This window comes from Telmatherina bonti, assembly GCF_933228915.1.
Source record: "Telmatherina bonti genome assembly, chromosome: 10".
NCBI classification, from domain to species: Eukaryota; Metazoa; Chordata; class Actinopteri; order Atheriniformes; family Telmatherinidae; genus Telmatherina; species Telmatherina bonti.
The window spans coordinates 19361146-19422093 of NC_136628.1; the positions used below are offsets into that span (position 1 = coordinate 19361146).

General features: G+C 38.7%; 4 protein-coding genes across 4 annotated transcripts; 2 read left to right on the forward strand and 2 right to left on the reverse strand.

The window, feature by feature from the left end:
- Positions 1-1613: 1613 nt before the first annotated feature.
- On the reverse strand, positions 1614-5934 carry nsrp1 (nuclear speckle splicing regulatory protein 1). Its single transcript, XM_079248073.1, has 7 exons — positions 5905-5934; positions 4882-4972; positions 4541-4597; positions 4281-4409; positions 3907-4114; positions 3186-3288; positions 1614-3075 (listed from the first exon to the last, which is right to left on the reverse strand). Exons 1-7 carry the CDS (start codon positions 5922-5924, stop codon positions 2247-2249), a joined length of 1437 nt encoding a protein of 478 aa, XP_079104199.1. The 5' UTR covers positions 5925-5934; the 3' UTR covers positions 1614-2246.
- Positions 5935-19513: 13579 nt separating this feature from the next.
- ssh2b (slingshot protein phosphatase 2b) lies at positions 19514-28732 on the forward strand (the record flags this gene model as incomplete). The annotated part of the gene is made up of 14 exons (XM_079248065.1): positions 19514-19641; positions 22133-22245; positions 22377-22441; positions 22531-22652; positions 22743-22808; positions 22927-22992; positions 23139-23333; positions 23480-23573; positions 23771-23899; positions 24210-24256; positions 24461-24607; positions 24855-25055; positions 25585-26575; positions 27067-28732. 14 exons carry the CDS (start codon positions 19514-19516, stop codon positions 28336-28338), a joined length of 3636 nt encoding a protein of 1211 aa, XP_079104191.1. The 3' UTR covers positions 28339-28732.
- Positions 28733-32598: 3866 nt separating this feature from the next.
- Positions 32599-51621, forward strand: coro6 (coronin 6). Its single transcript, XM_079247713.1, has 11 exons — positions 32599-32789; positions 36739-36938; positions 42741-42863; positions 46999-47128; positions 47252-47430; positions 48811-48930; positions 49029-49133; positions 49283-49428; positions 49931-49988; positions 50094-50321; positions 50817-51621. The coding sequence occupies exons 2-11, from the start codon at positions 36741-36743 to the stop codon at positions 50937-50939; spliced, it is 1410 nt and encodes a 469-aa protein (XP_079103839.1). The 5' UTR covers positions 32599-32789; positions 36739-36740; the 3' UTR covers positions 50940-51621.
- A 1975-nt stretch (positions 51622-53596) lies between these two features.
- On the reverse strand, positions 53597-60439 carry LOC306761241 (von Willebrand factor A domain-containing protein 7-like; the record flags this gene model as incomplete). Its single annotated transcript, XM_079247350.1, has 16 exons — positions 53597-53679; positions 53895-54192; positions 54407-54700; positions 54793-55052; positions 55146-55238; positions 56509-56658; positions 56911-57043; positions 57118-57312; positions 58383-58499; positions 58586-58698; positions 58800-58975; positions 59059-59245; positions 59500-59634; positions 59724-59817; positions 59903-60169; positions 60248-60439. The coding sequence occupies 16 exons, from the start codon at positions 60437-60439 to the stop codon at positions 53597-53599; spliced, it is 2787 nt and encodes a 928-aa protein (XP_079103476.1).
- Between the last annotated feature and the right edge of the window lie 509 nt (positions 60440-60948).

The window sequence follows — 60948 nt, forward strand, 5'->3', positions numbered from 1 at the left end:
TTTCCGAGATATTAAGTGAAAAACACGTCTACCAAATCTATATCAAATGGGAGACACGGGTATGTCAAACATGTAATAAAAGTATATAAATGTCTCTAGATAGATAGATACTCCACATCATTTTACTACTTGACTTAGAAAAGTTAAAGTAGAATTGTTCATAATCTATGTAAGTAGGAAAATGATATTGAATTTGTCTATTGAAATATCAGAAATGCTCAGTGATCAGTGGTATTTTAAATGAAAATATATTTTGCAAAATAGTTCTGATGATAGTTTACTATAATGTGGAAGTATGACACGTAAGTGCATTGTAGAAGTAGCAGCTTGCAGTGGAAGCCGAATAATTAATTATGGTTCTAGTGTCAGTACATTTGACATCTTTACTGTGCAGCCTTTTCTGTATAGAAATGTACCATTTAAATCACATACGAGTACTTGTATCAACTGACCTTGTCTTTTGTTTTAGTGGTTGGACATGTTCAAGCCAAACAGACTTACAGGAGAATACTCTTGTAATGAAACATCTCTTTTAGGGCCCAAACAGCTATATTTAAACCCTCTTATGTTTGGTTTGAAAAATTTAATAACTATTTTTTCTTTTTCCACTAAATCTATTTAAACATCTTATGTGAGACTACTGTGCTGAACCAGTCATGCAAAAACAGATTCAGGATCATGTACAAAAAAACAACATTTTTTTTAGATATCTTACACAAATTTTGATTTGAAATTAAATAAAATAGCTATAGCAATAAATCCAAAATGTATAAAACTATTAACCTCAGTTGTTTCCCCCCAGAGGCAGAGACGATACAAACTGTTGTGAGCTGAGTAAATACACCCGAGCTTCTTGAAATTCTTGAATTCTTAGAAAATAACTAATTTAAGCATAAATCTTGTACAAGCTATTTAAATTCTAAATAATGAAAACATTAAGCAGCAAAAAAAAATAAAAAAATGAATGGATGAATAATGAAAACATAATAGAATTGCCTGCATGTCCCCATGTGCAGAAATTTCTAAATGGCACAGGAAGGTTTGCCTCACTGCTGTCTGTGGTCAATTTAAGGTTTATCAGTTTGTTTCTGAAACTGCTAAAATAAAAATATCTACATTTTCACAAACACTGATAAACTGACACATTATCCTTCTTTAGATGTCAAATAGCAGATGTTTTAAAAATGTTTACTATTAGACACCAAATGACTCCAGGTACAGTTTTTGAATTGGCATTGTGTAAAAAAAAAAAAAAAGATTTTCCATTTCATCAGACATTTAATTGAATTTGAATTGTTTTTTATAAATGCTAAACTAAATCAGAGATGACTTCTTTTATAGGAGCTTTTTGTTAAAACATTTCTAAGTTTGACAAAACAAAACACTTGAGCTTTGTTAATACTGTCAATGTGCTAACTTATAAGCAAGTTGTAAGTTATCTTTAGGACTGATTTTGGTATAAACCTTGAGAAGTTCTAACATATTCCTGGGATCTTGGGTAATAAAATCTTTGAATGATCTTTTTAAGTTGTAAGTCTTGCACATATTTCATGATGTAACTGTAAACGAAAGGAAAACTTAACATTCAAGAGGCAAGAGGTGGAAATGTGGACCAGAAATGATTTAATGAACCTGTCATTCACAAGATGAGATACAAAAGTTAAACACAAAGTCACTGGTTCACAAGTCACTCCACACTCATCCTTTTTCCTGACTTCACTATGAGGTAAAACTTCCCATTTTATACTCAACCCTGCAGATTAAATTCTTATATTTACAGATCAGTATTCTCTTGCAGCTACTCAGGACCGTTTCAGTCTGTCCACTCCAGTGCGAAGGTCAGCGCTTAAGTGGTTACAGGACAGGGTTGACATATTTTACACTTTCATAAATGTTCCATGAAAAGACTAAAACTTAGAAAATTCTAATCCAGCAGCTGACAAATACTCATCTTACTAATGTCTTACAGATCTCTACGTGTGAGAAAAAAACAGTCTACATCAAAATCATGTCCTCATGTTTGTAAATTTCTGCAGTGTTCAGCTGTTCTACTTTATATGTGTCCAGTTTCCAGGGATGGATTAAGGATAAATGCTAATGCGATGGGTAGGCTGAATAAGAAACATGTGGAATTTGTCTTTGTTAGAAAGGACAAAATTATGTTTTCAAAAAAAGTGTAATTATATTGTTTTATAACTGTGATAAAGTTTGAGTGCAATTCAATGATTTGTCACGTTCGACCCATCTCAGTCCTCCTCTTTCTCGATGTAACTCTTAGATGCGGAGCGTGCCATCTGCCTGGCCATATACCTCTCTCGTGCTGAACTCAACGTCTGATCCGTGCTACGCTTGGCGAACTTGTTGGCCTTTTGCTCCATTTCCTCATTTTCTTCACCTTTCTTTTTCTCTTCATCCTTTTCCTTTGGACATTCGCCGATTGCATCCTGCATTTCAGGATGTTTTTCCTCCCTCTTTTCTGCTTTTTCCAGCTCCTGTTCTTTCCTTTGCTCCTTCTCTTCTTCTTGATATTTGTCTTTCCGTTTGTCTTCATCTGAATTTCTCTTCTCCCTTTCACCATCCTTCTGCTGCTCCCTTTCTTTAGGACTCCTCTCCCGCCTCCCATGTCTATCCTCCCGCTCTGTATCCCCCCTGCCTCTGCCTCTCTCTTCATCTCTGCCTCGATCTCTGTCCCTGTCTCTGTCTTTTCTTCTATCTCTGTCACTTCTTCTGTCTCCATGTCGCTCATCCCTTTCTCTTCCCCTATGTCTGTCTCTATCTCTGTCGCTATCTTTGTCTCTCCCTCTGTCCCTGTCTTGGTCTCGATGGCTCTTCTTATGTCTCTCTCTGTCTCTCTCTCTTTCCTTCTCCTTCTCCTCCCCACTCCCAGAGGAAGGCGATCTCTGTCTATACTGCCGTTTTGAGTGTGCAGCGCCCCCACTAGGTTTGCTAAACCCAGACTTCTGCTCTCGTCCTTCTTCATTGTCGCTGCCTGAACTTGGGATATTCTCATAGGATGTAGGTGATGGAGCAGGTGAAGTCCTCTCTGCGTCTTTGGAAACATTTGATTTTTGACTTCTGTGCAAAAAAAAATAAAAAAAATAAAAAAATAAAAAGGGGGGCATTAAAAAAATGCTTTGAAATCTATGTTGTGTTTAACGAGCTAGTAATGAGAAGCAATGACTGACTTGTTTGCAGAGCGATCTGGTACCGTTTCCTCTCCTACAGTCTGATTCAGAAGGTGCCGGTAGAAGCCGCTCAAGTCTTTCTGTTTCTTAACATCCAATGCAGCTGAGAAGAAAATAGATGGTTATTAAAAACATATACTGGTGAAATTGAAAGAGTTTTGGATGTGAAATCTCTAGGGGTTATAATAGATTCTAAATGGGTGAGACAGAAAAGAGAGGTCAGTAGCTGCATGTCCATTACAGTTTTGCGCAAAATAAAAACCATATTTTTAACAACTTTCATTGAACAGTGTTTAGTGCATAAGTGAACCCTGTTGTGGCTCATTCTGAACATCAAACTTGTTTTGGTCCACGAGAGTAAAGTGCAGGATAAAAGCAAACCAACAAATGTGCAACATTTCTCGCGGCCAAATCAAACCAATTCCGCCAGAGTACCATGGTGTGAATCTTCTCTTATTAATGTTGTTGGATTGTTTTTACACTTTTAAATTCTTGTTGATAAAAAAATTCAGCTGCTTATAAGTTTAGCCCTCCTTTGCTCTTTATTTGGCCAAGTGTTCTCAATAGATGGCAGGTAGTTACTGCCTTATATGACATATTCGCTTGCTGCAAATTTATTTTAAATATGCATTACAGTGACAATTTATATATGCATCACAATGACAATGTATTTAATGAAAAACAGCTACAAAAAACAACATTTAGTAAGTATCAATCTTACCTTCCATCTCTGCCTCTCTTTTTTCTCGTTCCCGCTCCTCCTCCTGCTCCTGAAGCTTTTTCTTATAGGCAGAAGTAACGTAAGCCTCTTTATCAGCAAACTGTTCTCCCTCTGCCTCCCTTTCCTTCTGAATCTTCCTCTCCTCCCTTCTTTCCTGCTCCTTCTTTCGATCCTCTACTGCTTTCATTAACTGGTGGATATATTTAGGCTGTAACAGAAATAAAGAAAAACAATATTATGTTTGCAAGAAAATTTGACCTCATATTTTGTTTTCTTTACAGTAGGCAGACATAATAACAGAACATAAACAGCACAACAAACTCATTTTAACTGGTAGAACTGTGCAAGTTGCTGAATGTTGATAATGTAATTACCCTTTTATCAGCACCTCCCAGAATTTTTTTGTTGCTCTCAAGTCTCTGTTTTTGAATGTCATCATACACAGCATCATAGTCATACACGGTGCTGTCCTGCTCCAGAGCCTTCTGCATCTCCAAACGAGTCTTTAGATTCAAAGAATGGAATATAAAGAAGCACAATCTTTAAAAACCACACAAATAACCAGCTATCAAAAGAAGCTAAGCAGTTTTAAACAGTAGGTGGACTGACACATGAAATCTCTTCTTTTACTCACCTGCTTCATCATTTTCTTTTTGATAGCTTCTTTTTGTAGACTCTCTCCAACGGAGGTCTGAGAAACAAAATAAACTGAACATAATATTTTGAAAATCTGTTTATTTTCCATAAAAGGGCCCTTTACGCCAAACCTAAGTCAAGAACTAGTGAATTTAAAAAGGCTGGATTTCCAAGAACTGCCAACAACACTGCCAATACAGCACTTGCACACGGTGCAAGATTATGCAGTGCTTTACACACATAGCAAGTTATACGTAATTTGTTATATGTTATATAACAAGTTATATGTAATTTGATAGTCTACATAAAATGTTTAAAAATATACAGGAAGGTACCCACCTCATCATCTGAATCATCCCCAAACACAGAGGGCTTCTGCAAAACTGAAGACTTTGATGCAACCTTTTTTTGTGGCAAGATCAGCCCATATCTGAAAACACACACACACACATATATGCATACGAATTACAATAAAAACATATTTTTTCATTGAATTACACAAATAAACATACCCGTATGAAAATACACTAACAAGGAAAGTAATAATCTATTACATAAAACTAATATCTTAAATGAAAGTAATTCAATATATTAAAAAATTTAACTTCTTCATTTTCCAACAGCGTACTGAAGGAACAATATTCATGACCTTTTTTTATTTATTTATTTCCATATAATAAGTGGGGAATAATCAGAATCAGCAGAAGCATTTTATATAAATTCTTAAAACCTAAAATAAACCAGATATAATTAAAGAACATGAAGCTTGATGAACACCAATGTTTTAAACTGAGGAAAATTTAAGCAAGAAAATAAAAAGGCTACATTTGAATGAATTTCATAATGCAACCCTAATTCAACCCTCCTTAAATTAGTTAATTCCCTCTCTAGAGTGGCAGGATGAGAAACTGTTTATACTTCATGTTTCTTTATCCACTTTGCAAAGTGCCGAAAAAAATTCACAAAAAAGATGAACAGAAAATAAGAAAACTTATCAAGTGACAGAGCAGCCAGCTGATCAACTCTAAATCAACTTAACCTGACCAGCCAGAGTAGTTTGTAAGTAAATGGAATGACTTTGCAAACCCATATGACTTGTAAGACAAGCTGAAGTAACAAACAAAAACTACAGACATTGGTAGTAAACATTAACGAGCTGCAGTTTGTTAGCACAACGTTTCTGGCCTAGCTTCACTGGCTGCAGCGTGAAACCAGTTTAAATACTTTACTGGTTGTAGCGTCACGGCTGCTAAGGTTACTTCAGTTCTAAATAATGGATGAAATGGCACAAATGGACTAAAACCACGACATTTACAATCAACCACACACTGTCATAACCTCGTTAGCATGCTTAGCACTTACTGTTTTGTAGGAACCGCCATCTTGCTCTGTTGGCTGTGAACGAGCAGCGCAGATTCGACACAACATCTCTCAAAGAAGAAATAAAAAAAAAAAAAAATTAAAAAAAAAAAAAAAAAAAATCACTCCGGGAAGAAAAAGAAAGGGATTTAAACATTACATTTCTGCACGAATGTGAACACTGTCACTGCAGGTTTGTATTTCTGCCTTACCTCTTATTTAAACTCAATGTGAGTTTAAAAGACTATAATATACCAATAGATTTTGCACAGAACAACAAAAATAATATTGCCCTTTGAGAAATTAGGTTTATTCACTTATTACTTAGTGATTTCTCAGTTATCCTTACTAATGCAAAATATTGTTTGTAAGCAATAATATTACGGTAGTACCTTATACCAAGCTGAAAACTTTACACTGACGGATGCTTTGATTTATTGTGCCGTCCTGTAGATGGCGACATTATTCCAACTCTGTAGATTACAGAAAAATGAATGCAAGCCATTTAGGACCGCACATGTCCTTTTAAGGTGAAATGTCCTGGCATTTTAAAAATTTTTTCCAACTAGATAATACATCATTGACCACTAAGAAAAGAACATATCCTTTTTTACTAAGTAAGTCTGTTCCAATATATTCAGTTTTGTGAAATCAAAATAACTGCTAAAATTGTAAGCATGGCATTCCCCATTTTTCCTTTCTTTATTTTATCCCTTACTTTTTTCTGTGTAATCTTCTACATTTCAAACATGTCAGTCTGGTCCTTCTAATCTCAGCAAGATCTAATTGGCCTTTATAATACTCATTTTGAAATTATGATGGGTTATATCAGGATTCCATATAAATAAATAAAATACTGAAAGAAACCAACAATACAGTTAATTACATCAACTGATGTAACAGAATTATAGCTTCTAAATTTCCAGAAGTGCTTGGTACAGTACACTTGAGTTGATCCAGTTAGTTAGTTAGTTAGTCCTACTGTACATCACCACAATATCAATCAACATCTACTTTCAAGGTGTATCTGAATAGTTCCATAGTAACGACACATTGAATGGGAAATGTTTCCTATTAAGAAAAAGAGTAAATTGATCGCTCTATGGGAAAAATCAATAAACTATTATGAAACCTTTATTTTAACCTCCAATTCTGACCAGAGAGGAAACTAATAAAAACTTAAACTGTGCTTTCTGTCCCTAGCATAAAGAACGTCCTCTTTTCATATAATTTACTCAGGACATTTGTCATTTTCAGCCGGGCTTCAAGCCCTAGGTAAGTCATTAAGTCAAATCAAAGAGCACACAGCTCACCTGTGATTAAGGCTGCAGTTTTGAATCCCTACAGCTCCCTCTGAACCGCTTTAAATCCAAACACCATTATCTCTGTCGTAATCTACATCTCATCTCCTCTCTGGCCACACCACTAATCCCACTGCTACAAGCAAAACAACCAAAGCTGCTTGACACATGAATGGATGGAGTGAGGATAGAATGAACTACAGGGTGGATGAATAAATGGACATTTAGACTGACATGCAGGGAGGGACATTTAGCTGAAAAAAAAAAAAAAAAAAAAAAAAGATATCTGTTGCTGTGTGGAGTGGTTTTCCTCATTCTTGGGCTATGATAAAATGTAACATTGCAAATGCCAAGAAGGAAATGATTTTAACTGCAATGTTTCAGGTTGGCTCCAGACATCTGAATCATCCTCACCAGCTGTGCTTTTCAGTTTTTCAACATGATCCTAGTATATATAGGTGGAGACCAGTCTGTACAGCATAATTAATAATAGTTGTAGTACTGTTGTGCATACCTGCATGCATTGGTATTTGGGTTGTGCTGCCTCTCCTGATGACACACATGCGTGAGTGAGGTTTGTGACAGGCTATGGCTGTTACTATAGTTAATCTGTGCCCTCAGGCAGTGAAGATAACAGTGTAGCAATACAGGTTCAGACAGGCAGGCTACATCTCAGGAGTCATGAGATATTAACCTGACATTTTTCCTTGATAAGTACCTCTCTGACTATACTAAGACTCATGGGTATGCTTGCAAAAAAAAAAAAAACAGATACAGGCTTGTAACCTTTAACCTTCTGGAAAACATCATTTTCAACTTTTCTGAACTACAAATGTCTTAGAGAACACCATATTTGTTTGTCATTAGTGACTAACGGCAACATGATTTTGCACCAAAATTTAAACATTAATTTACCAATCACGTTGATGGGCAAAGATGACTGTTTTATAAAAATACATTCATGAGACTAATACATTGGATTAAAAAAAGAATCAAAAGTAAATTAAACAAACAAAATACTTTTATTTTATTATTAATTATATGTGTGTGTTTCCTATAGCCATTCTGAATCTATATCATATGTATTCTGAAACTCTTCTTTTTAAATTAAAAAATAATCACCAGGATCATCTGACTACACACTTCTAAATGCCAGACAAACTTTTATTTTCATAGAGGTTCAACAAAACGAAAACAAAAAACAATAACAAAAAAAACAAACAAACAAAAAAAACCACAAGGGACTACATGCCACGCTTTGTTCCACATGTCCACACAGAAACTACATGTTACTCTGCTCCCGACATCTGTTCATTCTTGTGTGTCCATATTTGGCTAGTTTTTGTCTATATTATTCTCAAAGTAAGTTTTGATTGATTTGAGTCTCTATTTTGTCATCTTCATTGTCTTTCAATTGTTTCAATTTAGTTTGTACTATGTTGTTCTGGGTGTCTGGTACTGTTTAGAGTCATTTACACTCCCCTATAAATCATGTTTACTCTTTTTTTCCCCACAGTTGTGTGCGACTTTGTGGTTATTACTCATTAATTGTCATTTTGAGTCTGTCTTTACTTGTCATGAATCCTGTTAAATTTCTGTGTTGCTGTTTGAGTCTTTCTGTCATTGTATTATGTGCTGCCTTATGGTGGTTTGACTTAAAGAAATGGTTTGCAATTTACAACAGGGATATTGGTCCAGGGCCCTTCTAACTATTCCTTATTCACAAAATGACCTTCCATAAACTGCACTACTTTATATCAGTAGATATAAACATTTTTTATCACCTAAAGCTATTTTCCTGCAAAGTGATACACTCATCTTTTAACAATTTATTATCATTTTAATAGTGGTGATCATGTTTGCCTGAAAGGTACCTTCATAGCTGCTTTATTACCTCCAGCACTCATACAGTTAATCGAGATTGACATGCTAGAGGTAGTTGCGCATGCGCAGGTGGAACTGACAGAGGAAACAGCCGGGGAGTAGTCAAACAGTCCGTGATCAGAGAGAGAGAAGAAGGGAAAAAACGCAAGAAGCCAGATCATTCAGGTTCAGTGGAGGTTTTGCTCTCCCGACGCAATTATGTTCGTCTCGCCGCCGTCGCTTCCTCACAGGTGTCCGCTTCCCGGTCACTGAATGGCGCTGGTTACCGTACAGCGTTCGCCGACCCCCAGCACCAGCTCCAGCCCCTGCGTTTCGGTAAGCTTTACTTTTTTTCAACTGTGCTTCACAAACGCTTCCATCACCACCAAACTCAGATTTCCTTGATGTGTTAGCTTTCTAGGCATCGTTTCTGCTCTCTTTTGAACGGCTGCTGACTGTCACCGTGCCTTGCCTTTGTACTCGTGCGCATGCGTGAAATATAGCCGTTCATCATTTTCAATTACAGTAGGAAGTAAAAATGTCTGCATGCTTTGTAAACAACAGCGTTAGTGTTGTTGCTTGCTGCTAAGTTAATGTGCAGGGAAATGTTATTGTTAGTTGTCAGGACCCCGCTAGCTTGCAAGGAACTTTGAGCCTTCCCTTTTTTGTGATGAAATCTGTTGACATGACCTATTTATGCACATTTCCACCAGTTTAAGGCTTCATCTGGTCTTTAAGCAATTGACTGTTTCTATGATAACAGAGCTGACCTCTTTTATTTACAAAGAAAGGACCTGGCTTTTACTTTTGTCCACGTAGAAAGAAATACCACAGAATGTTCCATTTTGGCTTTAAGAGCCAGAAAGAAGACTTATAGAGGCGTTTCAGAGATGTGTCGTATTGCATGTACTTCCGTTTCTTTGAATGCTGTATGTCACGCAAGAAGGCTGGTGTTTTATCCTGCGTTACTTTTCTGTGTCTGAGTATGTAGACGAAATTTTGGACGCGTGTCTCTGTGTCTGCATGTTTGTCATGTACTGTCACCACCCAAACCCTCTCATTCGGCATATTTTCAGTCTGTCTGGACATCTCTTCCTGCCTCTTTCTCTCTCTCTTTGTGTGTGTGTGTGTGTGTGTGTGTGTGTGTGTGTGTGTGTGTGTGTGTGTGGCGTGAAGGAAAGAGTGTGCCAATGCAAAGCAGAAGCGCAGGTGGTTGTCCTTTTGCCATTCTCTCTATGCAAGTATCCTTTCAACAGAAGCAGAAATCAGAATGAGTGAGGAAGTAATAAACAAGCACGCTGCTGTGCATAACATCACACACTTCCTGGATTGGCTTTTTGTGCTCTTGGCTGTAGCGTTGACAGATTTGCACCTTTTATTTTACATCTATGTCTAGAAATGTCTGTATCAGTTAGTGGATATAAGCACACAACAATTATATAAAACATGTAGCGCAGTATCACATTTTTTTTGCATCTGTGTAGCTTTGAAAGGGACCCTATCCATCACATCTTTTGTTTTCTGAGCATAAAACAGGTTTTGTGAATGAGAATAATGACAACTGTCTTGCTATGTACACACACATTTCAGCTGATCTGTTCTGTCTTCCAGAACAGCTCATGTCAGATGTAGATAAATGAGAGAATGGTTTAGTGTCGCCATTGAGCAATCAGTGGCAAAGTGCAAGTATCCATCTTCTGAAGAATTAAGCATGTTAAAGCCATGATTGTGAGCCAACATTTCACTGTGACAGGAGAATGAGGTGCTGAAATAATGGAAGAAGGTGTGCATATGCAGTGTTTAGCAAGTTAAGGCATGTGGGCATAGAAAAGGTTGAGAAATGCTTTCTGGGGGTAATATGCTCCTAAAATACAACAAGCGCAGATATACTGTAATAACAAGTTGCACAGACAAATTCCTGTCTCTTGTTGTCACGTGATGTGCTTTTTCTTTGTAGTTTTCTGTAAAGCCTTTTGCCTATTGGCTGTTTCTTTCAAGCTTTGGCTGAATTTGTCTGCAGAGGAAAATACACATAATGTGCCATTCACATTGGGCACCATCTCTTAGCCTTGAAAGAAGAAGATTTTACTAGTTTTATGTAGGTGATTGCTGATAACCTCTGCTGTAACATATGGGCATATGCTGTCCTCCAGCCCTAAGGATCTCTGCCTGGACTGCATGCTCAGGTTTCACATTTTCATACACTCTGGAAAAATCTCACATTTTCATTTATGCAAAATTGTCTGCATGCGTTCCTTTGTAAACAAAATTTGGTTAATCACAGCATGACATAAAAGCATGGAGCCACTGAGATTAATTTAGTGAAGTTAAACTGAATTTCCACCTTGTCTACGAGCATGTTATTTATTATCCATGTATTTCTTTAGAGAAATGGACCCTCATTCATTCTTAGTTTGCTTTGTTTTTATTTAAAACTTGCTTACTCCTTTTGTAAAGTGCAACCCAAGTAAATAATAAGGCTGTGAAAATACGCTTTTGTCCCGATTTGATTCGATTCCAATTTTTTGGGTGCAGATTTGATTTAAATTGCGATTCTCACAATTCTTTGATGTTGCTGATTTTTGTAGATTAAAAACAAACTTTTTTTTGCTCGTCATTTTTCTTGATTTTAATAAGGAAAAAACAACACAGTAGCAAGACCATCATTCTGCTCCTGTGAGAAGAAGACAAGTAAAAAGATCAATAAAACCAATAAAAATGACTAATTTTATAATAAATTATTTTTATTTATTTTAAAAAATCGATTGTTTAACAAAAAAAAAAATCTATTTTAAAATTGTGAAGCAAAAAATCCTGATATTTGATTTTTTAAAAATTCGATTTTCCCACCCCTAGTAGATAAAATGGATGCTTTAATATCCAGCAGTCTGCCAGTCAGAAGTTCAAAGGTTGTACAAAATGACTTTGTCACATACCAGCACGGTGATGAAGTTAAATTTTCTAATTACTTTAGTATAAACATTTTTATTCATATCAGTCACAATTAGGAATCTAAACAGAGCAGACACAGTCATGGACTCACTGTTTCCAGCTTCTTTTTTTTCTAACTTTAAGTGAAGCATCCACCAGACCTCAGGATCTGTTTTAAATGTCTCTTGGGTTGTCTGACGATCACAATGGAAACCTGCTTTGGATACTGTTGCTGAAAGAAGTTGAGCACCACCCTTTGCAGTTATTACATTGAACTGGATCCGCCACTGTCACAAGACTTGGCAGTAAATTCTAGTATCCAGGTCCTTTTCTAATTCTGAGATCACTACGCTGAAGCATACAGATAGTCTGCCTTTTTGATACTGAAAGCAAAAAGACAGAAACAGTGTGTGCAATTGTTTTTTGCCATGTATATAATTTTTGCACTGTATCAAATAAGCGTCGGTATCTTTTTGTATCTGCTCAGTGTTTCTATCATTGTCCACTTCTGTGTTTTGGGAAATGTGTTAATGTTCTAGCATTGTTGTTAAACTAGTTAGGCTCACATTTAGAGTAAATAAGATAAGGAGTATACTTTACAGGACGCATGCTAGACATTTATCTGCTAGTGAGCCTCTGATTTGTCATTTAGCAGAGCTTCATATCAGATTTCTCTTTGTCTCTCCTCGTTTCTCTGCTTATTTGTGCCTCTACGTGTGTGAATGTGTTATTCTCTAACCAGCCACGCCTTAAAAACAGACTGAAGTCCTTTTCCTGGAGTGTGTAAATTGAGTTGAAGCTAAACTCTGCCCCCCCCATCCCACCCCACCCTTTATCTCTCAGCACCGGTGCGCTGGTGAAGCAGTACTGAATCACCAGCTGATGCCACTTGTAGTATTTATGTGTATGTGTTGCATAAAAAATACACACACTCCTCTTTATTACTCAGAATAGCACCAAAGGACTTTTTTCGAATGCCGTTGGGTAATTTCTGATGGAAAGTTTTGTTATTTTGTGATGATATCGTGATATGATATAATCAACCCAATAAGACAATACTGAAAAAAATGGTTGCATTTGTGTTTTCTCCTCTTACTTTTTCTGTCACAGTACTAGTAACTATCACTGAAGACAAAACCACTTGTATATTTTCACATAGCTGATACGAGCTTGTGTGCTATCTTTTCATGTAATATTGTGACTACAGAAGAATGAGACACTACAAGACAAAAGTTAAAAATGTGAAGTATTATAATTAAGTTATCATTGCTCTGCATTACATCCAACTTTTATCCATTGAAATCTAATGATCTCTCACTATTTTTCAGCTCAATATATATATATATATAAATTCTGATATTAAACATGTTTGCTAATATAAGACAAGGCATGGTCTTCATTTGCAGAAACATTTAATGGGAGCATTTTACCTGGTGACTGAACTTTCAGTAAGACCCTATTAAGTTTATTTTTCTCTCTCTCTCTCTCTCTTTTTTCCCTCCAACTTTCCAAGGAGTCCGGTAGCGGGGAGGATGACCGCCGCTCTCAGCCGAGGAGGTAAGACAGTGAAGCACATATTCATCTCATCAGGCTCCGATGAAGCACTTTCTTCTAACAGTTTGATTTTTGGGAACTTAATTAAAAGGGTTTGTGATGTCAGGAGAAGTAGTTAAAATGATATTATATCACAATTATACCAAAAGTAAATAAGAGCATTGGGTCTGCTATGTGATTCTGCCCCTGTCCTCGGCCAGGCTGGACCTACACACAAACCGGGACTTGAATAAACTTTACATGTGTTTGACCCTCTTCTCGCATTGCTGTGTTTGACAAAGAGCTGCTGTGCTGTGGTCATGTCTCAATCCAGTGCTGCTCTGTGTTTCTCTGGAGCTGGAGAGCTGGTTTATCCTGTTTCACTCAACCGCACTTGCATTTGTTTTTATTCCACTAGTAATCAGCAGTTTCCTTCCTCTACCTACTATGCCTAATTGTTTTGTGTGATTCTAATGAGCACACTCTCTGCTCTTTCGTTATACTTGGCACTTTAATTGCAGAAGAAAGCCTGAAATCTCATCCATGTTAAAATAAATTAACAGTGGCTTGCTGTCCATTAGAGGGCAGCAGTGTCTGTGTGACCATGTTGTGGGTATTTGGGTCAGGGGAGCTACATACTGCTGATCCAGGAACAGATCTGTAATTGCTTCTAAAGTCAGAGCGTTTGTGTATCTGTGCGGTCGTTGGACCTCTGTGCCGTTCATCTGAGAGAAGTGTCTGTGTTTGTGCAGCTGGGAGTGAAATCTATCCTCACACACAGGGCTGTGTGTGTGTCTGTGTACACAGAGATAGGTACAAGATCAGATGTCATATAGGCTTTGATACTCTAATAAACAAAAACTGAATAGTCCTGATTTTACATACTTTGTTCCATTTTCTACATGTTGCATATTAACCTTATTGTTTTGATCTGTGGCTAAACTCCTTCTCATATTTGCCACCTGCAGTCTTTGCTTTAGTGAACTTTCCAGGTTGCTCAGTGTATTTTTCCAACTTTTTTTTTCTTTTATCCCTGTGAAGGTACCACCCTCTGGGATTTTATTTTTCCAATTTCTTTATTTATTTTATCATCAAAGTACAGTGAAATACTTATCCTACCTTGTGTGCAGTCTGCTGTTATGGCTGTCCTTTATGCTGTTGGCGTCTTATTCTGCATGCAGTTTCCAAGTTTTTCCACAGCCTTGCATTGTTTTGATAAAAGAAAGCTTCTTTTATTCCTCTGTTCTCCAGGAGATCTGCTGTGAGTTGGAATGCAACTTCCAACAAAACCTGCCTCAGATGGAGAACTTGATTATGACCTTCCACCCCAAGCTTACTCAGGTTACAAAGCCATAATAAAGACATCATAAAGTGCGATAGCTGAAGTCACTTATGGAATTTAAATCGATCTCTGTGACATAAAACTGAGTGGAGATCTAATAAGCATATTAATCTTCACTAATTTCTTTGAAATTAAAGAATTTGCAGTGGAGCACATTATATAGAGTATTATATGTTCATTTGGCTTGTAATGTATCCCCTCATCTGCTTTTGCAAAGTATAATCTAATTTAGTGGGGAAATTACATTTTACAAATGGAAGTTTAATAGAAATGGTCTCTAAAATCCTATAGCTGTTCTTTTTCTTCATAGCTAAATGCTGATTATACACAGCAATAATACTTGACATCACAAATGCCTCTTCCAGAAACAATACACTAACTGATGTATCCATTTTGTTTCTCATGGATTTATATTTCATCTGCGCCAATGGTCCCCTCTTTCTCCTCAATTGGTCGTTTGTTTCAGTAACTTCCTCCATCACTGACTTCCTAGATACGACTGAAACCCCCTTTTCACACCATGCTGGCTGTCGATAGTATCCAGTGGAAGCTCAGCTGGACACAAAGATAGTGAGGAGCAAGTGATCAGATGTAGCAGCAGTTTTTTTTTTATTTTTTCATGTCAGGAATTGCATTTGGAGCTCTGATTTGTTCATGAAAACATTTTATACATAATCGCAGGTAAAATTAACAATAAGACACAAAACCTGGTTTTGAACCTTGCTGCTAAAGCACTCTGTTAACTATTAATAAAAGACTTTGTGGTGTGTCTAAGGTGCACATTTAATTCTTAAATCTACATTTCTGGACAGGTTAAATCCTCTTTTTTACACAATCTATGGTTAAACCCTCCATGCGCATGTTGTATTCAAGTTCACAAGGTAATTTTTTTTATTTAAAACAGCCAGATTAAAGAAGAAAATGTATTTCATTCTTAAGTTTTTCTTCTTTTAAATAATCAATTTTGTTTGTTTTTTGTTCCTCACATTCATACACAGTTCACATATCAAAGCAGTTTATTAATTTTTTGCTTTTACAAACACGGTAAGGTTTACAGTTAGACAACTCAATGTTTTTGTAGAAAATCCAGAGCTGCATATTGCTGCCCCTGCAATAATTCAGCTAAAAACGTGCATATAAAGACAGGAGACAAATTAGATCTCATTATAGTTCAGATAAGCCCTTAAGCTGAGGGAGGTGTTTTAAATTCAGTTAAGGTACCAATAAGGTGCCATAAAACCTTTGGTTAAGGTCATAAGCAGCACACACTCCACTGTGTTTAATATGAAGGGGGAAACACATACCATTTTCTCTGTCAAATGAATTTCAAGCCCTATCAGTAGGATAAAAACATCAACATGGTGATATGTTTTACTTTGACTGAAGACTGGGTTTGAATTAACATCCAACTGGATTTAGTTACAATGTTTGTTTGATTTTTAAGCAGATTTATCTTGTAATCCCACGCTGTCTTGTTCATTCTTGGAAAATCTAAAGATGCAGACAATTGTCTTCCTTCCTGCACACTGACCTCCTTCACACTTCCTCATCTGCCGCTAAAGACTGATGGTTAAATGACTGACATTACTCATGGATACATACCCACCAACTAGAGGTAAAGTGGGATTTCATGTAAGGATGTATTCCATGTGTTTCCCCAAATTACTCATAATTTTAAGAACTATAAAACACAGTTTGTGTTTTAAAGTTAAAGCTAAAGCTGACCAGTCTTTCTGTAAGTGTTGGCAAAACTTCAAGAATGACTCAACAAAAGCGAATCCACCTTTTTAAAACTAATGTTTCCAAAATCTCAGGGACAGATTGCATCTATTTTTGACTGCACACAGCTGACGTCTGTGCCTGTGATGCTTTAAAAACCACCGGCTGCAGCAGAGCTCATCTCAGACACAGGTAGCGGCATTCATTCAGACTGGAATGTAGCGGTGCAGTGTGCCTGCCTGCGTAAGCAAGCTAAGGCCCACTGCAGTGCCGCTGATTAAACTCAGTGACATCAGCAGTTTTGTGACATCAGCTAAAGCAGCATCATCATTGGCTGAACTGTAGGAGGAAAATGAGAAGTTGAACATGATTCTATTATTATGTGCCTGATCTGCTATAACCATTGTGATGCTATGCAGCATAATAATGTACTTAAAAGAGGAAAATAAGGATTTATTATTATTTATTATCCTTTTCATACGAAAAATGCGGATTAATTTTAGTAATTTTTCTCTGCACCTTTCTCATAATTTTACAGTGTTTGTTTCCTGTAAAACATTTTTATTTATTCAAACTGTTGCGATCCAGCGTATGTGAGATATATTATCAGTAATACTGACTGGTCTCTATGTAATGGGGTTATCTTAGATTAAGTGCTCATAAATTTACACTGTCAAAAATGAGTTTGTTTGTTTGCATGAGCTTGAAATAAAACCTGAATATCCTCAAATACACAACACTGTTTACAGAAAGTTGTGATCACTAAGGTGACTGGCTGTGTGTTTGTATACGTGGAGACAATAGAGCAGAAGAGGAGTGTCTGGTGTCTGTCTACTTACAAAAACCACATCCTGCCCTTCGCTGCTTGTCATTGGATAGTGTGAATTTCAACAGTCAAACAGGAGGGCAGTCCGGTGGAACTTGTGAAATGGGCCCAACAGATACATAAACATGTGGGTTGCTGAGACACGACCGTGACCTAGCTAAACCTGCAAGTCTTTATATTTACATAAGATGTGGAGAATACTCTGTTTAAGAGAGGAAGGATGTGGAGAAAGTGTAAGAGATGACAAAACAGGAAAGCCGCTGAAGAACAGCTGATGAGGAAACTCGTGTGATGTTTAAGTAACTTTAAGATCAAGCAGCTGATAGTGTTTGATGAAGACTTCCCCACAAATATTTGTCTAATCATTTTAGCTGTGCTGCTTCCTTGTCTTATTTAATGTCGGACTTAATGCTTCGTAGTTTGGATATGTCATTCAGTGCATGTTTTTATACGTTAAAGCACAGTTTTGTGCTTGTAAAGCTCTCTGGAAACTTGAAGGATCATCAGGACTCGTCTTAAAATATCACACCATCTACTTTCTTGATCAAGTAGGAAGAAGGACAGATTATGTTTGAAATAAATAATGAAATAAATGAACAAACAAAAACCCCTCACAGACACAGTTAAACTCCGAAAAACACCACACAGCAGTTGTTTATCCATGGATATGTATTTGCTGTCATGTGGTGGCAAAGCAGTTGCTCTTAATATTACCTAAAAACTGAAACCACGAGGGATCAACAAGCAACGTAACCAAGTCTGAGGTCGGGTTTCTCCTCACTCCACAGTGTGCGTGTTGTCTTCTTTTTGATTTCTCAATCTCTCTTTTTTCCATTGACATGTTGTTGTTTATCTGTTGCTGGAAGCTCATGCGGTGTCAGATTTTGCTTGCTCTGGTGAGAATCTTCTCTAAAGGCCACAGACCTTCTCTGTCTAACACAACATAAACGTGATCAGTGTGTGATTCACACACACCGATCACATGAAGAGAGTTGCCAGAGAAGTGTTTTCTGTCGTTACCATGTGAAGAAAAGACTGCCCTTATGAATATCTGTTACAGGTAGAAGTGTACGCTGTTGTCCATGACCGGATGTTGAAATAAAAAAATAAAAAAAATTACAATGTTTTATCAGCATTACTCCAGTATGTTTTATGGGCTCTCTAGATAAAGGGTTTAGGTTTAGTTTTGGTTTTTTTTGCACATCTGCTTAATCTAAGATAAGACTAAAGATGAGTTCAGATAGTCAGGAGGGAAAGAAATGAGGAAACTGTTACTAATAATCTGATTAACCACTTCTTTCTCAAGCACACAAAGCTCTGACTGTACTTTTTCATAACTGAAGCTAGTTGCAGATGGAGAATGTAAGATGGTAAAAAAAAAAAACCAAAAAAAAACAAAAAACGTCTTTTTTATGGTCTGCATTGAAACTTAATGAAACTGCAATGAAGGAATTATGGCAGTTTTTTTTTAAACGTGTTAAAAATTAGCGTTATTTTTACTTTTTATTTTAAAGGAGATAATATCACATTAATCACCAGTGATATATGTTGTATAAATGTAACTAAAAGTGAAAGGTGCTGCATTCAGTGGACGCTAGGAATTTTCAAACCCCTTTCGGAATAGCAAAGCTAGGCCTACCCCATGTTCATATAGTTTAATGGTTTGGTTTTCTTCCACAACAGTCCACCCTTTCTTCCATCTCCACGACACTCATAATCCGCCGGACAGACTTGAACATGCTGCTGTTTTCACGGATTGGTCCACGCGTGTCTCCTCCCCCTTATTTGCAGGCTTTACCGCAGCCTGCTGCAGACAAATGAAACACAACTACTGAGCAGATGGCAATGCACCTGCTCTCCAACAGCAAGCGTCCCTAATGTTTCTGTGCACGTTATAATACGTCGCTTTTATAAATCTATAGTTTATGCCGGGATGTCGGACACTTTAGTGGATCGCGATGAGCAAAACCTTAAAGTTGCTGTGGTTGAACAACTACCTGCGCAGTGAGGAGTGTCCACCTTTCGGTTTTTGCATCGGTGGCTTTTCAGTGACTGCACCCTGCATCTGGTCGTCCTGTCGCGGCCTCCAGGTCAGCGATGCCTCCCGGTGTTGTGACCGCCCCGCGCAGCTCCTCGGCCGGCTGCTTCTGCGCCTGCTGCGGGGTCAACATGAGACCTTATTTCACGGAGAACTCCGTTATCTCACAGGCGGACATTTATCAGCTGTAAGTTTACAGACTGCAGCCCCGAGATGTTCGTTTGAATGTATATGAATGTGAACTGTAGAAACATGCTGCACCTGAACCTTGTGATGCTGTTTTAGTGGTTGAAGCACTCATCTTTTTGGAAAAGACTGCATCTGTTGTGACGGTTCCTAGTGTCATTGATCGTGTTTTAGTGTCCAGTTTTACATGGTTAAAGCTTGGGTGGGTTTCTATGATTAAATTGGAAGGAAATGTCAGCACAGTAGCTGTTAGCTGCAAGAGGGTTTTCCTTCCCTGAGCTCTCTAAAAAATCTGTCAGCCAGATGCTTCACCTGCATACATACATTTTCCTCCACCCACCTCTTTTTCTTTTTTCTTTTCTCTTGTTGTGCTGGAATTGCATCTTCAGGGGGCACAAGCAAGCAAGGCACACAGTGTACCCTAAAAGGATTCCCAGGATGCAGACTGATTGTTGAGCAAATGCCGGGGATATTACCAGAATTAATATCCAATTTATCAGTTTGATGATAACGCCACTTATCGCATGATCCATTTTTAGCACTTGCACAAGATGTAGTGTTTGTGGGAGTGTGTGTGCAAACCCGGCTGTTCTCTCTCACAGCTTATGGACATTAAGGTCTTCTAAGCTGGCACGGCTTTGTACAAACCGGAGGATGCGTTCAAAAGTTCATCTGTTTGTGTTCCAGTTGTTATTTTTTTCACAATTTTCTGTCCAATTTCACTGATGCAAGTGTTTCTAATCACTCTTTCTAATCCTTGTTGACTCCTTGCGTAGACTAAGGATGATGTAGAGACTCTTTTACTTGAAAATGAAGGGTTTAACTAGAAGACAGCTGCACTTGCCAGATTAAGATCCACTTTCAGTTTTGTGTTTTGTGTTATGTATGTCATAATGCCATAATTCAAGGAAACTGTAGGATTGGGGTCAAAATTAGTAGATGGTACAGACTGGGGAACATCTGTTTAGTATGACTATACTTTATGTACAGTACATTAAAGTTATGTATTAATTAATTATACAAATGCTGTTTTATGTTCCTGACCTTGTGCCCTCCATCTCCTTTGCAGCAGACAGACATCTTCATACTTCCAGTCCCTGAACTTTCCCTTGGCCACTGTTTATATTTGCCACCAGTGAAGGGTGACAAAGTATGAACCGTCAGTTATCACTGGTTTTAAGTAATCTTCTTTCTTCCCCATCATAGCCCACAGTAAGACCATACCTGCAGAGTTAGGTCAACGCCTTGGCCAGAGGGTCTTTGAGCATAAAGAAAAGTCTATATGACATATTTCAAACAATGTCTTAATCAAAGGAATGCATTGGTCACATTAAGTCTATTACATAATGCTGTTATTGAGCAAGCAGTGACCCAGAGCAGCTTAGTTGTAGCTGCCAAGTAAATGTTAGGTAGTTGCTCAGTTATGTGCCAGAGAGTTGGGCTGTCTGTAAGCCAGTGGAGTTACAGCTGTGTCTTGTGCAGGCATGAAGGCTACTGGTTTCAGGAAGGAGATAATTGAATGCGAAATTGAAGAGCAGTTTTTTATCTTCTGACTCTGTAAGCCAGTACATCCTTGTTTGTTGTGTCTTTGTCGGTTTATGAGCATGTCTAGTTCAGTTAAGCCATCATGTAATTGGAAGCAGCTGTTTTTTTGCTGCACACTGTTAAAAAAGCCTAGAGCTCATCACTGTTCACTTTATTACTGTACATACATTTGTTCATAAGGTCATGGGTATTTGAGGTAAAGTTAAAATCTAATAATCATTTTCAAAACATTAAGATGGAGCAGTCTTTTGCAACTCATGTTTCCATGCAGAAAAGCAAGAATTTTTGCTTTATAAAGTTGAAATATAAAAAGGCACAATTGATGATGGCACATGCATGATAATAACTGCATACAAATTTATTGTCTTATTGAGGGAAAAAAAAAAAAAGATTTTCATGTAATTATAAAGGTAATATTGTAAAAAAAAAAAGTTGACCTGTGGAGCAAAGAATTCTACCAATGTATTGTTCTGGCAGAATGCATCTGGCTTCCCTCCCATTCAAACACGTTTCTCAAGTCTTGCCCACGGCAGCCAAGCCAGACTAGTTTCCTTTAATGTGAGGAGTTTCATAGAAAAAAACAAAGGTACAGAAGAGCAGCTTCTTTTCAGCTTGCAAGGCTGTCCGGTGGTGTGCAAAAGGGAATTCCTGTTCGTTTACTGGTTTACAAATCCAGAGATGTTCCATTTGTGTGGCAAAGAGGCACAAAATCTGCAACTTACAGACACTTTATCAGAAAACTGACTGAAGTACTAAAATGATTTGCAGACTCTTTTTTTGTTAGGGGATTTCTTAGCTAACTGGTTGAGTCTGAGTGAAATCCACCTAAATGTTGGGAAAACACAAGTCAGTTAAAGGTGATGAGCTTTTGCAGAGTGAATTCTGTGATGCGTGTGTGGGTGGTTATTACTCACTTCAGTTTTCTCTTATTTTCTGTGTCTGAGCAGCATCAGTGAAAGTTTCCTGACAGTCAAAGGAGCTGCTCTCTTCTTACCTCGAGGAAATGGTTCCTCCTCTTCTTCTGCCTCTCGCTTCTCCCAGCTGCGGAGCAAACATGCAGGTGAGACCAAAGGTTCCCCTCAGCAGCCGCTGCCTGTTTGATTGATCAGATGAGGTTTTGTTTTCCTAGTAAATTAAGCTCTGATCATGTGTAGCTGTGCTGATCAGAAGTTGCTTTCCTCATCTCACCAGGAGACATCCAGCAGCATCTACAAACCATGTTCACGCTCCTCAGACCAGAGGACAATATCAAGCTGGTGGGTACACATCCCGTCTGTAAACAGAATTCAGCTTTTAGGTTGTCGGCAAACTCTCAAGTCGTCGCCTGCATCTTTGCTTTCTCCAGGCGGTCCGTTTGGAGAGTGCCCATTCTCAGGTGACCCGCTACATGGTGGTGGTCTCAACCAATGGTCGCCAGGACACAGAGGAGAGCGTGGTGCTGGGGATGGATTTTAGTCCGGTAGATAGGTGAGACGGGAGTGCACACAAGCTTGTCTGTACATGCCAGCTTTGATGATGTGCTTTAGGTTGTAACATGGAGGTTTCTTCTCCTTCCAGCTCGTGCTCTGTAGGACTGGTTTTGCCTTTATGGAGTGATACCTTAATACACCTGGACGGAGATGGGTAAGAGCTTTTCCTGTCCTCCATAACAGCAGAGCGCTCGCTAAGCATCAGTTTGATGGCTGACCATATCCTCCTTTATTCCTCTCTCCTCACTTTGCTCCCTCTCTTCTCCTCTCAGGGGTTTCAGTGTGTCAACTGACAACCGCGTGCACGTATTCAAGCCCGTTTCTGTGCAAGCCATGTGGTGAGTCACACTGCATAAATCACACAACTAAATAGAGGTGGATGTCTCTGCATTACCTTACATTGTTTATAGGAGCTCATCTTGTTTGTTTACAAGCCTCTTTAGTTATTTTAATGATATGTCACCGTCTCTGAACGTGTTCACAGGTCGGCCCTGCAGTCGCTCCACAAAGCTTGCGAAGTGGCTCGTTGTAACAACTACTTCCCAGGCAGCTTGTTCCTCACTTGGGTCAGCTATTATCAGAGCAGAGTCTCCTCCGACCAGGCGCGCATCAACGAGTGGAACGCCATGCAGGACGTGCAGTCGCACCGAGCCGACTCGCCTGTGCTCTTCTCTGACGTGTAAGTATACGCATGATATGAACGTTGCATTTCCTGAATACTAGGATTATTATTGTCGGAAAACAAAAAAAACAAAACATGCACATTTTGGAAGATGTTTATGAACTTATTTAGTTTGATGTGCTTGTTTTCCAATGTTTCTGCAGGCCGACAGAAAGGGAGCTGACAGAGCGACAAATCAAAACCAGCTTGAGGGAAATCATGATGCAGAAAGATCTTGAGAACGTCACCTGCAAAGAGGTGAGTGGATCCTTCACACAGCAGGCTTGATGCTCCAAGCAGATGCAGTTTTTTACCTAAACTTTTAGATTGCTGCTTGAAGAATCTTTTTTTTTTTTTTTTTTTTTTTTTTTTTGTTAAGAAACTGTATTTTTCCACAAAAGCAAATGCGGTTTTGCTTAATTTTGTGTGCTTGCTTGTCTCCGGCTGTTTTGCAGATTCGAACAGAACTGGAAATGCACATGACCTGCAACCTGCGAGAGTTCAAGGAATTCATTGACAATGAGATGATTATCATCCTGGGCCAGATGGACAGTCCGACGGAAATCTTTGATCATGTCTTCTTGGTGTGTTGACAGTAAAGTTTTCAGGAGCTCTTCTCCTCTATTTGACACCAAAGCTTAGAAACTCTCAAGTTTTAAACTTGAAAGATTTATCACCACTTGACACATGAAGGCTAATCTTCACCTGGAGAACCCTCACAATCTGATTTAGTCTGCTGTAATGCTATGTTTTGCCCAATTTTAAGGTACTTTGGTGGTGATTGGTTTGGAGTACACGGTGGATGTCAGGCATGTCTTGCCATAGGGTTTAAGCATTATGAAAGCTCAGTGAAAGGCTCTGAACAAGTCTGAGGATTGTTTTTGTTTTCTGCAGGGATCCGAGTGGAATGCATCCAATTTGGACGAGTTACAGAAGAGTGGGTAAGGAAGGACTAAAACAACAGAACCTACGACACCATGTACTCTGTAACAAAACCACTAGGAGCTCTGTGTGTAAAAGGATAAAAATGAGAAATAATTTTCTTTGAGTGAAATTTAATGTTTTGCGCTTCAGTATTTTCTGCAGAGTAGCCTCCAGTCATGTCGCCTGTCCTCCTCTAACCTTCATGTCTCTCTTCTGCTCAGGGTTCAGTACATCCTGAATGTAACAAGGGAGATTGATAACTTCTTCCCTGGTGTGTTTGAATACCACAACATCCGTGTTTACGACGAGGAGGCCACTGACCTGCTTGCATATTGGAACGACACATTTAAGTTTATATCCAGAGCAAAGTGAGTTTTAGATGACAGCATGTTCTGTGTATTTCCTCGTCCTCGCATGCCGGAGCATTAAATGTGCTGTTTGGAATATACTTAAGTGTTTTGTAGAAAAAAACTAGGCTTAGGCTACAATAGTTGTACAAGAAATCTGCAGATAAAGATTATCACATTGTGCATTTGGTTGGTTCTGCATGCAGAAGCTAATTTGTATTATCATAACATCCATAATGAGTCACTTGATTCTTTATATTTACATCAGGAAGTCTGGGTCCAAGTGCCTGGTGCACTGTAAAATGGGAATAAGTCGGTCCGCAGCCACGGTGATTGCCTATGCCATGAAGGAGTATGGCTGGGAATTGAAAAAGGCATTTGATTACGTCAAGGAGCGCCGAACTGTGACCAAACCTAACCCTTCTTTTATGAGACAGCTGGAGGAGTATCAGGGCATACTTCTGGCCAGGTAATAATCCAGAAATGCTACTGAGCATTTACACTCACACTCACACACACACACACACACACACACACACACACAAAAAACAGTCTTGTATTATCTTTTTTTCCAAATGAAATCCTATGTTTCTATTTCAAACTATGTGTGTGTATGTGTGTGTACCTGACACTGCAAGGACAGCCTGGATGTCGGTTAGAATTACGATTGAGTTCATTTTTGAGTTATGTTTTCTGATGCTTTAATTGACAGAATGAGTTGTAAATATCTTTCCATTCTCTTTTCTTATGAAGTTGTGATGGCAAACACGTTAGGAAAACGATACATTCAGTAGATGTGAAGCAACAATCCGGTCCATGCAGACTTGATCATTTTCAGCTGGGTTCAGAGCTTTTTTTATACGCATGGGAACAAACATCTACTTTATTGGTTTCATATCTGAGACATTTAACAGTAAAATTAGGTTGTATATATGTTTGCAAAAAGAAAAAAACAGGTCAAGCATTAAGCATATACTTTTTTGTGTTTTCTTGTGCAGCAAGCAGCGACACAACAAACTGTGGCGTTCTCACTCTGATAGCGATCTGTCTGAGCACCACGAGCCACTGTCTAAATCCTACGCACAGCCCCACAGCCTGGGTCGCTCAGACCCCCATAACCAGGCAGGCAGTGCATCTGGTCCCTCTGCCAAAGAGCTGCTGGAATCACTGGGAACTTCAGCCAGCTGTGGCAAAGCAACACACTCCACCAGCCAGCCTGATACTGGCATCTACTCCAATCAGCTTAGCTCTTCCTTTGAAAGAGTGGCGGCTTTATCAGGTGCCGCTGAAGCTCGGAGCCTCGAGGCTCCCTCTCATTCTGCTGTAGCCCGGGGCAACCAGCAGGACCCCCCTTGTCTTGATTCCACAGCTGGTTCTGTGTCTTTATCACCCCCACTCTCCAATGGCCTATGTGACTCTGAGGAGCAGCGTTCCTCACCTCCTCTCTCCAAGCCAAGAGCTGCCACTGCGGCACCCGAGCCTCCAAAGACGGATACGGTGACTGTTGCGCCTTCTACTGTTCACCACCTTCCCCATACTCCATCCCCAGCTCCAGCATGTGTTGACGAAGCTATCAAACCACAGGCATCCGTCGTGTCACCCGCACCCGGGGCGACACAAACTCCAAGCCCACAACAAGCTGCACCTCACTGTCCTCCCGTGCCAGCGCTCGTCAAAAACGCCGACGGTGACCAACAGATATGTAGCTCGTCTGTGGAAAGTTTAGCAGCCCATGCCCCCTCCACGAATGATTTTATCAGCTATCCCAGTGCCATCCCGCAAGACAACGTGCTGTTGTTCGGCCACAGCGCAGATCACATTAACTTCTTCAGTGCCAGGGAAAAGTTCAAGGGAATGAGTGAAGATGGTAAAAGCCACTGTGCTGCGGCGCAGTTGTTGCCGCCGCTGAAGAGCTGCGGCAAGGAGCTTCAGCCGCTGCCTCAGGCGGCTTCTAGTGGTGATGGGAAAGAAGAGGACGAGAAAGGAAAGGTAACTTTTGCTTATGGCAACTTTAACAATAATTCAGCCATTTTTTTTTCTTTCATGGCAAACAACAAAATATTTGTAAAGACTTTGGGTGAGATAAGATTTCTTTTCAAATTTCTTCTCTGGTCTGAGTTTGGCTGCATGTACGAATGCTTTTTTTTTTTTGTTTCCCCCCCCCCCCCCCCCCCCCCCCCCCCCTAGGCTGCGCTTGTGTAAGAGGCCCAGAGGATTTAACATGGATTACTAAAGTATTTTTCAGATAAAAATTCCACAGTAGTTAAATGTTTTTCCTCATTTCATTCATATTTGTTTTAAGTGGGCCTTTGGGTTCTTGAGATCGGGTGCACCACCTGGTGGCTCTTAGATGGAATATCAGATCTGTCTTGTTTGAATGTGTTTTACTTTACTATCTTCTCAATATCTTAATGACTTGTTAGATTTTTTTTATTTGTTTTGTAACCAAAATGATATTTTATGTTGTCTCTGTTTTGTAGGAAATCCATGTTCCTGTGCAGGCCACAGGAGTGACTCTCAGCAAACCAGAGCCTCAAGGCTCCCAGAACCAGGAAGTGACTAAGCTGCGGCAGGATACGGGGGATCGAGATGTTTTCTCACAGAAGGAAGCTGAGAATGTAAAAGAGGAAGTGAAAAACAAAGAGGATGAGGCTCCTGCTTGTCTCTACAGCGACTGGACGAGGGGGTCTGTGCGGCGTGTCACGCAACAGTTAGAGCAAAGAATGAAACAAGAGCACGAGGCTCCGTCACCTTCGTCTTCGCCTCCGTCCCTGTCTGGCGTCTCCTCCTGCTCTCCGCGGCGTCCACACAGCATCCATTCGACAACGGTGACGCCGCTTCAGGATGTATTGGTGGACAGCACTTTGCAAGAAGACCAGGAAGAGGCAGATGGGAAGCTTGAACCAGTTAAAAAGGGCCCATTTCTTGTAGCTGAGATAGGAAACCAAGGAGATAATGACAAAAGCACAAAAGAGCGCAAACTCTGGCCTGCTGATAAAAGATTGTTTTCTACCTCTTCATTTCTGTACTCTGCCCAGTCTCCCTTTGCTTCTGTCAGTTTCCTGTGTTTAGAAGGTGTAACCGAGCTGGAGTCGGGCACAGACTGGGACTGCTTTACAGAGGGACCCCGCCGTGACATCATCATGAGGGAGACATGGGAGACTTTGTGCGAGTTGGGTGCTTTCCTGCAGCAGGTGAGCATGGGTGCAGCCTGCAAGGTCAGGCTTGCCGGGCAGCTTCTGGGAAGCGCTCAAGAGCGAGGCAGCAGCATTCAGAAGAGGGTTAGAGAGGTGGAGGCCAGGATTCGCCAGGCAGGGCTGACGCCGCCATCCTTGATGAAGCGCTCAGCCTCGCTGGCCAAACTGGGCTGCTTGGAGCTGCTCGCTAATGACCTGAATGAATGGGAGCTCAGCCGCTCCACCGTTGTTCCACCCTCAGCACAAGCTGCAGTCCACATGGTCACCGATGAATCCAAGAAACAGAGGGTCCACAACTCTCCTTCCTTAAGCCGTGGACAACCCGGCCCCCTCAATACTACTGCGAAGAGTCTTTCTAAAGCTGGAGAAACCTCACCAGGAGCCTTTCTACAGTCAAATCTAAACCTAGAAAGAGAAAAACCTCCAAACACCAGCCAAGATTTTTGCAATTTGCCTGGGCCGACACTCCCGACGACAAAGCAGCAGTATGGAAGAACTCACCCCCTGAGGCGGCTTAAGAAAAGAACTGTTACCACCCTTTACCACACCATGTAACCCTCTCACTGTGTATCTGTGTGTGTGTGTGTGTGTGTGTGTGATTGTGGGAGAAACTGGGCACCTATGAGACATAGAAATCAAGTGCATATGTTAGTTTTATTCAGCAAATCAAACCAACGCCTCTTGCCTTAAACTATGCGTTTAGTAGTTTCTGTACATTACCTAGAGATCCTCCCAGAGCCTCTGTGAAATCTCCAATATATAATACCAGACTCCACATGAGACAAGTTACAAGACTGTGAAGGTTCCAGTGGAGCGAAGTGAAATCAGATTTAATGGGATATTTTCAGAAGTCATTTAAAAGCAGCAAAAACGGTCATCCAGGTATGTTGTCTGGTTTTAAATGTAAATATTCCCAAACCTGCACATTCTCAATGTGTACGTCACTGCAGGTTTCTCCTTTTTTTCCCCCAAAGTCTACTTGATTGTGGCTGGTTGGATATTTGAAAAGTCCAACTTAAGTGGAATGTCACCTCTGTTTTCCATTTGCTGTATTTCCAAGACTTCTCCATCCAAAAATTTGGAAGTTATGCTTGATAGAAGCTGGTTCAGTCTGACAGCTAGATGAATCTACTCATCGCATCAACACAGACTTGTTTTTATTAATTTCTTTCTCTTTTTTTAGATTGTCTAAAATTTGAAGTAATACCCTGTATTAGGGAAAAAAAACAGCATAGTTAATGGTCAACATGCAGGATCTCAGGTTGAACAGCAAACATCACAGTTGCACACATGTTTCAGGACAAAATGAATGGAGGCGCAATTCATTTTTCTTTATTTCTAAATTACACAATACCTCAACCAAATCTGACTTTTGCAAATGTCAGGCTCTGGATTTTCCCTGGAATGTCCTCAATCTGAAACACTTTGACTTTCATCACATGATAAACTGGAATAAATCTGTGTATTTTGTATCCTTACAGTTCTGGCGCCAATCAAAGTAGATTCAGTACGTCTGTATACCAGTTAGGGAGAAAGGATCGGTGTGGGGGTTTAAAAGCAGAGTGTACATTTGTGAGTTTTCCTCTGTGTTATCTTTGGGATGTAAAGGTCTATATTGTGACAACATTTTAGGAAATGTATATGTTTTTGTTTTTATATCTGGTTGTCAGTGAGTGGGACTGTGTAGCACAATTTTTACCATGTGGGTTTATACATTTTTTTTTTTTTAAATTTTTTTTTTTATTTCTTTTTTTTTTCCCCTTGAAATGATCTTTTGTACAGATTTAAGGAGTGTGCCTGTGACTGGCAAGTGAAGTTTCTCTGCAATCAGAAATGTCTGTACAGGGACATCTGTCATACATGCACTTTACTCCCTTTCTCATTTTAAATGTTGCTTTCTTTTATGTGTGTTCGCTAATTTGGGGAGCATGCTTGGGTAGCATCAGGTGTTGGGTATGTCTGTGGTTTGTCATGAATATTTTTGGTTTTATTTTAAACTATCACTGTAAATATGCTTTTATATCATGTGGTTCAACTGTGACCATTAAACGATGGAGATTATTGAAAGCCATGTTTACTGTGAATGTGTGTGTGTGTGTGTGTGTGTACAGCAACATCTGAAGATAACAAATGTAGTTTTACGAGACCACAGTGACTGTGTGAGTCAGTTTTTGTATATTCTGCTTATTGCAGTATTTTATCTCTAGACTAAATCAGGTCATTTCATGTCTTAAAGGTCCCATTTTATACATTTTTTTTCAATAATTTTATATTTGTGTCAGAAATCCAACAACATAGTTTTCAAAGTGTCTTTCCTGAAATTCAATCTTGGTCTTTAATTTCAACTAAAGTGGTTCTGCTGAGCTCTACTGACAACAGGCTGTTTTTATGTTTGAACTTATGTTCATGAGCTATGCCTGTCCATGCCCACTCTACGCCACTTTCAGGGACTGGTTTATGGTAGTATCCATTACCAGGTGATGTGATTATTTCCTCTCGTGGTCGGAAATGGAGATTCACCTGTTTAAACTACACATTTGCTGAAAAGCCGGTTAAGCAAGAGTGAGCGGTGACAGAATTGGTCCGTCTTGGGCGTCAAACATTATGGGGCTATGGGGACACATGACTGTTAGAAAACGTTAAAAACGTTTAAAGACGTTTTGTGATGTCAAACACAAAGTAGTAAAGGTGTACAGTATTATCACTAAGCTAAATATTTTAGCTCTGTTCTTATAGCACCATCATAGGAGCACATCCAGAGTGCCAGTGTTTTAAGTTTTTAATATGCCTATGATAAATATGAATGTGGCATCAAAAAAAGGCCTGTCAAAGTATAAATTCTTCATCCACTGAAAACATCCACTTTCATTCAGTTGGTTCATTAAAAGTTGTTAATGTGCACCCTAGTTTAAACAAACCACAAATGCTGTATTTTTATGAAGTTTTTATGTGGTGACATGAAAAATTTGGGGCAGACGTGGATAAAATTAAAACAATTTATCTCCAATTACCATATTAAGTACTTAAAGTTTCAATATTTTATGCTGCTGCTATATTTTACACAGATTAAAAAAGGAGGGAGAAATGTACAAAAAAAAATAAAAATTAAATTATAGGTATCTGAGAGAGGTTATTAGAGCTGTGACTTATGTTCACAATACTTTAGAAAAGACCAGTTTATCCAAACACCAGCTTTATAAAATTCTCCTAGGAACTGATAGTTGTGCAGCACTGGAAAAATGAAAGTATGCTCACAAAGCAAAAGAGCTCATCAGATATTTAGGCATATTGTGATAACGCTGACTGAAATCTATGTGACTGAAGTGAACTGATAAAAACATTGCCTTCTGTATACTGGGAGTTCTACTGTGACAGAAACTAAGAGCTGGGAGAGTGATGACTTACACTGTTTGTTTTTCCATTTTAGACCCTTCCCAATAAACCTTCACTTTCATTAGAAGCATGAAAATATAACCTTTTATTTCTGAGTAGCGTGTGGAGTAAATGTACATAATGCACACACACAGATCCAGCTAGGTTATTATTGGGTTGGACCCCCTTCTCCCTTTAGAACTGCCTTATTTCCTTGTGGTATACATTTAGCAAGTTGTTGGAAATAATTCATCAGACTTTAGTCCATATTGACATGACAGCATTCACAGTTGCGACAGTTTCTGTCTGTTTGTCAAATGGTGACTTTGAAGGTCATTGGAGGACAGTGAAGTCATCATCATGGTCAACAAACCAGCTTTGTGAAATGGTGCATTACCCTGCTGGAAGTAGACCCCAAAAGATGGTACACTATGGTTACAAGGGCAGGGTTGACAAGTAGTAGGATGTAGTATTTAAATTATGTTCACCTGTTACTAAGATGCCCAAAGTTTGTCAAGAAAATATGTCCCAGCCTGAAATGGCACACGCTGGGATGGATTCATGCTTTCATGTTGTTCATAGTAAATTCTGACCCTACCATCTGAATCTTGCAGCTGCAAACCAGGCAACCTTTTCCCACTATTCTATTGTCAGGAGAGGGACTGGGTCATATTGTCTGTAGCCCATCTCCTTTCAGATTTGAAGAGTTATGCATTTAGAGATGGTAAGTTGTATACTTCTGAGTTGGACTGGCGAGCTGTCCAGGGTGTACCCTGCCTTTTGCACACTGCTGGGATAGGCTCCAGCTTCCCCGCAACCCTTAATTGGAATAAGCGGTTAGGATAATGAATGAATAAACGAAGTTGTATACCTTGGTTTGAATGAGTGTTTTTTTGAGTTGCTGTCTTCATAAAATTTCCACTCAGTCCATCCTCATCTGATTTATGACATGAACTACATTTTGCCCAGAAAACTGCACCTCACTAGATTATTTTTCCTTTTCAGACCAAACTTAGAAAACTTTAGATCGATGATCAATGATTTCAATCCTCTTTCTTCCCTATTGTGATACTGAGTTTGATCTTCAACATTTTGACCATGCCTACAGGACAAGTTGCACATTGAGTTTGTCATGTGATTTGCTTGTTAGCTGTTAGTGTTGACAAGCATTTGAACAGAACATCTAAATAAAACGGCCTGTGGCTTGATCTTGAACCTATCAAGGTTTTTAATCATCCTTAAACATGCAGCATGTCAATCTAATAATCCATTAAAGTCACTGTATGTCTGTCAGAGCCCAACAGTAGTGAGTGTCGCTGAGATGCGCGCTCCTCCCTGTCAGAGCGCGCGTTGCGTTTTCCTGCTCTGACACAGCCCATTCCAAAATAGCCGGCAACCCTCCCACCCACCCACCCTCACCCTCCTCTCGTGCTCTGTCCCGGTACTCTCCCTTCTCTCTTTCCTGCCGAGGAGCGTCGCGCAGTTTTTCCAGTGCGTCCTCCTCTGCTGAGACTCCGGGACACCGGCTCGCCAGGGAATATAATCCATTCACAGCAACTAAAGCAGCGGCGACAGGAGGAGGTTAAACAACCGCTACAATAGTCCAGGGAAAAGGGGTCTCCCCAAAACCTGAGGTGAGCTGACTTGTGTCCGAATTTGTGTGCCAGTGTCTGTGCTGCAGTGGGGTGAGAGGTGCGTCAGCGTCTTTGCTGCACTGCTGGAAAGGACTGAGCGCGTCCCCACCTTTGGAAACCCTAAAAAAAGACGGAGCGGGCACATTGTGACTGCGCACTCTGCTTCCCCCCCCCCCCCCCCCCCACTCCTCATGTAAAGATCCTGGGTCGTGTACAGCAGCTGTTGGCTACTTAAAGCAGCACGTTGTATGGTAACTAATCTCCCCCTCCCTCACCCTTCCCTGCGTCCGCTACAAGTTATGTTCCAATGTTTATGTGTATTTGTACAGGCAGTGCGAAGAGGCTGTTGAAATTTACTGTCAGTTCATTAGGGATAAAGTTCCACACAGTCCACAGCATTCATTCTGGGACTATTTGGGATCTGTAAGTGGGGGGTAGGAGGAGCTGTCGACTCGGGTGGGACAGAGCAGTTTGTCTTGTCTATATTAGGAAAGTGGCAGTGTCATTCTTTCGCTCTGTGCCATGCGCGTCAGTCAAGACTCATTAACCTGAGGAAGAAGTAAGGGAGCAGGTTGGAGGCTATTTTGCTTTTTAAAAAAAAAAAAAAAAAAAGACATTTTCTACCTCATATTTTTATAGCACAGAGCTCTGTCTTAATGTCTAAGATGAGAAAATCACGACAAAGGATCACAATGGCAGCTTAGAAGCTCCTTCAGCTTCTTTGTAAATCTGATATGTTATAAGCACAGAAAAGTGTCAGTGTTTAGTTTTCATGTTGTGTCCTACCACAGGTAGGAATGTAGTCAATCTCTGGATAATACAGAGTTTACAGGAAAACAAATAGCTCCTGTCCTCTTGTCACTTTGACACAGTCATGTATCCACTGTGTTTTAAGATCACTTTTGTGTTAAAATGTTGCTAATACATTCTTAGATAGATAGATAGATAGATAGATAGATAGATAGATAGATAGATAGATAGATAGATAGATAGATAGATATGTCTTCAATATATTTCTTTGATTCTGTTTGTAAAAATCTGTTGAATTTAAGAAGAAAAACCTGAAATTATAAGATGTCCTAAGGGACTGATGCAGCCATACTTTTAGGTTTGGGGTTTTAGTGTTGGCTTTACCGCTTGGCCAATAATATGCCACCTAAAAAAAGGGGTGATATTTCATTGGATGGTCTATAGCTTTAATTACAGAATCGTTTTGGCAATGTCACAAGATTTGTTTCCATCAAGTGTCACATTTATTTGATTTTTTTTTTTTAACCAAGATCTTGGATTGATGACACTTGAGTCCAACCACTGCAAAAAAAAAAAAAAAAAAAAAAAAAAAAAAAAAAAATCCTTCTCCTGCACTTCCCAAAGATTCTCAGTGGGATTCTGGTTTTGGACTTTGTAATGGTCAATTCATGTGTGAAAATGAATGAATACTGATGATTCATGAATCCTAACAATGTAATCTTGGAATACGGCTGTGTCATGGAAGAAAAAGTCCATTGATGAAATAACTTGTTAAGTATATTCAGCTGACCTCATTCTTTGCGTACATAATATTGCTCAACCTAGATTTGACCAACTGCAGCAATCCCAGATCATAGACTGCCCCACAGGCTTTTTTATAGACATGAAGGCTACATCACTTAATCTGCCTCTCTTCTTACCCTGATGTTCCCATCATTCTGAAACAGCATAAATCTAGACTCCTTACACCACATGACCTTCTTCCATCCAATCTTTATGTTTCCTAGGAAATTGAAGCTTTTTTTCTGGTTAGCCGAACCGATCAGTGGTTTTCTTATGCCTACACAGCTGTTCCGTCCCAATCCCTTGAGTTCTCTTCATATTTTGCATGTAGGAATGTTCTCACTTTTACTATTTTTCCTATTAAACATAGCCCTGATTTCTAATGGTGTTTTTCTTCAATTTGATTCTTAAAACATTGAAGTGGTCAGCATTCACCATCATTCAAGATCTTTTTACGACCGCATTTATTCCTCAAAGACGATGGTTCCCAATAGCTTTCTATATTTTATTAATGCAGTGGACAATGTTAGTTGTTTCTGCAATCTCCTTACATATTTTCTCTCCATGATGCCAGGAGTTTCACCTTTCTTAAATCACACAAACATCTTTTCCACAACCACAAGTTGTGTCTTTCAAAATGGTTGTTTAAGAAATGACTATCTCAGTGGATCAGTTGGGGTTAATAACTTGTTGCCAGCTGAAAGATAATTGTTTGAGCAGTACTTATCCAACTAAAGGCTTGTACCTGTTTTCTTAATTCTAGGTTGCAACTTTGTTTTTTTTGGCCAGGCAGTGTGTCATGCATTGCGGTGAGGAAGTACAATCACAACAGAGGTTTAATGTATAGGGATATGGCTTTAAAAAAGGATTAATACCTATGATACAACAATTTACTACATTGTTTCTGTTTCCATAGCAATGAAGAGGGTACATATGTAAATAGCAGCCCGGTGCTGCTAATGAAGTTCACTTCATATAACTGCTCATCAGCAAGTGTGAGCGCCTGTATAAATGTAGTTATTTCAGGAGTTTGTATTGGATCCCATCATTCTACAATAGGAAAATCATTCACAAGTACAAAAGATTTAAGGAAGTTGTCAGGTTTGCCAGGAGTGGGCATCCCAGCAAGTTCATCACAACAAATTCACACCAATTTCAGATGCTCGGATTGCAGATATCTCGTGGATAAATGAACTAAAATTTGATATGTTTCATTGCAATGCACTGCATTGTGATTTGATGAAAAATAAACTCAGCATATCAGCACTAACTCCATACAAACTGTCAAGCATGGTGGTGGAAGAGTGATTATTTGGGCTTGTTTTGCTGTCACAGAGGTTGGACACCTTCAAGTCTTCGATTCTCCTATGAAGTCCACAACATACTAAATTATTCTTGATTCAAATATGAAGCCATAGGCCTGACTGCTGGAGTTGTGCAGAAAAAATCTATTTGTGAACTGAACTAATGGAAAAAACAGTGGTGGCTGTTTATTATTGATGTTAGAGACTTATGTGTGCAAAAGGTGGGTCTATAAGCTATTGTATTATGGGATGACCTAAGTTTTTCTGGTTTTTTTTTTTTTTTTTCCATTTTACATGAGTTTTTATTAAATAAATAAAGACTGGAATAACACATCTCATGTGTTGTTCATGTGAGATTATTTTTTATCTAATCTCAACATCTGGTCCTTAAGGACTTTCTACATTGTGACAGATAAAACTATTTCTGAGACACGTCTGTATTCTTCTTAAAATAACTGGACTTGCTGAGAATCCACATATTATTAAAATATTATCATCAAATTTGTGCGAGCAAACTCCTGAGCAGCAAATTGCTCATTTTAAAATCTGCTCTCTGCCTCTCAATGTTTGTCTTTGATGTTTTGCTCTCACATAGTGTTTGGTGGGACAATCAACTATTAATATCTACACCAGTGGTTGGAACTGTTATACAATATCCCCTGTGTTTTGGAGGATTAGTGGTGGCAGCAGGACAGCAAGATGTCAGTCAGCAAACAGCCTATAAACAGGATAGAGGGGTGATTATGCAGGTTATTTAAAGCAGCTTCATTTGAAATAAAAATTCTGAAAGTATGAAATATACACAAATAGATAAGCACCTACACAGTCAAAATAAATTAATCGACATGAGACATATATTAGTGAACAGTTTACTGTACAGTTAGATCAGTTTGTGCTGGGACATGAAATCATGACTTCATGGAAAAAAGGCAATGAGTGCTAGCAAATGTGAAAGATGATTTACTGTTTCGATATTGTAAACTAAAAAAAAAAAAAACAAACTAACAAAGCAAACAAAATAGTTTGTCCTTCACTTATGATGTCTCTTCATCTTATTTATTTACATCGTCTCCCTTCTTGTGCTTTTTCCCGTCTTTGCATCCTCCTGACAGCCATGAGTCGCAGCATCGTGCGACAGAGTAAGTTCCGCCACGTCTTTGGGCAGGCGGTCAAGGCTGAGCAAGGTTATGATGACATCCGTGTTTCCAAGGTGACGTGGGACAGCTCCTTCTGCGCGGTCAATCCAAAGTTCTTGGCGGTCATCATCGAATCCAGTGGAGGAGGAGCTTTTCTGGTCCTGCCCCTCTCGAAGGTTAGTAAGGTGGAAAGAGTGATCACCTGATCAGTCAGTCTGTCACAGCACAACATGACTTTTACAAAACTTGACAAAATGTTGAGCCATTCACATGTAAGTGACATCTAAGTGAAGCAGTTGCTACATATGTTGAATAGAAAAAGAACTCTGGTCGTCAAGGGCCGCAGTCCTGCAGGTGTTAGGGGTTTCCCTGCTGCAACACACCTGACTCAAATTAATGGCTAATTAGCAGACTTGTGCAGAGTTTGAGGTCAAGCTCTGCACAAGTCTGCTAATTTCAGCAGGGAAACTCACAACACCTGCAGGACCTTTAGGCCCTTTAGGACTGGAGTTGATCATCTTTGGTCCAAAAGAATGATGATGGCAAGAATGAGTCCTAAATGAGAAGGAGATTGTGGAATTAAAAGAATTGTAACTTTTCATTCTTTAGAATGAATGTTAATAATATTGTAAATCAAACTTAAGCCGTCTTAGTCATGTTTCTGGTGGATTATACAACACACACACACACACACACACACAAATTTGGGATCATGAAGCTTTTACCATTTATACTTTTGTCACCTACTCTCACAAGACATGAAACATGTTCTGCTAATAAAGGATGAAGCATGTCAGGCTTTAATTTTCCTGCAAAAAAAAAAAGGGTATAAAGCAGTTTAAAGTCTAGATCAACTTTCCCTTTTCGGTATTGGTCAGTGTTGTAGATTGGCTGGTCCAGTACCCTCTTCATCTTTAGTGTGAAGAATGATTTTGCATTGTCTTGTTGATTAAGTGTATATATGTCTCTAATGCTCAAAAGTGTAAATTTGATTTATTTATTTATTTGCAATAATGTTGCAATCATAGGAGCACTGGTACAGGTCCAGACCAACAGAGAGCCTGGAGAGACTGATTGGTCTGACTTAAACAGATATTTCCACTGTGTTGTGATTCATCCATCATGCCTTCAAACCCACAAAAGTTGGCGTTTCTTGTTTTGCCCATGTTGTATTCTTTTTCAAAGAGCTAAATACTCTCGTAACACACTTAAAGACAAACTTGATATCTTTTTGCTTCTTTAGTGGATGCTGTTTTTGTATCACAATCACCTGTTAGCATCAAACGATAACATGACATCCACAGCATGATTCTCTGCAATAAGATTAGTCAAATTAGTGAAATAATAGTGGATTTTTCTCCTCTGTTTATATTTTCAAAACCATCACAGCTTTCTCTGATCTGGGGTTGTATGATCCAGAATCGGCCACTTCAGCAAATGCTGCACAAATTTGTATATAATTCCTAGTGTCATACAGATGAAGGTAAATAAGTTTGGCGATCCTCTGACTTTTATACAGTTTCTGCTACCTGTTGCATGTCTGATGTTCTTTTTTTTAAAAAAAAACCAAAAGCGTGCTAAATGAATTGTAACTTTGGATGTTTCACACTGGGGTTTCAGTCTCCGGTTCTTCTATAAGAGGGGACCTAAGAGAAATAGGAGAAGATTATAGCTAAATTAGGAAGAAAACAAAGAGAAGTAAAGTTAGTCTGCAGTTCTTAACCTTTCAGTGTCTATAAGCAGCTGTTAATGATCAGCGTTATGTTGAATACTTTGTGGTTGCATTAGTATAAAATCTTCATATTTTAATTATTAGTATTGTTCTGTGTAATAAGATATATCCCAAAGACAGTACATTTACATCACAAATAAATTAACAATAAATGCAAATGAAATTATCTCCACCACAGAAGAAAAACTCAAGAACTGAACCCCAACTTTCAGTATTGATGATGGACACTGACTAGAGGTCTCTCAGTACTATTTGAAGACTTGCTTCAGTAGGGGCATGTTTTCTAGTATCCGGCTACAGTATCACAGGGTTTGACCATGCATGACAAAGTGTTTAGTGTGCAGCTGCGGGAGGTCAAATTATTTCTGTGACCCTGAATATTTGAAATGCAGAGAAAAGTCTATATCCACTCATGTGAGTTTGGACCTAGAAGGCATAAACAATGCACAAGTTCACAGGTTACATAGGACATAAAATTTTTAAAAGTCATCTGCATCAACAGCAGATTTTATGCAGTGGTATAGAGACAGATGACAGCAGTTTATCTTTGGCAAACAATAGTTTTAGGAGCTATCTCCTCTGTTTTTTGCTGCTTCATGTTGATAGAGAAAGTGCAAGCCTTGGTTTAGCAGTGGTTCTGTTTCTTTGTCATAATAAACTATTTTTTTTTTAAGCAAATGTCACTTAGAAGCAGATCACAGTTCAAGGTGGACGTTTGCAAACAAGTGCTGTCACTGCTGTGCTCAGACAAGTCTGCAAAAACGTAGTTGACCTGCCCTGTGAGATGCCTTCACTCAGCAGATTTCATTTGAGCTGTGCTGAGAAGAACATCTCCACATCACGGCCCAGTTTGATTAGGATAGATACAATGTCTTGGGTCTGAAAAAATATGTTTGGTTTTTTGTATTCATTTGCTTATATAACCCCAATTTCTGACCTTGTGCCATCTAATGTGTAGGCATGGTACGGAGGATTGGACTATGGTATAGATAAGTCAGTGAATAAATAAGTTTTGTCACATTTTGACTTGGGGAAAAAAATATTTTGAAAAGCTTAGTTCATTCCTGAAGACGCGCTGGAACACACAGAGTAATGCCTAGTTTTTTGTTTTTTTTAACACGCTAAGAAGTCACGATGAACAGACATGCTATTAATATGCACCATGGTGCTCTTCATCCTCCTTTTCCCCCTTCTGGGTCCCCAACAGCCAACAAGAAAAACTCCCCTTTCATCACCTCGTCACTGGAGCTATAAATACACTTCGCTTGATTTGTGTGTGTGTGTGTGTGTGTGTGTGTGTGTGTGTGTGTGTGTGGGGATGGGTATGGGTATGGAGGAGCAATATCTCAAGCTGATACACATGTTCTCATGATAGGATACATAGAAATGAAGATATATGAACTAATGGACTTTTTTGCTTTAAAAAAACGCCCCAAAACTTTTTATAATCTCAGAACTTCTGCATTGAGACTTCCTTTTCTCACACTGTGTACCTTAAAAGTGAAAATGCATCTGAGTTTTTACCAAGTGTTCTTTTTTTAATATGTTTATTTTTTCACACATCTAAGGTATTGAGCACTATTTCAGATTTGGATTTGATCAGAAATATACTCAGACCAAAAATTCATTTTCTTTTTGTTGCTAATGAGCACTTTTTGACAGTATGTTTATAGGCAAAATTGAGGTAATAATCATGGTCAATAACACCTGCCATACCCCGTTAGCTAACATGTTTATACACTATTCACAAAAAGTTAGGGATATTCAGCTTTTGGGTGAAATTTCACAACAAGCCTAAAATGCATTCAAACCTGTACAGGTGAACTTAATGTGATCTTCTCTAAGCTTTTAAATGCACATGTCCAACTGTTAAATGTTTCAATAAATTTTGCACAAGTTGCTGTTCTCTAACAAGGAGCTTAACGGCAAAAATCACAGCAGGTGTGTGATCCTTGAATTGACCAATAAATGTCCTGGTTCAATTAGAGCTGGTGTTTAAACAGTTGTTCTCATCATGCTGTTCACATTTTGACATCAAGAGACCAAGACGACACCTAACAATGGAACAACAGTCCCTTGCCATTGCGATGCTTCAAACAGGACGTTCTCAGACAGAAGTGGCCACTGAGCTTGGAGTGTCACAGAGTGTCATCAGCAGGTTGCAACAGAGATATGGAGAGACTGGAAGAGTCGCAGAAAGGCCTAGAAGTGGACGTCCTTTGGCCACATCCCGTGCTGATGACCGCTACATTGTGAACACTGCCCTGAGAAACCGGATGATGAATGCCACTCAACTCCAGGCACGTTTAAGAGAGGTGAGAGGCACCCAAGTGTCACGTCAGACCATTCGAAACCGTTTCCATCAGCGTGGTCTGCGTGCTAGACGACCTGCATGGGTACCTGACCACACCACCAGGCACAGGCATCATCGTCTTGCATGGACCAGGGAGCATTTACGCTGGACGAGGAACCAGTGGGCCTCAGTGCTGTTCTCTGATGAAAGTCGATTCACACTGAGCAGAAATGATGGCCGGCAACGATGTTGGAGACGTCAGGGAGAGCGCTGTGCATCAGCCACTGTTGTCACCAGGCGAGCTTTTGGTGGTGGCGGTGTTACAGTGTGGGCAGGGGTGTCCACTTGGTACAGAACTGCCCTACACTTTGTGAATGGTACAGTGACAAGCCCATACTACCTGAATAACATCATTAATCCAGTGATTGTGCCCCTACATGAACAGCACAGGCCTAATTTCATCTTCATGGACGACAATGCTCCTGCTCATCGAGGCCGCATCATCAGGGAACGGCTGTTGGAGACTGGTGTACCTCAAATGGAATGGCCTGCACTCTCTCCAGACCTGAATCCCATTGAAAACCTGTGGGATCAGCTGAGCCGTTGTGTAGAGGCTCGAAACCCTGCACCCCAGAACCTCAATGACCTGAGGGCTGCCCTTCAAGAAGAGTGGGATGCCATGCCTCAGCAGGCAATAAGTTGCCTTGTGAACAGCATGAGACGTCGTTGTCAAGCTGTAATTGATGCTCAAGGGCACATGACGAGATACTGAGACGTTCAAATTTTTTGTTGTGGTGTAACTACCATTGTTGTTACCTTTTGTGTTGAATGAATTTTTTGAGATGAGGAAATCAGTAGTGCATCCTTCTACTCAAATGTCTTACTTTTATGATATTATATCACTGTAGCATGAACATATTGCATTTTCCATCAATTTCACCTGAAAGCCAAATATCCCTAACTTTTTGTGAGTAGTGTAAGTATGTTAGCATGCTAAAGTTGTCACTGTCTGAAGAACAGCAGTCTTTACAAAAGCAAGTTTCAATTATTCTGGTTTTAAAATGAAGAATCAGAGTGAAAGTTTCAACCATTAAAGCACCAACAAAAATATAACATTACTCATCTAGATTTATAGCCTTCTTTTTAAATTGTTGCTTGGTTTTTTTTACAGGCAAATAAACTAAAAACTGTCCAAGTTGTAGATGTATTTTAGCAAATTATTTGCACTCTGCTTTATGTTTGGAACATGTGAAATGCCTTTTTCAAACTCAAGACTGACTTGACCAGTTTGTAAAATCATTTTTTTAGATCCTTGTTTCAGAATTTGCTAAATTTCAACCAAAAATGTAAAGTGCTACTTTTATTAAGTGGCAACCATGCTCGTAAATAAAAGAGATTTTGTTCTGTCGATAGTCATACAGGCCGACATCACACAGTCGCCACTGCTTCTTATTAGTTTGCATCAGTGCCTGCATCTCGAAGTGTGTTCTTCTCTAAATTGGATATTGTGAAGGTTATTTTCTCTCAGGGTTTCATTGTTTCTAAGCTCAGCATGGAAATTTTTTTTCCCTAAAAAAATAGATTATTCACTCACTCTTCAAAACATTTGCATTGTTGCTGATTGTTCTGTCATGTTTTTCACTCTAAGCCCTCTGTTACATATATATAGCCTTATTGAGAGTCACTATGAACCAAAATGTGGCCACCGAACTGCTCATTAGTTGGTTGTCTAATCAGTGACCACAGTATGTGTGAAAAATCCGTCTAATTTTGAAATGGTTATGTTATACTTTGTGAAACAACTTAAGGTAAAGGTGATCTGTAACATATATCACATTTCATTTTAAATAAGTTATTGGTATTTTTATGATAAATCGATGTATGTTTTTGACAAATAATGTTCCTCTGACATGTTGGCACAAAGGGGTCTAATTTCTGTCCTCTGTATTGCAGACAGGTCGAGTGGATAAGAACTACCCACTGGTGATCGGCCACTCTGGACCTGTCCTAGATATCGACTGGTGCCCCCATGACGACAACATCCTGGCCAGCTGTTCAGAAGACTGCACTGCAATGGTAATGTCATGTTTGCCTGTGTGTCGGTGGGTGGGTGTGCATGAGCAAAGCAGCCAATACTTGTGAAGGAATGATGACTCAGATAAGAGTCTAATGGAGTCACAGAGGCCATTGCAGTTGGTCACGTCTACTTACCTGTTTGGTGAGCATTGAGTAAAGTGAATCAGTCAAGTCATCAGCATCCTTATTGTTATGACTGTCCACCCACTAAATGTTATCTCTTCATTGCATATTTTATCATGATAGTCGTTGCCTGTTGTCTGGAAGTTACATTGTTATTGTAACACAGCTGTTACATTTGCAGCTCCGACTTGTCCAAGGACCATGAAAGTTAAATGTCAGATAAAAAATATAAACACAGAATATATAGCATATTTGAGGGAACTTTTGGCACAGTGGGCTTTTTTCTTACATCTCTCCCAGCCTCTCAGTTTCTTTGTTCATAGATCTTCTCTAACTGAGTGGGGATGTGAACACAGAATGTGGAGAAAAGTTAACATAACCAGCAACTCTGTACTCAATGTACCTATGTCCCAAAAATGTGGAAACACTAAACACGTTATCTCACAAAACATGCCTTGTGGCTTAGGCAGCATTGTAACAAAAGTCTAACTATTTAAAACATGACTCAAAACAACAAAAAACTAAAGAAAAAAATCAAACTTTTAAGCAAGTGGCACATTGCAGCATAGGTGGATCAATAATAACATATCCTATAATTAGTCTTAAGCATTCTTTATCAGCTAAATTGGAAAAATATAATTAGCATGGATGAAATGAACTGCAGATATCTGTGTTTAATCAGCAGAGGTCACTGTGTGCCTTTAAATGCATGGCTATGATTTCACACTTCCATAAACAATGTCATTTGCATTCTTATTTCATAATATTTCAATTTTTACTTTTTGAATTGTTCACAGTATTTCAAGTACTGTAAAGTTTCAGTTTCTGAAGTCTGTTTAGTCCAATATGATCCATTGGGAAATCTCCTCCTCATGCCAGGAGAATATCATCAATCATCTCCAGTAGATCTGCAGCTCACCCAAAACACTGCTGCTAGGGCTTTTAACTGGGACTACACATCTCAACACATCACACCAGTTTTCAAATCTTTACACTGGTTTCCAGTCAGTCAGAGAGGAGATTTTACCCTACTGATTGTTTAAAAATCTCAGAATGATTTAGGCCCAGAATACATCTGTGATATGTTTAGAAAATATAAACCTAAAACAGCTCTAATGAAACTAACAGCATGAAACTATTTTTATTTGTTAATGTAACAACAGAATAGAGGTCTTGGTGCATACCAGAAGGACAATTATAGCTTAAAATATCTAATTTCAAGGTATTTCATTGAGTTCCCTATAAAGGGTTAAAAACAGTCTTTTACCTCTACATACATATTGATTGATTCCTTTATTACGAACAGTAGTTAGTTTATAACTCAGACATAGATACAAAACAACAAAGCAACAAAATTAAAATGTAACACGTGATGCAAAAAAATGAAAATAAAAATTAACAAAGGAGCAATCTACATGTTCAAAAAGGAATAAGAAGTATAAAATGTGTTAGTTTCTACTGCTTTTCTAAATCTATATATCAATACTACACATAAAATAACTCACACAAACCACATAAACCAAGACATGAATCCAAATGTAAGTACATAATGCGCAACTACAGACATCAAAGCATGCATGTTAACCTGTCATAGAGGTTTGTCATATGCAATGATACCTTATTTGTTTATTAGTGATATTTAGAATTGATCATGATTTATGATTTATTTTAATATATTCTATAAAACATTTATTAAATAATATATAATCATAATTACGTAAGTCTTAAATCTTATAAAATAAAGCTGTAACATCTTCTTCTCCTATTGACTGCAAAGGCAAACTTGCATTATTACATTAGGTTCAATTATATAATATATTTATTTATCCTTCAGTTAGTGGAAATGTATTGGAGGACTCACTAACATCCATTGAAGTGGTTCATGTCCAAAAATACTATCCTCTTCATGAATATGCAAGAAAAAAGCTTATAAATAGGTGTTCACTATATGGCCACTATGCATGAAAGGGTTAAAAACACATATTTACTCAAGCACCTTATGCATGAGATCCCCATGGTAACTTTTAACTTATGACTTTTTCAGAAATGAAAAAACAAAGAAAAAGTCTCCCTAAAAGAAAATTTCATTTCAGTATTGGGGAAAAAAAACAAAACAAAACAAAACTGATTTTTTACTTTTTTCTCAGAATTCTCAAACATTCATATGAATATAATTTTTTTGTTTATTTAATCTTTTCTAATTAAGTGAGCACTTTTTCTTATGATTCATAAACAACCTTTTTGGAAAACACATCCTGTCATTCAAGGAATAAACAGATGTTTCTTTGTTTCAGTAAGGTTAAATTATAGGCCTACATCAAGAAAAAATCTTAAGGAGATTAATGAACCAATTAAATTTAGGTTAAGAAATTCTAACTGCGTTATAAAAACCTCCAATTTCCTGAGGAGGAAAATACTGAAATATTTATTTTGATTTCTTTTAAAAGTTTGTTAAAGCAAAACTGAAGACAGTTTACTGTAGACGGTCTCGGGTATATATACAGCTGTGTGGCCTTAAGGGGAAAAAATATCCTTCAGTTTGTCAGTAAACACAAAGACTGGACTCCGATGAAGCAAACAAAGATCATGTCACATTAACTACTGACGTTCTTGTTACAGTAACAATGACAGATTAAATATTCTGCAACTTTTGTTAGTGTGTGTTTGAGTAGCCACAAAAACATGTGAAATATGTGAGCATGTGGGATTTCTAAAATATTTTTGGAGTTTTATGATCAGATCACGTCTCAACACATGTGCATCAGCAGTGACGTCACTGAGGACAGATTTGCCCACTTGTTCATACAGACATTGCTGGAATCTCATGATAGAATTGCTGCCTCTTATTTGACAACAGCTGCTTGGATGCTGTTTGAGGTTTTCTTTACCCCTGTGTGAATGTGTAAGTGTGTGTGCGTTGAGTGTGTATGCATGTTGGCTTTGTTGATATCCAGCAGCATACACACAGACAGTTGCAGCTGTCTTGGCAGCGCTGCTGCAGTGGAGTTACAGAAAATGATGACGTAATTTGCTTTGATTCAGAGAAAACGACCACTGTGTGTGAGTGGGGTTCAGTATTAGGAGACCTCGCCATGTGTGTTTTCTTGAGAACTGCTCAGTCATCACCTGCTGCAGCATATCACTGGAAAGGACATATTGAAGCAAACAGCTAAAATACCAGCTGAGATGGATAACAAACTCATTTTCAAGCAACAGTAGAAAGTAACACTGGTTTGTGTCCTGACGTGCTGATATGTTTTTAAAATAAACCATGAAAAGTAGAATCTATTCAAAGATTGAATATACAGTGGCTGCTCCTGTATGGCAGAAGCTTCCTCTGAAAATACTGACATGTTCTCTGTCCTTTCTGGGGATTTGTTTGGTTGAATCACTAAACTAAACATTCAAAGTTTTTTTTTTTTTTTTTTAGCTTTAAAATAAAAAATAAAAATATAGTGACTTTTCAAAGGCAGATCTGTCATATACTAAAAAAATGCATGATTTAATGTTTAAGTTTGAGGAGCAAAAGTCCCCATATGGGTATGAACTTTAAGTGGTGGGTCTCTTTTTGATTATGAGGAACCATTCATTCATTCATTTTCCTAACCATTCAGTCCGATGAAGGGTCGCGGGGAAGCTGAAACCTATCCCAGCAGTCTTTGGGTGAAAGGCAGGGTACACCCTGGACTATGAGGAACCAATCAATTAAAATGACAGAAATGATAGTATACAAGTACTTTGGTATAGAATCTATTTTAAGGACACACGCACTTTTCATATGTGGCTTTAGTATTTTTTTCCATTTCCATTAATATATGTAGGTGAGCAGCTAACCAGATGTTTCCCCTGAGTGTTAATAAAGTATCTATCTATCTATCTATCTATCTATCTATCTATCTATCTATCTATCTATCTATCTATCTATCTATCTATCTATCTATCTATCTATCTATCTATCTATCTATCTATCTATCTATCTATCTATCTATCTATCTATCTATGTCCCTTTCAGGTGTGGCAGATCCCAGATCATGTACTGACTCGTCCCCTTTCTGACCCGGTCGTCGTTCTGGAGGGACACTCTAAACGAGTTGGCATTGTCAGCTGGCACCCCACCGCACGCAACATCCTACTCACTGCGGGTATGAGTCACTTCCACAAACACATCCTTCACTGTGTCTTAGTTTCCACAAAAGCACACAGTGATGTTTGAGTGAGAACAAAATCCACATGGTAACAACAACTCATTTCCCTCCACTTTTCAGGCAGTGATAACCTGATAATCATCTGGAACGTGGGGACGGGTGAACCCCTCATCTCCATGGATGACCACCCAGACCTCATCTACAGCATCAGCTGGAACCGAAATGGCAGCTTGTTTTGCACCACTTGTAAAGACAGACGCTTGCGTGTCTGTGACCCCCGTAAGAGGGAGGTGGTGGCGGTGAGTGTTAGGGAAAATACTGAAAGATAAATGCTAATGAAAGTAATGGACTCAACCAAACTAACTAAAATCTAACTTTACTAAATGACTTTGAAAGCATTGAAGTATAATTTTGATATAAAGCCAGAGGAAAGCCGGAGTATTTAATCCATACAGCAGTTTTTGTCAACGCAAAGTCAACGCAAAGACTTGCAGATCTATTTTGGATCAGTCTGACTTGAAGCCTGACTTGTAGCTAACAGTATTTTTTTTTTTTTTTAGATTTTTTTCTAAACACACAAAATGTCCATTAAATTGCATTCTTATATCTATGCTATCATAGGATTCTATAAAATCAAGATAACCTAATTATGCTTGCCCTGTGCTTGCTAAAATGCATTTCTTTTTCTGTGTAACCACAGCCTACCACTGGATACTGCTTCTATCTTTTAAACTAATTTGTCAGTTTTCACCTGCCAGCCAGATTATATGCATCAAAACTAAAGAAAAAAATATTATTGTGTTCCTCCCAAATTGTTAAACTTGTCATTCAACGTAGATACACTGTGCTAATACTAAAAAAGACAATTGCAGACCACAACCTTCACTAAAGTCAGTTGTCCTGCTTTGTATTTTTAAATAAAATGATCTTGTGAAAAGGCTTTTCATTTATAACAAAAACAAAACCAACCAGCAAGCTGTTGAAGAGAACCCACAGAGAGAGAGAGCTTACAGTATTAAATGTGCAGGTTTGCTACGGCCAGGTGCTCTGATGCCGTCACACTCTGTTGCATAAAGACTTTAGAAACCCCATGCTTCACAGTTACTCCACTCCTCTGTGCTTTGTATGGGCTTTTAGAATCTTTGTGTAGAGATGTTGCTCGTATTTTAAGCTTTTAACAAAGATAATAAGTGATGGGTTGAATTGTTGTACAGTAGATATGTTCACCTCATCACTACATCTGTGTTGTCTGAATGAATCACTTTAATACTGTTTGGAAAGCTCCAAATCTGAAGAGGGAATGCAAAAAGAAAAAGACACCACAAAAGCAGTTTTATAAATTATAATTGGTCAAAATTCCCAGAGGTGCAATAACAAACAAAAGTAAAATTTATCTTACAACTGTTGCAAGAACTATTTACAAGTTTCTGAGTTATACCAAAAGCAGCCTGAAATGTCACCCTGATGAAGGAACCTGGGCTTCAGTTCACAGTGGAAATGAAAAACCTAATCAGATAACAGTTTAAAATGTATATTGAAGTAAAATGATTCCCAAAGTTGCAAAAAATTAAATAAATGAATAATAAAAGGAAAAAAGGCAGAAGAATAACAGTCTTATGTGAGAAATCTGCTCTCAAACAAACATCTGTAATGAGATCAGTCCATCTGCTGACCAACAGGAACGTCTGGCTCCACACGAAGGCATCCGGCCAATGAGAGCCATCTTCATCCGAGATGGAAATATCTTCACTACAGGATTCACCAGGATGAGCCAGAGAGAACTCGGCCTCTGGGACCCAGTAACCAGCTCTTTTCAGACATTCCTTTTTTATATGAAGGCAAATATGCAAGTAAACAGTCGACTGCAGGATTTATTGACTTTTTTTATTTTCCACAGACAAATTTCGAGGAACCTATAGCACTTTTGGAGTTGGACACAAGTAATGGAGTGTTACTACCTTATTATGATGCAGATGCAAACATGGTGTACCTGTGTGGAAAGGTATTGAAACGTGTTTATTGATTTGAATCCTGTTTGAAAATAATGGTCTCTTTTTGCATAAATATATTTCTGGATTTTATAATTGCAGCAGGTTATTTATCTGTGCTTCATAAGAGTTTTATATGTGTTTTTATTATTTGCGTGTGCAGGGAGACAGCAGCATCCGTTACTTTGAGATCACGGAGGAGCCGCCTTACGTGCACTACCTGAGCACCTTCAGCAGTAAGGAGCCCCAGAGAGGAATGGGCTTCATGCCCAAGAGAGGTGTTGATGTCACCAAATGTGAGATTGCTCGGTAAGAAACTGATAAAGAATAATAAAAAAAGAATAATCAAAGAATAAAAATTTGCTCTTTTTTTTTTTTTTTTTTTAAACAAAATGACACTTTAAGGACTGCAAATATTTGCTGAGTGTGATTAAGGGCTAAGTAAGTTTTTGTACTGGTGTCATGAGTTGTCCGATGAAACAAGCTGGATGGTTTCAGAGAGATGTTTTCACTTATCTGATCTCATGTTTTAACTTGTTTCATTGGTTTTATTCTTTTGCCCGTGTGTCACCTTCCTGTTAAAAATTGTAGAGGTAAATTACTTTAATATAGGAATTATTTTAGATGCTATCACTGAAAATTAATTTAGTTAAATATATGCTTAAGCATAAATAGTATTTTCATGGCTGCATAAAACTGATCAATCAGTCTTTACCAGCATAAAATACAAATGGATCTGTAACAAACACACTACTAATGGATCCCAGTCATCATGTTTTTCTCTGCCTCATCTTTTAAATTTTCCTCTCAGGCTATACAAGCTGCTTGACAAGAAATGTGAGCCCATCACGATGACAGTACCCAGGAAGGTAAGCCCAGCTGACAGCTCATCATACTCTACAGGTACTGCTCAGGTCTTGACTTTGACAGGATGGACGATGAAGAAGTACTCTTATTGTACTCCTCTTGTACAGTCGGACCTCTTCCAGGATGACCTTTACCCAGATACAGCAGGGCCCGAGCCTGCTATGGAGCCTGAAGAGTGGCTGGATGGACGGGATGAAGACCCCATCCTGATATCCATGAGGGATGGCTACGTGCCGCCTAAGAGTCGAGAGCTCAAAGTGGCGAAGAAGAATGTACTGGACTCCAGGCCCACCACCCGACGCAGCATGTCAACTCTGGACACGAACAGCCTGCCGGTGAGTTCTGCATCATTCCTGTTGTTAGGAGTTCACATCCTAAACAGTCTGTTACATTATCGACTTTTACTAATTACACATATTAATATATGTCATCAATCCTAACGTAGATTCACAGCGTGGGCTTCCAGAGTAGCGTTAAAAGTAATGGAAGCTGGATTTCACTTCAAGCATAGCTCAAATTTAAATGATATCCATGATTTTCTTCAGCTTTTTACCTGTAATTTGTGCCATTACTCATACCAGCATCCGTCTCTCTATTTAACCCTTTTCTGTTGATCTCTTTTCTGTTTGTACCTGCCCACCACTTTTTTTTTTTTTTTTTTAACCTCCCACAGCTCCCGTCTTTGTTTTGGTTTATTTTCTGTAGTAGCTCACTATCCTTGACCTATTTTCCTTTCAGCCTTCATCCTTATTTCACCACTATTCTTTTACTTTTCCTCCTATGTTTTCCTTCCCCTTTCTGTGCTTTTTCTCCCCTCTCTTCCTGTCCAGCCTCAGCTGCTTGAGAGGTTGTTGGAGGAGATTCAGAACCTGAAGGCCACAGTTTTGTCTCAAGAGAAGAGAATCTGTGACTTGGAGAATAAGCTTTCCCAGTACACCAATGGCACTGCTTGATGTGCACAAGAACACACCATCTAAGGAACTGGTCAGAATTTCAGAACCACTGTTATTTCCAATGTGCTGACATAAAATCACACCTCTAAATACTCGAACAGTTTTGCCTCCTTAAAAGGCATTGTTGTGTAAGAGTATGAAACTGGACAATTGATAAAATGTAGAAATCACAGCTACACCCAGAATCCAAAACTCTAATCCAAGTTTTAGATTGATTTATCTTTAATGTTATGGGAGAAAAAATGAATCTGGTTACATAGTTTTGGTGATATGAACGTTATGAGACGGGAGCTGTAGAGATTGTAAGTTTGAGGGATATGAGCAAGTTGGGTTAAAGGTCATAAGAAAGTCAAAATTGTTTTGACTTATTTAAAAGAAAGAAGGATTTTTAGAAACATGAATACAAATCAAAGACCAGAAAAAGAAATAATGCTCCCACACATATCCATGACTGGAGAATATGGACAGACGTTAACAGTAGTTGCAGCCTTGCTCTCTGTACCAGATGACCACAACATAAAATCCCTGAAAATTTTTCAAAATGTAAATAGTGACAAAGGAAGCAGGTGGAAAAAAACCTGAACATGTAGCAAAATGTGAAAAGCAAAAAGTTTTGTTTTCTGTAAAAGAATGAACATTAGACACATTATGACAACAATAAAAACTGTGTTTTTTAAAACTCTCCACCTCATTCATTCCTTGTTTGACGCTATCTCAGTAAATTTCCTGTTGAGAAACTATCCAAACAGTGCAGGTTGGAATAAAAGATGAGCAGCATGGTGGGGTTACTTTACAGTTTACAGTGCAGCTTTTACTCCCAATTCCCCGAAATGGTAATTTCTTTGACGACAAAGTTTTTAAAACAGTAAGTCATTTTAAACTTTACTAAGCTTATATATAGAGAAATACATTATTACATTAAGTGAGCAGCAGACAGATCACAAAAGGCATCTGTAGTTCCATTTAAGGTGACTAAGTGCTTTTGCATACAACAGAATGAGCCTCTTAAGCCATATAAAAGCTAAAGCAGTCAGTAATACACAGTGTAACTAACGCTGAATGTAACTGTTATGACTCATCCTGGTGAAGTGACTCATACTTGAATAGTTTTCTGGTTGTTTTCATAGCCTGAACAGTAAAGTGATCCTGAACTTTTCCAGCAAAGCCTTTTTATTACTATTATTAAAAGTGTTTGAGTCTCAGTGATGAATGAGAAGGAAACAGTATAAGTAGTAAGTAAGTAAAGGTTTATTTATATAGCGCCTTTCAAGATAAAAATCACAAAGGACTTCACAACAAAACACAAAACATTAAAACAACATAAAAAACAAAACATTTTAAGAAAGAACATAAAAGCAAGATTAAAAAGATACGTCTTGAGCTGCTTTTTAAAAGAGATCACTGACTCAGCCGATCTTGTGTCATTATTTTATTAATTTTGTGAAATATTTACAGTGATGATGTCATGTTGCTGCCTATTAGATATCTGCTGTTGTTGTGATTGGCTGAAACATCAGCCAAAAATCATCAGATGGAACATGCTTTTTTAATGTTTAATCCAACTGATTAAATGTCCTGGTGAACAATCTGCAGGATACTCACCTGTTCTTTCACAAAGCATAAAGAGGACAACAAATAACTCTAAACTGAGATAGTCATGTATTTGTTAGTGAAATTTTCATGATGCCAGTGAATCAGCAAACAGTGGAGTTGGGAGGTAAGATTTAGGGAGATAATTCCTATAAAACAAAGCTGGGTGGAACAATACAATGCAGTACATGAAGCTACTGAAGGGTCATGTGAGGTTCACTTATGCTGGGATGCAAACAGCTTCCTTTTCCTTTGGGAGATAACTGCTTCAGTGTGAACAGACTTTCTGGATCAGAGATGAAAAACATAAAACCTGAAAGATGCTTTTTTCTGGTTGGTTTAGGATTGCTTGCCTTACTGTAGAAACTAGTTCTACCCACATTATAGACAACAAAAAAAAAGGACTTGTCTGAACTTTGATGATTTTGATGACTTGTCTGAACCTCAGTTAACTGTATGACACACTTAAGACACCGACTGACTTATACACTTAAATTTGAATTCATATCTCCAAACTCAAGCTGCGTGGTGGTGTGGTGGTTAATGCTGTTGCCTCTCAGAATGAATGTTCGAGCCTTGGCTTGGGGGTATGGGTTTGAGTTTGGCCTCACTGTGTGGAGTTAACTTGTTTGTCTAGTGTATAGATAGGATCCAACTTCATTCCACAGTTTAAAACTATGGCCCTGTGATAGACTACTGACCTGTCCAGGGTGTACTCTGCCTCCCATCTAGTAGCAGCTGGGATAGGCTTCAGCGCCTTTTAGACCATGCATTGGAATAAGCATGTATAAAAAATGAATGTATGTATATCCAGAGTGATAAACTGGTTTATAATTAGTAACTAGTCGCAGTTGTTTAACTTAAATTAGGTGTGCTTCCTGCACTGAAATAACACAGATGTATAAGAGTTTATACATTATGTACAAAATGGTATGTGAAGAACATACTTAGATATATAAACTTTGTAAATAATCACATTTACATTGTTTGGAACGTAATTAAATTTAATTTATACATTTTTTATCCTATAATTGATTTGAATTACATTTAGATTCTTCATCCATCCATTAGATGTTTTCCTTCTCCACATCTATTTCAAATGGATCCAACACTTTGTTGTCAGGGAAAAGAGCAGCTGCGCTCGCAGTCCCTTACAATAAAAATGTTATACAGTTCATATGACCAATATCCAGTTTAAAGTCAAAGTACATCATAATGTAAATATTATTTAATTTTTTTGTTGCTTTTACACAGACACCTTAAAGGCTCACATCTGTCATTTAACTAATCCTAGTATCACAATGTTCAGGCACCAGAAAGGTGACAGAGTGAGCCTTGTGGACGCAGAAAGAGCTCCTGACGAACCTTCGCGGGCACTGTAGAGACAGGAGCCCATGTTTCCCACACGATCCACTACCAGCAGCTCCACGTCAGGTGCACAGCAGCAGGAAGTGTAAGACACCAGTGTCATATTCTCATTGCCAGGAACCAGACTGGTGGTCAGAGTACCATTCCCCTCTTTGAGGCTGACATTGTTGACACCAGTCCCTTCATCTCCATCAGTGACCCGGACAGAGAGCTCCCACATGGAAAGGCTGCAGTTTTCACTGCAATTGGACTGCAGGCTGAGCAGCTGACATTCTGGATTAGTGAAATCAGTCACCTACGAGGTGAACAGACACAAATTCAGTTTTACATAAGTGACTCGAGAGGCAGAAAGAAAGAAGTTATTCTTTACAACGGGATAGTCCATTCTCACCTCCTCCCTAACTGATTGGGTCTTCCTAAATATATTAGAGAAAATGATAGAACAAAACAAACAAACAAAAAAAACTCCAAAGAATCCTTGTTAATGTGTAATTTGTCTGTGTAATTACCGGGTTAACAATGGAAAAGCGCAACACAATGTAGTTTGTGTCTGCACCTCCCGGAGCCTCAGCCTTGATGGTCAAAATGACGTCCGTACCAGATCGGGTGTTGAGAGGTGCTGAGAGGGCCACTGTGCCATTAGTGCTGTTTCCACTTTCCAGGAATAAACTGTCTGGATATGTTGAGTCAAAATCTCTGTTGTTGGTTGCTCGAATGGTTAAGTTCCCACCTGTTCCACCAGTCGCCACAGAGAAAAGCACCATAAAAGGTGTGCCTGGAACCAGGATGCTGTTTGAATCAGCCTATATAAAAGGAAAAGTGTTAAAATCTTTGGATGCTCTTATATGGGACGTTGTATTCTTGCTACATATTGATGTCTGGGATGTCCACTCACAGTAATAGTCAGATTAGAACCTCTGAAGCTGGTGGGTGACTGTCTCTGTAAGACTTCTGATGAGTTGGACAGTCTTGCTTTGACTCGCACAACAAATTCCACTGATGGTATCATGTTGACCTGGACTAAGAAGTTTCCGCCTCCCTGTGGGACCAAAACTCCTTGAATCTCATGTGACCCAGACAATTCAATCAGAGAAACTTCTGTCACTGTGGCAGAGTCACTGCCTGTCAGAGACACCAGCAAACTGCCATTGACACCTTTTAATAAAAAATTAAAATGATTAATTAATCATGTCTGAGTTGATTATATTTTAACAGAACAGCAAATTAATATCTTAAGAGGTTTTTTACCAGCTCTGGGACGAGTGTCAAGAGCATCAAATCCAGCAAATGGGCCCTGAGATGACTCCACAAAGTCATACAGGAAGTCAATAGAACTCTGACCTGCCAATAAAAGTAGAAAAAAAAGCTAGATGAATATCGTATTATTTATACATGGCTTCTAATATGTTTGAGGACTTCTTTTCAAATTCTTATGTATATCCCAGCAGGACAGTGCTACTGGTGGCACTAAACTGGCTAAAGTCTACATATGTGTTTACATGACTCTATGGACTCTTTTACAAAGCACTTTAAAACTTCCTTCTTCAAACAGTCTTTTTGTTGAAAATTGAAAATTTGTTGAATATTGATTTGTATTTTTGATCACCAGTTTTTTTTAATTTTTTTATTGTCTCTTATTTTATCTTTCATTAGAGTTCTGTGATCTACTTTACGCTTTTATGTATGGTATGATGTGCAGTGCACATTAACTTTTAAATACCTAAATTTATTTACAGTTATATGAAGACAGTACAAAATCAACTGGTAAAAGATAAGAAAAATATAAAAATTAATACTACAAATAACTATACAAATAAAAATCAACTAAGATATTCAATTAATGATTAAAAAAAAAAAAAAACACCAATAAAAACAATTTTTTAAAAAGTCAAGAAGTGGTCGGTCCCAAATTTGTGACACTAGCTGTGAAAGGTTTACCAAATTAACTTTCCTTATGTCTTACTAATCTAACCTCTATGTAGTCACTATTTGAAGAAGGTGTTTTTTTCAGTTCAAGAAAACAGAAACAAAATCACATATCACGTGATCTCTTTTTAAACAAGAATCCCAGCCGTAGCAGCACAAGTTTTTAAACTATTCATTCATTCATTCATTACTACTAAGTCTGATTAAGGGTTGTGTGCAAACTGGAGCCTATCCCAGCAGTCTTTGGGCAAAAGGACTCTGGACAGCTCGCCAGTCCATCGCGGGGCCACACAGAGACAAACAACCACTCATGCTCACACTCACTCCTAGGGGCAATTTATAGTAACCAATCAACCTAACTTGCATGTCTTTGGACGGTGGGAGGAAGCCGGAGTACCCACAGAGAACCCACGCATACACGGGGAGAACATGCAAACTACACAAAAAGGCCACTGTCCAACCCTCACCCCAACTGAGGATCAAACCAGTGACCTTCTTGCTGGGAGGCCACAGTGCTAACCACAATTCCACAGAGTTTCAAACCAATATCATGATAATATGGACACAAATTAGTAATCTGCCATGTGATGTGCATAATTTTATATTGCTTTTCTTCTTGAGATTTTCTTCTGTTTACTGTCGAAAGCTTGAAGTAGAAAACTGAAGTGTCAATTAATCATCTCACCTATAACTCTCAGAGTGTACGCATCCGTTGACACCATTCTAATTTCCCATTGTCCAACTTGTCTTTGAAGCTGCAGAGCCTTGAAATTACCCACTGACTCAGACACAGTGATCAGTGCTCCTGCTGAGTCGTTGCTTTGCTGAGATACACCTGAAAAAAACCCAAACAATAATAGGCATATTAGTTAAAAGTATTAGTAAATAATAGTATGTATTAGTTGATATGCTGATTATAATGCTTAAAAGTTCCAAAAATATAACAAAACAACTCAATATTTAGTGCCTTTAAATTTAAACAGACAGAAACACTATGATTGATTGACAGACTGAGATGAAAAGAAGAGAATTAGGTAGGGTTGGTTAGGGTTATAATGCTATGAATCAGGCTGTGAGGCGGTGTTACCTGCTGGGTTGACTAATGTGAAGGTGACAGACTGGCCTGTGATGTAAACTGTAATGTTTGTTACTGTTTCATCAACTAGAAAAATGAAACTATCAGCCTTTCCTGGGCTCCTTGTTGCTTGAAGAAGAGTCACCTGAAAGATCAAAATCAACTTTTACTAAGCAGCTGAGATCTTACAGCTGAGAGAAGCCAGCATGATGACATTACCAGAGAGGAGGTGGCAGTCTGTGTTATGATTCTTGTGGCTGCAGGAAGTTCAGCCTTTGTGACTTCAATAAGCTGTCCTCCTGACACCTGAGCCAGGTCTCTGTACAGCTGAGCATCTGATGCTGATATCCTTCTGGTCCGTTTCATGTTGTTATTACGATTAGTCACTACTGAGTCACTAATCATAAAGTTCACCTGGAAACAGAAGAGAGAAAAACAACTTGAATTGGAGGTTTCTGCTGCACCACTAGGAGAGTAAACCAAGAAACACAGAAGAAAATAGTTTCTTCCAAATAATTGACCAAATGTTCATTCTATTCTTTCTTCCTCATCGTATTTTTAGACACTACAGTTAATGCTAACTTTTATCTGCATCAGTGATCAACTGATCCTTTTCACTCATAAAATAAATTGACCGAAAGCTAATGTGTTATTTATTCATTCATTTTCACAATCGCCTAGTCCGATTAAGGGTCAGGGGAAGCTGGAGCCTATCCCAGCAGTCATTGGGCGGGAGGCACACCCTAGTCCATCACATAGCCAACACAGAGAGACAAAAAACCATTCAACTCACTCTTAGAGATAATTTAGGGTAGGGTAACCAATTAGACAGTAGGAGGAAGGAACTATCTTAATGTTAGGCCACAGTGCTAACCACTACGCCAACGTGCAGTGTTACTTATTCCTGATTTGCGACTGTTGCAGCTGTGGCTGTTTCATTAACATAAAGAATTTATTTGCATCAACAAGTTAATTCAACAAGCACCATTTGCTGGAAACTTGGTATATCTCAGCATCATGTGACAAATAAACAAACAAGACTAGACTAGTGGAGCTAGTACTAATACTAACTACTACTAACTACTGCTGGGCCTTGGAAAAACTTTTTAAGCAAATCGACAGGATCTGACAGTTATTTCCTTTAGAAATAGGATAAAAATCCAAAGAACTGATAATGGACCTAATAAATACTTATGACCTTTCAGTTGATCCATTTACTATTTACTGACGCCTGATCAGAAATTTAAATAGAAATATGTACCAGTTATACTGCTTTTCTATTTATGTTTGCACAGTTCAGTAAATCCCACGTCTTGTTTTACTGAAGTATATAAACAATTCAGGGCAGCTCAAGTCTTTGGAGCAAAATATAGTTTTATTTTTGCTTTCAACAAGAAATGTCGGCCAAGTCTGTCACCACCTGTAAAACAATTCTGCCTGTAAAACACCTTCCCTCCAGCAGCCATTCAGCAACATTAGCTCACCACTGTTTGGGTCCGTTCTATGAGCGCGATCACTGTGCTCTTCAAGTGTTTGTCTTTAGCCGGCGCATCCGTGAAGAGGAAGATTTCAGAATTGAAAGGTGCACTAGTTAAAGCCAGCTATATGAGAAAACAAGTGTGGTTTTAGTTAGGAGTTTTTATAAAACAACTTAGCACTGGAAATATTTGAACATCTAGTGCATCACCTCTAATCCTGAAAGACTCTTTTCTGCATCATCATCTCCACCACTTGCTGTTAATGAGTTAATAATGTTCTTGAAAACGGTGGAGTCTGTGGTCCTTGTCGCGGGGCCGAATCCTGAAAGCCATTGACATTGAAGGATTTTTATTTACTTGTTTCTTTTTCTTTTTGGATTCAGATTAATCATCAGTAAAACTGTGTGAAGTAGAAGAGTTTACCTGGATCACTGAAAGGTACAAGAATGTAACCTGAGGGCTCGTCCACTGTTCCTTCATTACTGTCGATTATGGTAGAAGTGACGGTTTTCACCACTTCAATGTCATCACTCATACTCTTTGTAGTGTCAATGACAAAGCAGAGAGCCCTGTTGGAACCTTTGGAGATCCCCACCATCCTGAGAAATGGAAAAAGATGGTAAAAAAAATGTTCAAACAGAAAAACACTTCCTAGTATATAACTGATACACGGTTGCCATACTGTAGGAACTGTCTGTCTCCGGCACTTCTTCGAATGTCCTCCAGTAGCTGACTGGTTGCAGCTATTGCTACGTTTGCTGCTTGAATGTGGAGATGTCCATGGCTGGAGCCAACAGAGTCTTTGTTGATCCCACCTTTAGGCTCAATTGTACTTGTTCGATCGATTTTTCCTCCGTGACTGCACTTCCCTTTTCAGTGGACAGAAAAGAGTAATCAGTAAAACTGTTTCTTTTTTAAGGACTTGTCTACTGGCCAGATATTATCTTTCATTACTTTTGCTTGCTTAAAATAGGTTTAGTACTGTGCATTTAATTAATATCTCCTGCTGGCCATCAAATTTAAATATCTCCGGCAAGCCTCAAGTAAAAGGTATTTATCAAGTTGATCTGAGGTATTAAGACTCATGTGAATATAAATGCTGCTAAATCAACAAATAACCTACCTTTTGGTTTGGTTGAAATGAAAGGAAAGATACCAAAGTACCCAGATGTCAGGATTTTCTCTGATAGGATGTCCTCCAGAATGTTATTCCTGCAGTCATCTCCATCACAGCTGCGACATGTGGCTCTACTTTTATCTGAGACAAAGTAAGCAGAAACACAATCTTTTAAATATTCTTCCAGCGTTATCAAAACAGCATTGTTTCATCTAAAAGCATCACCTTACCTGCTATGTTACCGATGCTGGAATCTGATCTGATAAGGTTGGAATTTGGGAGTGTGTTCCCCAGCTCCACCCAGTTGCTGTGACTATAGAAATCCTGCAAGCAGTGATAAAGGAGGAAAACAGTTTACAATGTGTCCATAAACGTTCCCGTCTGAAGGTTTGAAAATGAGGTTAAATACCTGTAAAGGATGTAGAATCTCTCCTAGTTTCTGCCTTGCTGTCTCGTAATTTTCTTGACTGTTGCTGGCTTTGACCGCTGTTATTCCCTCTGTGATGATACTTTTGCCTTGAACAAACATCTCCTCATCAAAGTGAAAGCTTGCATTAAGAGCATGGCGAATGTCTACTCGGATGTTTCTCCACTGGATGGATCTAATGGCTTGCTGGAAAGTCTTGGTGGACTGTGGTGCACTGCAGGCTGCAACAACAGCCTCCGCAGTGAAAGCCTGTATAAGGAAAGTCCAACTTTACTGACAGGTGAACTTATTTTTAATGAAAAATTTGTAATAAATTTCAAATCATACAGGAAAGTTGAAGTTTGTCCCCTCTGCTTGGGCCAGAGTGCGGCATGTCTGCACAGTAGCATTCAAAACTGCTCGCTTTGTTATTTCCAGATGATTCAAAGTTTCATCGTTCTGAAAAACTGGTACTATCCCAAAACAATGAGCCCCAGTTTGCAGGAGCAAGAGACACAATGCAGAGAATCCTGGAGACATGATCACCGACGTCTGAGGAGAATGAAACACTTGGATTTCAGTTATTATCCATTATAATACTGATTTTACTTCATTTCAATCAGATCTGACTTTCAGTATGTAAGTATAAAACGGTTTTACTTTGTATTTTTCTTGTTGCTTTAGCCAAAAGCTACAATATAAAGGAACAAGAGAATCAAAGCACAGGATAAGTATTTACTCATCGGTTCATTCACTTGACAGAAATTGATGATAGATGATATTACCAGCAGTGCTGCATGTCAGAAAGCTGTTAAAACACAAAACATAATGATGAAGTACATCTCTCTTTCAGCAGTATGAACAGAATCAGCTCTGTAAACTACTTCATGGTGTTTAGTTTTCTGTGAACAATTTCTATGAGATATTTTTAGTGTTTCATTTAATTTACTTCTACTTTTCTAGCACATCAGTGAAATTTTACAAATATCACAAATTAAACTTGAAAAATGCAAAAATGCTTTCTGAGAACAACTTTACATTTTCTTAAC

Coding starts and splice junctions, on each gene's coding strand:
- nsrp1 (XM_079248073.1), bottom strand. CDS start 5,924: ATGGCGGTTCCTACAAAACA. Junction 4,598..4,881: donor GGGATGATTCAGATGATGAG/GTGGGTACCTTC, acceptor TTTGTTTCTCAG/ACCTCCGTTGGAGAGAGTCT. Junction 3,076..3,185: donor CCAGATCGCTCTGCAAACAA/GTCAGTCATTGC, acceptor TTTTTTGCACAG/AAGTCAAAAATCAAATGTTT.
- coro6 (XM_079247713.1), top strand. CDS start 36,741: ATGAGTCGCAGCATCGTGCGACAGAGTAAGTTCCGCCACGTCTTTGGG. Junction 49,429..49,930: donor ACCAAATGTGAGATTGCTCG/GTAAGAAACTGA, acceptor TTTTCCTCTCAG/GCTATACAAGCTGCTTGACA. Junction 49,989..50,093: donor CGATGACAGTACCCAGGAAG/GTAAGCCCAGCT, acceptor CCTCTTGTACAG/TCGGACCTCTTCCAGGATGA.